General features: G+C 40.9%; 3 protein-coding genes across 3 annotated transcripts; 1 reads left to right on the top strand and 2 right to left on the bottom strand.

The window, feature by feature from the left end:
- Positions 1-386: 386 nt before the first annotated feature.
- Positions 387-30277, bottom strand: myh14 (myosin, heavy chain 14, non-muscle). Its single transcript, XM_062423318.1, has 42 exons — positions 30213-30277; positions 25592-25652; positions 23422-23628; positions 20706-20862; positions 19481-19508; positions 17778-17892; positions 15498-15590; positions 15335-15398; positions 14889-14987; positions 14574-14717; positions 14268-14482; positions 14024-14176; positions 13629-13802; positions 13230-13403; positions 12607-12721; positions 10927-11132; positions 10702-10823; positions 10249-10318; positions 9995-10155; positions 8953-9061; positions 8524-8655; positions 8218-8424; positions 7849-7986; positions 7475-7598; positions 7181-7352; positions 6880-7092; positions 6509-6653; positions 6221-6427; positions 5932-6036; positions 5595-5747; positions 4960-5208; positions 4743-4856; positions 4493-4591; positions 4194-4406; positions 3946-4107; positions 3726-3854; positions 3544-3632; positions 3323-3446; positions 2984-3192; positions 2534-2642; positions 1815-1987; positions 387-600 (listed from the first exon to the last, which is right to left on the bottom strand). Exons 1-42 carry the CDS (start codon positions 30275-30277, stop codon positions 387-389), a joined length of 6012 nt encoding a protein of 2003 aa, XP_062279302.1.
- Positions 30278-33291: 3014 nt separating this feature from the next.
- Positions 33292-36584, bottom strand: kcnj14 (potassium inwardly rectifying channel subfamily J member 14). The gene is made up of 3 exons (XM_062423319.1): positions 35532-36584; positions 33705-34022; positions 33292-33522 (listed from the first exon to the last, which is right to left on the bottom strand). Exons 1-3 carry the CDS (start codon positions 36582-36584, stop codon positions 33292-33294), a joined length of 1602 nt encoding a protein of 533 aa, XP_062279303.1.
- An 18672-nt stretch (positions 36585-55256) lies between these two features.
- On the top strand, positions 55257-56396 carry uts2r3 (urotensin-2 receptor 3). The gene has a single exon (XM_062422934.1). The coding sequence runs from the start codon at positions 55257-55259 to the stop codon at positions 56394-56396; it is 1140 nt and encodes a 379-aa protein (XP_062278918.1).
- The last annotated feature ends 4552 nt before the right edge of the window (positions 56397-60948 follow it).

Raw genomic sequence — 60948 nt, 5'->3', positions numbered from 1 at the left:
GATAAATTACTTTGCTGATAATAATTAATTAGTTCCTCAGAAATTCATTACAGAGGTGTAATGTAAAAATTTCCAGTCTTTGTTATGTTGCTTTTTTTGTTACAAAATAAAAAACCAATTCCAGTTGCCTCTTTGTAAAATCTCATTTTTACACGTTTTCTGTTCTTTTTCAGAAAAAACGAGGCAAAAATCTTAAAGAGCATTAAGTAAGGTTGTTGTATAGCGCCTGATGTTCCTACATGACATTTATAAACTAGTGTTCTGCTGTGTGCTGTGTGCATGTCGCTCCATCACCCCTGAGAAATCGAGGCTGCGAGAGGCCGATGCGTGTTTGTGTGTGTGTGTGTGTCTGTGTGTGTGTGATGAGTTGAGTCTATGTGTGTGTGTCACTCTGTGTTGTTGACGCTATAGGGTGGTGGAGGGTCCAGGCTGTGTTCTGAGGAGGGAGTCGGGGTCCCTGGGAGTCCAGAGGAAGGGGTCGGCGAGGCAGGGGGCTCCTCTGAGTCCGAGTTCTCCAGCGATAGGTCGTCCACCAGCGCTCTGCGTCCACGCATCGCCAAGGGCAACGGAGCACGCCTGGAAAAGGAGAGTGAGAACCAGCTGAATGCAATCCGAGGAAAACACAACACACAGCTATTTAATCGCTTAAGACTAGGGCAGCTACTGAATTCTATTTTAATTAGCTATTCATCTGTTCTATTTAAAAACAATTTTTTTTAAAAAATCACATAAATCTAGAAAAATGTCGGAAAATAGTGAAAAGTGACCGTTACAAGTTCAGGTCCAACAACATGTCAAAACTCAAAGATTTACATCCAAAAAGCAGTAAATCCTCACATTGGACTCGCTAAATTGACTTTGACTTCATTCAATGACTTTAAATATTTGTTGATTCATTGTCTATTAATTGATTAACCCATAAATCAATTAACCTTATCATTACTACCATTTTGGGGAATAAGCTTATTTGCTTTCTTGGTAACTTGTGAATTAGGTAATAAGATAAATACCACTTTCATATCTGTAGAGTAAATATGAAGCTACAGCCAGCAGATGGTTAGCTTATCTTAGCAATACTAGAAACAGTGGTATACAGCTAGCCCAGCTCTGTCTAAAGACAACATAATCCGCATGAGAATATGTCTGAAGCTCACAAATTAACACTTTATATTGTATTTGTTTCAACTGTTTACAAACAACAAATTTGTGGATTTATGGGGGTAAATTGAGGGAGTAATTCTTTCGTAGGGTGCAGTCACTTCCTGGAATCTCCACTGGTTGCCTGGCAACAATAAGACTCTCGAAATGTTGAACTATTCCTTTAAAAAATTAAATCATAAAATATGTCATGCTTTTTTTCTTTCTTTTTTTTTTAGATTGTAAAAGTCAAAATTTCACTTTTGGTGTGTTGAACAAAAATGATGATTATTATGAAGTAAATTAAATAGGTTATATAAATACAGATGAAACACACAAAGCCAATTAAATAAATAATGTCTGGAAATATCCCACACATGTACTTTACATACTGTGCATGTACTTAAAGACCCCTCCCTTCCACACAGACAATAAAAAGTAACACACACAATGACCTACTTATCTGGTCTCCATTCAGGGACGCTGAGTGTTGGTGTTACGAAGACAGATGGACAGTGTTAGATGGACATAAATGGAAGCAACAAAAGAGCACAGCAAAACCAAATCATATTGAGTTAATGAGGGGTTAAAAACAAACAAAACAACAGTAAATGATGATCGTTCATCCGGTCATGCAAACAGAGAAAACACGAAAACAAACACACACACACGTTTACCTGAGCTGGCTGCGGAGGCTGGTGATCTCCCGTGTCATGCTCTGACTGCTGTCACTGAGCTCCTCCAGCTCTCTCTGCAGCTTCCTTTTCTGGGCGTTGGAACGGGAGTTCTCCTCCTCCACCTCCTCCAGCTGCCTCTTCAGCTGCTTCAGTCGGACCATAGACTTATCCAGCTGGAGTAGGAGGATGAAAAGAGGGGATGGGGAGGAGGAGAGCAACAAAAGAGAAGAGGGGGAGAAGGACGGAGCCCATTGCAGAGGTCAGGGTGAGACGTGAGGTTGGAGGAAAGGGGGGAAAAGGAAGAGAGAGAGAGAGAAGGGGACAGATATATAAAAAGACAGATTAGTCTAGGAACAGGAGGACTGATAGGGATCAGGAGTCAGATTAAACCTGGCAGATTATCACTGCTGATGTTTTGGGAGGGGAGTCTGTGTCTCTGCTGCGTCTGCAGGATTTATTTTTCGGAGTGGAATACATTATATCTTCCCAATAAACACACAGATGCCGGGGCGGGATTAGGATTAGGTTGCACTGAGCCGGAGAAATCACTTATTTTAGGATGATTTTTCCACCACTCTTTGTGCCCGACCTCTATTAAATGATTATTTAATGCTCCGTCTCTGTCTGTATATTCTGCTCTGTGTTGTCTTCTGTGGCTCACCTTAGTTAAATATATGGATGAGCTGGCTGGTGCAGTCAGCATGATGTTAATTATTTACCTGCTCTCTGTATTGGTCTGCGTGCCTCCTCTCGTCTTCTGCCTGCATCATCACCTCCTTCAGTTTCTTCTCTGTCTTCCGCACCAGTTTGTTGGCGATGGCTCGTTCCCTGAAAGAAAGAAGAGGTCATTATAAGTTACCTGTTGCAACAAGCAATTCAAGACCATTTGTCAAGGTAAAATCTAAAGGTTACATGAACAAAAAACCCACATTGCATGTCATTTGTAACGCTTGATTTGTTTTATGTTAAACATCTCAAGTCGCACACTTCTGTCTGATTGTTGGACAGCGCTGGCAGAACTTAAAAAGTGATTACTGATATTTTATTGAGTTAAAACAATAATATTTACTTTGAGACCTTAATAAAAAAAGAGAAAAACTCCCTACAGTCTAAATCATATTTTTAAAACATATTATTTGTACTAATGCATCTTTGTTAGTTTATCTTACTGTCTCTCCTGCTCCAGCTGCTCCTCCATTGATTCTATCTTGGCCTCCAGGGCGGCGACGCTGAGCCGGTGTTTGCCTCTCACGGCTCCCTCCAGCTCCCCCAGTCGGCTCTTCAGCTCCTTGTTCTGCCTCTCCAGCTGCTCCCGAGCTGCCTCAGCCTTCTGGGCCAGAGTCCTCTCTCCCTGCAGCTGCACGGTCAAAGTCTCCACCTGGACCACGACAATGACAATGAGCGCTTACAAAAATGAGTGTAGAATGTATACTGTGTATGCAGATATAAGCTGTGTATGTGTGTGTGTGTGTGTGTGTGTGTGTGTGTGTGTGTGTGTGTGTGTGCACCTGTAGAGCCGTCTTTCTTTGTCTCTCTGCCAGCAGCTCAGCGTTAGACTGCTCCTCCTCCAGCTCCTCTTCCAGCTGACTGACTCGTGATTCTAACCTCCGCTTCTCTTCGAGGAGCACCGTCCTGGACAAACACACAATTTTACTAATAGCAACAAGTCCACACATAAACTGACAAAACAATGATGAACACAGTGTATCAAAAGTAAAGGGATACTAACTTTCCAGAACTGCTGTTGACCATCTCATCTGCCATCTCGTCTCTCTCCTGCTGAGCCTGTCTCCTCTGCCTCTCAGATACAGACAACTCCTACACAGAGAGAAGGATGCAGACAATGGTTAAAAGTCATTTAGACACACATCTTAACATTTCTGTTAGGTTTCAGTTCAAACGCACACTTACCTCAGTGAATTGCAGGACTTCTGCCTCCAGAATTTGGATTTTCTTCTCGCTGTCTTTCGATTGGGTGATCACCTCGTCCCGAGCCAACTTGGTCTCATCTAGTTCTCGAAGGATTTCTTTCATTTGACCCTTTGACAAGTAAAAACATTTTAAAACAACTGAACATTAACAAGCAAAGGACATGTTTGTGTGTGTGTGTGCGTGTGTGTGGTTCAGTTACCTGCAGCCTCCGTAGCTGCTTCACTGCCTCCTCTTTGCCACGGCTGGATGTCTCCACCTGGGCCTCGGCTTCCTGCAGCTCCGCCTCCAGCTGCTTCTTGGACGAAACGGCCTGAGACCGCTGACTCCTCTCCTCCTCCAGCTGGATCTCCAGCTCCCTCACCTGAGACACAGGAGGGAGGACATAAGAAAATGAAGACTTGTGGAGAGAAAATAGCAACAACTCTTCTCTCTCTTTCCTGGCTCTACCTGTTTGCTGAGAGCCCTCCTCTTCTCCTCTCCCTTCTCCTCACTGGTGCTGAGCTCCCTCTCAAACTGAGCCTTGAGCGCCTGCATGTTGACCTCCAACCTCAGCCTCGAGTTCTCCGCCTCCGTGAGCTCTTCCTCCAGCTCCTGTGTCTGAACTCGCAGGTTCTGGGCCTCCGTTTCGAGAGCCCTCCGGGTCCGCTCCAACTCATGGACCTGACGCAGCAGCAGATGAGAGGAGGTGACTCACAGAGATCTCAGATACAGAAGTAACAAAGGAGCCCTGAGAGATAGATCCTTACGTTCTTGCCGACATCGTCCTGCTGGTTCACTAACTGTTCCATTTCAAGACGGAGCTGCTTGTTGGCCCTCTCTAGCTCCTCCCTCTGATCCTGGGCCTCCTACATACAAAAACACAAAAGATTAACCATAAAAATCACAGCTTACAGTGATGACTGTACACTGTAGGACCAGAAGGTGCTTCAGGAAAATATAACTGGCACACACTTAGCTATTGTACAATGTTATGCTGTCTGCTCTGATTAAGTTTACCTGCAAGGCTCGGGACAATGCCAGATATCGTGTTTCCTTCTCTCGGCTGTCTGCTTCTGCTCTGTCTCTCTCGTCTGCCAGCCGAGCGCTCACTGCCTTCTCCTCTGCCAGACACTGAGCGGCAAAGTATAAGACAAAGTTAGGCATCAGTTAGGTTATTTTTACTGCCTGTATATGCGAGTAGGCTGACGGTCTTTCTGCTAATTTTGTTTCTGACCTGGTCGAACTTCTTCTGCCTCTTCTCTAGAGCCGTGCAGTTCTGCCTCTCTCTCTGCAAGGCCAGAGTCATGTCTTCTATCTCTTCTCTCAGTCTCTCCCTCTGCCTCTCCACTCTCTCTTTCTCCTCCTCCCTCTGTCGCTCCCTCTGGATGGCGCCGTCCAGCTCTCTCTGGAGTTTCCTGCGTGCCTCCTCCCCGGCTTCCACCGCGATGTTCACCTCCTCCGACTGCTTACGCAATTCAGCCAACTGTAGAGTAGCAACAGAGATGGGTTTGTAAATGTCAGAGCCATGTCTACAGAAAGTTCACAAAGCAATAAGTCTTTGTAATTTGTTCTTTGTTTTTGTTCCTACTCTTCACGTTGTCCTTGGTCTACACTTGTTCTGTCGTATCATTCGTTTTCAATCAACTGTGTAGCACTTTGAACTGCATTAACCTGTATAAATGGTGCTATATAAATAACTTTTGATTGATTAAATCAACTTTATATTTCTGGTCTCCTTTGGATATTTTAGTGGGCTTTATCCAGGGATGTTGTGGGAAACTACTTAGGTATTTATTCTATATTTTACTGCAGGAAATAACAAAATCTTATATGTAACAAAACAAGATAAAGCGTGTGTCTCTGGTGCACCTGCTGAGTGTGAGTCTGAATCTGCCGGGTCAACTCTTTTGACCTCTCCTCTTCTTCCTCGACTCTCTCCATCAGTCCATTCCTCTCCTCCTCCAGCGCTCGCACCCTCGAGCCCAGAGCCAGCTTCTGACGAGTCTCCTCCTGCAGCAATTCCTGAAAGAGAGTAAAAGATAAGTGTCAACCAAGTTCAGTTCCTTATAAAACTCAAGATAAAAAAACCCTACAGCCATTCTCTCAACTATTAGAAGAAAGTGCTAAATGTGTCTGTGACTGTGGCCCCAAAGCCAAAGCCTGTGTCACCCCTGACCCACCCCCGATGTCTGAGTGTATTTGTTACCTGTGCATCATGCAGCTGGCTCTCCAGGCTGCTGACCTCTTTAGTGAGACGGAGGGATTTGGTGTCAGCAGAGGACAAATTGCCGGAGACGGACTCAATCTCACACTGAAAGAGACACAGTTGGATAGAAAGGTAAATATATTGGAAAAACTACAGAGGAATCTCTTGACTTCAGCACCACAATCAGCTTTTGGAGATGTTTAGGGTACATAAACCGACTTTTTTTTTATTTTTTTTTTTTTTTTAAACAGACTAAAAGTAATGAACAAGTCAGCCAAAAACAAAGCACCTGTAGCTTGTGCACTCTTTCCTCCCTCTCCTCCCTCTCTCTGTCAGCTTGAGCCAGGCGGGCACCGAGCTCCTGCAACTGACCCTCGGCCCTTTTGCGACCTCGTTCCGTCTCTGTGCGGCTCGTTTGGAGGCTCTTGAGCTCTGAGGTCAAATTGTGCCTCTCCTCCTCCAGCACTGCCTTGGCTTTTTCAAGGGACTGACGTGCCTGAGAGAGAACACAGACTGGTGAGGGTGTGAACGTGCACACGTTTTTGTGTATGTGGGTGTGTGTGTGTGTTCCTTATACCCTCTTGCTGTTGTCCAGCTGCTCCTGTAGATTGTCTATGGCAGCGCTGTGTTTGACTCTGAGCTCTGACAGCTGGACTTCGTGGCGGCGAGTCTCCTCTTCAACACACCGCTGGAGCTCGTTCAACTCCGCCTCTCGACGAGACCTGTGTAGAAGGGAGAGGAAGGACGTCAAGTGGTGTTTAAAATATTCAATAATAATTTCAGCACTATACAGTATTTTTTCTCCTATCTTGCTTTTTTTATTACACTTTCCATTTCTGTTTCTGTCATGATCTGATGGTACAACAAAAATATGTTTCCCAAAAGCTCTAGATGAAATGTAAATTTCAAAGCTTAAACTGATTATACTTTTTTACCATTATCATTTACCTTAGCTCTTGCTGGGCAGCTGTGGTGTCCAAAGTGTCCTCCAACTCAGTCCTCAAAGCTTCCAGCTCCTCCCCCAGGTCTCGCCTCTGTTTCTCCGCCCTCTCTCTCATCCCTCGTTCATTATCCACTTCCTCCTTCAGCTCAGACACCTGGGACATGGCTTCCCTCAGTGCCCTCTGAGCCTCTGCACGGCGTGCTCCCTCTTCCTCTAACCTGACAGAAACAGAGGCAAACGAGTAAAAAATGTATCTGACTTCATTAATATTCATGTTATTATAAAGTGTGTCTTCCTCTTTCTCACCGGCCCTGCATGGTGGTGATTTCCTTTTCCTTCTGAGACAGACTGCCCCTCAGCTCTGCAGACAGCATGCCCAAGTCTGACAGCTGCTCTTGGGCCTCCACCGCCTCGTTCTCCATCCTCCTTCTCCACTTTTCCTGTTCCAAACGACCCTGCTCCTCACGCTTCAGGCGCTCTGCACAGTGTTGAAGTGACAGATTACAATACGACTGCAGCATTTAAACTGTACAACATTCAGATAACAGGAACAACACCAGCCAGTCAACTATGTGGCTGAGATGACTTTAGGACATTTACCGTCTAAGTCAGCAATGACTGCCTCCTGCTTATTCTTGAGTTTGTTGAGACTTTTGGTTTTCTCCTCTTCCTCTGTTAGCTGGTCCGTCACCTCACTCAGACGGTCTTCAAGCTGCTTCTTCTCCTACTCGGAGGAAAAATCAAAATATTGCATAGGATTATAAAAATGTGTATGAAACATTTGTATACAATGCTACACAAATATTTTTTCCATTTGATGTCCATTCCCTTGAATGAGAGCGTACGTCCAAACTTTTGACTCATACTGTATGTGTTTAAATAACTTTTATGTTACTGAAGGGGAAATTTATGGGATATAATAATCCCCCAATACCATCCACACATACACAATGAGGTTTTCATGTAATGCCCACCTTGTTGAATCGGTCTCTCTGCTCCACTGCACTCAGCAGGTCAGTTTCCAGACTTTTCACTTTGGTCTCCAAGCTAACTTTCTCCAGCAGGAGGCGCTGTCTGGCACTTTCCTCCTCCTCTAACTGCTCCTCCAGGTCCTGGCAAGGAGAGAAGAAATTGTTAAGTGACATGTCAGGACAGAGACAGACTGATGCAAGAGTGAACATGATGGGCCTAAAAACCTTTGTTCAATTTGCCTTAATGTGACAGTCATTATGGAAGAGGTAGTCAGGAAACAATTTCTTTTATGATAGAAAATACAGACACGTTTAGTGTCTGTTTGCATATTTGGGTTCATTGCTCCAATCTCTCACTGAATTTCCCTTTACCTGTATATTTTGCTGCATCCTCTTCTTCTCATTGGTCAGCTGGGCACCCCTCTCCTCCTCATCCTCTAATCGACTCTCCAGCTCGCCCAGCACCTCCTCCAGCTCTTGCTTCCGATTAGCCAACCTGGCCCTCATCTCCTCTGCCTCTGCAAACAGTTCAGCCTCGGCCTGCAGCTGGTCAGCCAGCACTGCCTTCTCCTCAAGGAGCTAGTATGTAACACAAAGAGGAGGTGGAGCAATCAGTGAGCGACTCATTCAGAGCAGAGGGATTTCAATGTAGGGGGAACAAGGTAGAGGTTTGTTTACCTGAACGTGTTTCTTGTCCAACTCACAGAAGTCCTGCTCCACTCGGATGAGTTTGTCATTGGCCTTCTGGAGCTCTGCCTCCCTCACCTGGATCTCCTCATCCTGCCGGGTCACCTGCAGCAGGGGCTTCACCTGATAGGCAGAGCAAGGGTCAGAGGTCAGTGTTTCAGTCCCCATTCCTGCATCGGCTATGATTTAGTTTGAGATGATTTTATTTTTCATTTCCTCATTTTATGCATACTGCAATTTACTTTTTGTTGTTGTTTTTAAGGACAATGTTTTCATTTTTGAATCCCTAAATTTTGTTTTAGTAAAGTAAAATAGAGTAAAACAAATTAAAATATCTCCCAGCAGTGTCCATTATCAGTTACAAATATGTGTATATTGCATATTTCATGTCAGTGATGTAATGTAGACGTGGAACAGTACCTTAGTGAAAAGTCGCCACCACTGCCAGTTCCTGAGTTTGAGGTAAGCAGCACAGTTCCTCTGCATCACCCTCATAGCGCTCAGCTGCTGCTGCTTCTTCAAAAAGGCTCTGAGAAGTGATAAGAACAGCACAATACATCAACAAAAACACATGCAGGTAACCTCCGAAATAATTCCAAGAGGTGGATTGTCACCTCAGACACAGAAACTAAACAGATCTCACGTGCTTCTTCTTTCACAATTAACACCAACTTTAAACTATAAGCGCTAAGTAAAAGTTTTACACTCCTGTAGATAAAAGCAAACAGTGACTATAAGTTTATTAGGGTGTTTGATCCACATCTACGCCTCAATTATTACTTGTGTCTTATGCAAGATGCTGATGCTTTTTGGCCTGTAAGCTACGCTGCTGGCTAACATTTTCCATCACTGATGCAGCAGCTTAATCATCTTTTGATATTTTATTAGGATTCAAAAGTTTTGTTGTCAAGCCAATTTAGCAAAGAAACGTTGTTTTATTGTTAAAAGCTAAGAACACAACAGGACATAACTGCTAAATTTAATGACATAACAGTCTTGTTATTACAGTAGAATGTAAGGATTAGTCAGTCAATATCATTTTGATTGTCTCTGATGGTCCTGCTCTAGACACCCTGCCTACACCACTGTAAAACTTCATTACTTATGTAATTTACAGGCTTTCATAAGCTCTGCCAAATACTTGTCAATGTTGTGACAAGTATTTGAATCACTGATAGGGGTTGACAAAAGATTAAATATTAATACTCCTTTAAGAGTGAAATACAAAACTGCCAAATCCCCAGCAGTGTTAGATGTCTTGCCTCTCTTTCCCCTTTGGTTGGTTTCATTTGACAAAAATAGTAATTTTTGACTGGCTAACTTATAACTTATTCATAACCATTTAAAAACAACCAGAATAAACATGTAATGCTATCAAAAGCTGCTGACATCAAAATCATCTAATAATAACTCTCATACCTGTCACTCTCTGCTTATGTTTACTATTATGTAAAACTCTTACTTGCGTGCGAGGTAGCCTCTGGATGCACTCTGGAAACGTATGATGGTGTCTGTGATCTTTAGGTCTCTCTCCTCTTCCAGGTGAGCCAGGACTCCAGCTCTAAAGAAGACTTTACTCTGACCCACCCTGAACAGGTTGTGATCCAGTTCCAAAGCACTGATCTGAACAAGGAAACAGGATAAAGTTAATCCCAGCTGGTCAGTAAATAAAAATACACAATGCTGCGTCTTTACAGCTACTGAAAAATTACTCACCATGAGCTCTGATGCCTGTTTGCCATCCATGAAAGTGCGAGGAATAGCATTAGGAGTCAGGATCTCATATCTGGAAGACAAATGTGTTTTAGTGGGTCGGTGTTTGAGCGAGACACAATAGTAAGGATGTGTAAAAAGGGTCATTAGCAGGTGTCAGAGAAAGTGCTTGAGAGACAGAGAGCGAAGAAGAGAAAGAGAGAGGGACAGATGGTTATGAAAGGTTGTTGTATGGAGTTTGACTGACACACACACACACACACACACACACACACACCACACACACCACACACACACCACACACACCACACACACACACACACCACACACACACACACACACACACACCACACACACCACACACACCACACACACCACACACACCACACACACCACACACACACACACACACACACACACACACACACACACACACACACACACACACACACACACCTCTGTCTGAACTCCTGGAATGGGATTCTGTTAGGGAAGCCTTGTCTGCAGATACGGATCCCCTCAAGAACTCCGTTACACCTCAGTTGGTCTAAAACCAGGTTGGGCGACAGCTTACCAGCCTGACAGATAGGAAGAGAGAGAAAACAACAGCGAAAAAGAGAAAAAGTCAGATATTTCATCCAGTATGTTTCAGTTTCCATACTAAAGTCTCCCCTGTCTTACCCTCTTCTCATGGTTGGGGATGATGCAGCGGAGGAAGTTGGGGTTGGTGTTCCTCAGCGTTGCCATCAGCTTGGCGAGAGACTCCTTGTAGAGTTGACCAACTGTCCTAAACATTCCCTTCTTTGTCTTCAGTCCTGCTGCTCCAAACGGGATTGACCCACTGTTGTCTCCTGACGACACCTGGTCCAGACCCACTATCCTGTCCACTGGAGGAAAAAACAACACAGAGCAGGGTGTCAGTGTCAGCAGCACTGGACTGAAATTGGGTGTTTGTCACACTTTAAATGACATGAGAATGCAAAAGAATAATGGTTTCACATCTGCGATCAAGGCTCTAGACAGAGTGATATCAGATGGTACATGATGGATTTAAAGCTCATTAGAGATGCAGTGGTATTGTTTTTTAAGCCAATACCAATTGATGATATTTTCTCATCTATATCAGCCTGTAAGATACACATACACGGTGTCAGTATAATGTAGGCACATAACAGGTTAAGCTTTCTCTAGCTGAAGCTGCTCAGTTTGGACATGTCTAGACAGGCAAAAAAAAAAAAAAATCCCATGATGACTTTTATTCTGTTCCTGATTGTGACATTCTCCCAGAACAGATGTCACAGAAATGTCAACTTCATATTCAGACACATGCCTATTATTGATTATAATACTCAATCAATATTAATGTTAATATTTAAATGTTAGTATTCTGATATGTTGGTGCATCTCTTGAGCTCATTCAGGATCACATTTCTGCCTGCATGTGGTTGGTTTGCATGAAGCTCTTTCAGTAGCACTTAGCCACAGTATGTGATACTGAATGTTTCTTTTTTGAGTAATCATGAGCATGCTGCTACGTCCACACTGTCAAATCTCTGTAAAAACAAAGTGAATTACTTCTTTTTAAATGGAAAATGCTACATCACACAAGCACAGCACTCTTACTACACTTACTAGAAGCAAAAACACAGTGAAAGAGCGAAGTGAGAACACCAAAACTAACAGCACAGTAACAACTATGATAAAAAAAACCCACAATAGGTGTTTGAAACTACAGCACAAACATCAACTAATAAAATAACTAATAATGGTTAAAACAACACAAAATCACACACACTACAATCAAAAACTGGGCAGACAGAAAACAAAGCAGTAATGTGAGCAGAGGTGGGAGTGAGGAATGTGACACACAGAGGAGGAGGAGAAAAAAACCTACTGTCCGAGCCATTAGCCTGTATTGTGGCATAGGAGTCAAAGAAGTACACACGAGGAAGAGTTTGAATATCTGATGCAGGGAGAAGGAAAGTACGGGGAAGAAGATGAAAGAAAGGAAAGAGAGAGCCCAAGAGAGGAGGAAATTAATGGAAAGGGAAGATAAGAGGGACACAGCATAGAACAAGAAGGAAGAGAAACAGATAGATGAGCAGACAGATGGAATAGTTGCATGATAAAGAAAAGGAGAGAAAACAGCCAAGTTAGTACAATTTGCTCCATTATTTGTATTTGACAAGCTTTAGAAAAATACAGAGGATGAAAACATATTACTGTTAAAAGTTAAAGTAAGTTAAAGTTAAAAGTACATTACCTTCCACATTTTAACTTACTGCACTGTACTGTGTGTGAAGTGAGTTAAAGGTCAGGTATTAACAGTAGTGAGTAAACATGCGAGTAAATCAGCCTCACCCTCCTTCCAGAGCTCTGACACAAAATGATCAGATGACTGGTGGAGAAGAGATGCCACGTTGTCGTTCAGAGGATCCATGTTTTTTATCAGCCAGTCGTCCGCCTTGTAGTCCACCTGAGAGCGAAGAAACCAGACAGAGGAGACAAAGAGTGAGATGCAACATCATGGAGGGATGTAAACATATTCAACTTTGATTCGGAAAAATCACAGACATTGAGACAGTTAATCCATCCACGCATGTGTCTGCATGTTGGTTGACTGCCAGAAGATCTGTCATAATGTGACTTTTAATCTAGTTTTCAGCCACGTTTTTATGATGCACCTTTTAGAGGCTAGTACAACCAGTTTGTTTTCAGCTTTGGAGCCAACTAGCACAACTGGGACCATAGACCAAAAGAACTTAAACATACCTTTACTGCAAAGCCTTTAGTTTATCAGTTTTTTTATCGTGTTTTTATTTTGTTTCATTTTTATCTCTTCTTATTTGCCTTAATGTTTCTTTTTTCATCTATGCTATTGAATTTTACTTGTTTCAAATGTAAAACACTTTGAGCTGCATTTTATGTATGAAACGTGAAATATAAAAAAAGTTATTATTATTATTTAAAAAAACAAAAGATACCTTGCCAGCATAGTGAATGATGGAGAAGTCAGCCTCCCCGCGTGGCTGCTTTGATTTGAAGAATTTTGGATGGGTGCCTTGCTCTCCAGACAGCTTGTCCACAAACGAGCGATCTGTTGCTCGAGGGAACCAGCACTCTTCATCCAGCAGGGCTAAAACACCAGGTGGGTGAGCCTGACAAAGACAAGGAACATGGCAATGTATCAAAGCAGAGTATGTGCAAACATATTAGTGTTTCTTTTTATATGATTTGCTTTTATTCATTCATAACTGGAATAACTGGATCTTGTTTAATGTGGGGATTTGAACAGGGTGCATAAGCCACAGGTTCAATCCATTTCTTAACAAGCAGTAATTGGTGTTCCTGTTTGGAAAACACTGTCTTTATTGAGTATGTACCGGTCTTTCGATGAGGTCAATGCAGGGCTGCAAGTCCAGGCCAAAGTCAATAAAGTTCCACTCGATGCCCTCCCGCTGGTATTCCTCCTGCTCCAGGATGAACATGGTGTGGTTGAAGAGCTGCTGCAGTTTCTCGTTGGTGTAGTTGATACACAGCTGCTCAAAGGAGTTGAGCTGCAGAGGAGGGATTTAGAAAAGATTTGATGAAAGTGATTTGACAAAATGAAATCACTTCCTAAAATCTCCTAAAAAGAAGCAAAAAACAATCATGCACATTTGACAAATGAAAACATTTACATTTTCCATTGTTATGACACACATTTAGAGAAAAATCCTGTGTTAAACAAATTACCTAATGCATCCAAACAAACCATCTTGAACAAACATGTGCGAACCTGGAAAATCTCAAATCCAGCGATATCGAGGATGCCAATGAAGGAGGCTCCTTGTCTCTGTCTGCGGTCCAGAGCTCTGTTTATCCTGTGCACCAACCATCTGAACAGACGCTCATATGTGGCCTTAGCCAAGGCTTCCACAGCAAAGTCAGCCTAGAAGAAGAGAGGCACACTCTTAAGATACAATACAATGGGACAAATGTCAGTTGAGGACAAATATATATGCCCATGAAGTATTTTATACCTGTTCTTTAGTCTGGGCCTTCTGCACATACTCTCGACCCACTTTGATCCTCGGGGTGAGTATGGCGCGGGTGAACTCCAGCACGTTGATGCCCAGCAGATGGCACAGTTTCTGAGCAGCCGTGTTATCAGGCATGGACGCCTGGTCCTGGTTCTTTTCCTTTGTGAAGGAAATGTTACCAAACTGGAGCACAGAAGAGATCACCTTCAGCATGGCTGAAAGGAAAAAACAGTGAGAGGGAAGGTGATTTATAGCAAAGATCAAATGTGCAAGAAAAAACGACTTTCTCTCTTTCTCCCCTCTTACATAGCAGCTCCTCTGGGGTGAAGCCCATTATAGCCATAGAGTCCATAGTCTGGGTGAAGTTTTCTGAATCGCTCTGACCGGGAACTGGGATGGAGCCTCCACTGAGAAAGCGGTACTCATCAGCAGTTCCTAAGAGCAGGTCCGCTTTAGATATGGAAAAAAAAAAGTGAAACAGACAGATTTAAGTATAGAAAGTAATTAATTACATCAAAGTACTAGTACATTTTAACAAAAAAAGACAAACAGTTATTGTTCTGTAGTCTAGCAGTATTTCAAAATCACATTTCAGTCATCGACCTCTGTCCTTTCACTCACCTCTTGTGTCCTCTGAAGCTCCACACAACATCTGGTAAAAGATGTGGAACGTCCTCTCATCTTTGGCCTGACGGGTGGCCCGGGACTTTTCCAGGAGGTCTGAATTTACGAGTCATGGACATGTGCAACCATATATCACATAGTAGTGCAGTTTCATATCATAAAAAATAAATGAAACTAGTATGCTTTAGCCATGGTCTACTTCTAGCAATTTAGCATTTTGAAACTATAATATATATGTAAACCTTTAAAGATGCAATTCATTTAGCATGTTTTTACAAATGAACAGCCTACAAACAAGTATTCTCATGAAAATCTAATTTCAGAAAGCACCTCAGGCCTTCACAAATAAATGGTATAAAGTATTTTTAGCTCAACTATGCTGTAAACAAGACAGCTTACTTAAAGAGCAACTTGTTGAATGTGATCATATTTAAAGAGGATACAGGTTTCAATATTGGCACCAACGATGTACCCTGCCACGTCAAAATTAATGCGGATGAATTTACCCTGAGGAGGGAGGAAAAGTGATTTTATGTTTCAATTTATTTCTTCATTAATTCTTAAACTGACTGAAGTGAATGTATAATTAATCCAGACAAGTCTTACAAATCTGGAGGAATTGTCGTTCTTGACAGTCTTTGCATTGCCGAAGGCCTCCAGTATGGGGTTGGCCTGCAGCAGCTGCCTCTCAAGCTCACCCTGAGACACACAGGGGACATCAGATCAGCTTCACAATGCTGCAGAGATAAGAGCTATAACAAGGGCCTGTCTACTAAAATGCACCATTTACTCCTCCTTACTTTGGAGTAACTACTGATCTGTTATATAAAATAAAAATGTAAAAAAATGCATGACTCATCCTTCAAGAGCAGTGCCACAAAGGGGTGCATTTTAGGGCCCAAAATAGCATCCACACCACACACGCCATTCCCAGACCCAGGAACAAATGATTCTCAACATCAGTAAGAGTAATGAGTTCTTATTAGTTAAGCAACCAAAAATAAAGGAAGTGATTGTGTTTCACATTTAATATATTAAAAATTAAATCTCTTACATTATTAAAAGTCAATTTCTAGAGTCTAACTAGTACTCAAGCATGAGTCAGTTGAGAACCACTGTTGCAAAGCAAAAAAGGGGGAGGAAAGAGGAAAGCTGCAGCTTCAGATGTTAACATCATACGCAGGCTATAATATTGGCTGATTCTAGCTAGCTGCAATGCATTACTGCAGTTGTCGCATTGCCAGTGCAGCAGCTGTCGATGCAGCAGCAGTAGCAGCCAATGATGGATACTGAGGAGATTTAGCTACAGGAGGTGGTTTTAAAAACTGTCAAGGAATGCACACACACACACACACACACACACACACACACACACACACACACACACACACACACACACACACACACACACACACACACACACACACACACACACACACACACACACACACACACACACACACACACACACACACACACACACACACACACACACACACACACACACACACACACACACACACACACACACACACACACACACACACACACACACACACACACACACACACACACACACACACACACAAGGTAAGCACTTTTCTTAATTACAAAACACCAAGCACACAATGTGTACACTGTAAATATGAACAAAACCACATACTTAAATGTAGACACTTGATCACGCGCCACACACACTCTCAAATTTGTACTCATGTAACCACATACGCACATGCCGCACAGGTCAAGTGATTAGAAACACCTCAGATCTACAGGTACGTAAATACTTGTGGTATTTACAAGCCAGTGAGAATGGAAAAACCAGCCCTCAGCCCACTGGGAAGAAGAGTAAAAAATGCCCAAACTAGAAATCCAGAAAGGTTTTTACTAAGAACAGTCAGAGAGAAAAGCACTATGGACAGAAAACTGATAATGATTCTCATTAAATATCAGGGGAATCATATCAGCTCTAGTTAATATTCTACATGTGACCCCCAAACTCTGAATGAACCCCAAGTTGTCTAAATACTTTCATACTCACATATTGTACACTCTGACGAATTGTGGGGGGGGGGGGATGAAGATTATAGGGGGGTGGAGAATGAGTGGATGGGTGAGCATATAGACGGGATAAACAAACAAACAAACAAAAAAAGACAAATGAGACAACAACAACAACAAATAAAGGAATACAAACAAGCAAAAAAAAAAAAAATTCAGTACAGTACAAGGCTTAGCTGTTATGAGGAACCACATCAGTGTAGCGCTCGTTTAAGGTTACTTTGTTTGTCAGAATCATCGCGAGGCTTCATTAGGCAGAAAATAGGACAGGAAGAGAGCAAAAGAACAGGAGAGCAGGATGGAGGTAACTCACCCTGTTCACCATAGAGCTGCCTCTGGTTAAGGACCTAGAGCCATCCATCTGATCATGCAGGAAAGAGAGAGAGAGAGAGAGAGAGAGAGGGACAATGCAGAGAGAAGAGAATGAGGGGAAACAGTGCAGGAAGGAAGGAGATAAAGACGGTGAGGAATAATGCAGAGAAAATCCAAAAAAAGCAGGACAGATTGACAGAGAAAACCCACTCCAAGATGTTATATAATGTTATTATAGATTAGATAGATTATATTTTATAATCATAAAGTTCATAGGAACAATTCAATAAAAGAGGTAAGAGCAAGAGAGTGATGTGATGCAGGTTTAAAAAATTGTGGCTTGGTTCAGCAGCAGGAGGGCTGTAAAAAGAACCTTGAACTAATTAAATAACTATTTCAAACACTGATTCGTTCACTCTGAAACTCTTTCATCACCTGAGGTATCCATCTTCATATTATATCATTCCCCATTTATATACAGTGTTCGTATAAAGTCTCTCGACTGCAACGTACCTGTAAAGCTTCCTTGTTCCTGCCCAGAGTGCTAACCTTGTGGGAGGAGGCAACGTGAGCCAAGTACTGTATGACTTTCTTAGTATTTTCTGTTTTCCCTGCTCCAGACTCGCCTCTAAAATACACAGACACACAAAAAACCAAGTAAGGAACACAATAAATACAGTTCTCTTTATAAAATGGTCCATCTTCAACACACATGGTTCCAATTTTAAACGGTATACAGAAGCATTTTAAAGAGAGAGAACACACAGAGGTGCAAGTGGCCAAACCTACATTCATCACACCAATAAACATAGAGTCCATGCAGCGTATTCAAAGCCACAGGTCTAAACATAAAGCAGGTGTGGAGGATAAAAGGAGCATTGCCGTTGTTGCTCTTGGAATAGTTCGAAGGAGAGTGGAGCAAAAATAGCTGCCGTAAAAAATATCTAAAAGAAGCAGAAGCCTTGTCCCAAATACACTGATTTCAAGATGAACCTAGAGTGGGATCCTTGAAAATGACAGGAAGAGTCTGGCCGGAAGATGGGATTATAGATCACAGACCCAGCGGCAAGCAGGTAGGTGGGCGAGTGATGGCAACAGAGACAGCAGCCTGCCTTCACGTTAAAGGCCTTAATATGCTCTGACCAGATATGACTGATTTGATGTGACTCTTTGATTCCATGTTTGAAAATATCTGACATTATGCTGAGCTCTGTCCTGGACTTTCTTGTGCACATTTACATTTAACAACATATGATATCATAAGAAGAAAAAAAATGTAAATGAAAAATTGTACGTTAATTAGTGATAGCTTTATTAGTAGATGCATAGAAATGTATGGTTAAATGTATGTGAGTCAAACAAACTAGATCCTTGTTTGTACAATATCCATTTTTCACATTTACAACAGTGAACAAATATTAGATCTGTGTTTGAAAAAAACACTTCTGTTCATGTAACCCTTAACCAAGGCCTACACATTAAACCTAACAAAAACAAGTTTGTTGGCATTTTTTTATATTTTGGGTGATTTAACCATTTGTGAATTCTTGTGTTGAAGTATTCTGGTTTCCACTGTTAAATTGCTAATTTATTTTAACTTATAGTTACTTGTTTCATACTAATAATTTACATTTATCTTCTTTGCAGGCCATATCATTTTTGTAATAAAAAGGTTTTTATTGTAGGATATTTATTTATCTCTGTAAAAAACATGTTACTGTAGGATATGTACTTATTGGACAATTTTGGATGGATGTATTGTTCTATTATATTTTCTATATATTTGAATCAGCCCTGGGCATATAAATGTTATTTTGAAGGATGTGCATTTTCCAGCTGGTACGGCTAGCAAGTTCTGAGTTTGTTTACATTGAGAGGAGCTTATTAACCTTAATTTGACAGCCTCTGATTGGTGTTTTTCCCCCCTGGGCATTTATATTATATACATGGCACCAATGCTCTTTGTCTGTATAGACCTTTCCTGGTGAAGGTCTGAAGACTGAAACATTAATAATGTGGGACAAGTGATCGACAGTGTGCAGGACTTTTGAGGCACTAATATACACAAATGAAGACACGTTAAAGCACACTGGACACATACATGCACACACACATTTCAACAGAGACATGAACTCTCAATGCAGCCCCTACAAAAAGTTCCCTTGCGGCACATTACAAACAATTCTCACACAGACGTCCCATTGTAAGTTACTCACGTGCAGAGGATTGCCTGATCTTCTCGGTCTGTAAAAGAAAAAAAAAAAGCCAGTATGAAGACATGACATCATGCATATCACTCATAGCTCACTTCACCACTCACACTAATCTCTGTTGACAAAAAGGCAGAAAGATCTCTTAAATACAAAGCTTCTTAAAAATAGTGTCAGTATCAGATGAGACTATACAACATTTCTGCAAAAGTGTAAAACACATGGTTTAATACATGGCTGACAAAATCAACATCAAACCGCTCTGCTTATTTGAAGACCTACTCATGCAGACATACAGTACGATTCACTGAAATAACACACTGTGAGATGTTGTATAGAAGTGAGGAGGCTATCCATGTCACTGGCTGGCTCATGTTACACTGAACCTCCACCCCTGTCATGAAGTGCCCTGGACACCTCCACAGGTCTTCACACCTCAAGTTTTAATAGGTAATACATATTACATGAGTGCACAGATGGAGTCGCACTAGATGGCTGCTTCAGCATTTATATTTCTCACTGTGCTCTTTGCATGTCAGTCATTCCTTTCGTAAATAGTACTGTAGAGAAAGACAGGTCACCAGCTCAACTGCCTAACCACATAATACTGGAAGTCAATGGGTGGACACAGTTTGCAACATCACTTGTGTTTGCTTTTGAAGAATTCCCACGAGTTCAGCGTGGAAGAATTTATACTGGTCACACAGGTTCAATCACTGTCGTGACACACCAGGAACCAACCCCGAGGGTGGTGAGGGGTTGACACATACACACTCAGCCTCACCTGTCTTGTCCTGCTATCTCAGGGAGACGCCCTGAGGCTGAGATGTTGCTCAATCAGCATTTAATGGCTTTGTAATGGTTGCTGGGAATGCTCCCTGTCTCATTTCATGGTGATAACAGGTAAGACTCAAGGACAAGTAAGACCTAAGAAATGTCTGCCATATGGTAACTATCATCATTATAAATGTACAATATCACTGAACCTACTGGTTGTTACAACGATTGCTGCCACGCCTGCATATTACTTTTAAAGCCTTTTGATAACAGCCACGAGTCAAGAAAAAGATACCACACCTATAAATAGCGTTAACGGTGTGGCTTAGTGATCAAAGATCATAGACCAGATTCAGCATCAAGTTCCAGTCTAGCTGAGCTGATAGCAGATGTATGGATGGCTGCACTGTCAGACTTAGTAGAGAAGTCAGAGGTCACAGATAGCATGGAGTACCTTGCAGCATGCTGCGATAGGCGGCCTCTGATATGGCGTAGATGTGCGGGGGCATCTCATGGCGTTTTTTGCCTCGATACATCTCCACGATGGACTCTGTGTAGATGGGCAGGTTCTTGTAAGGGTTCACCACCACACAGAAGAGCCCTGAATACGTCTGGAACAACACACAGAACAGAGAGGTTTGCACTTACTATATGTTCATATGGATATGCCTCATTTGCTTCCCGTTATGTTTGAAAGGGTTGATGTACTCATTTTATAATTCATTTAAAAAGATGTAACACTGGATGTAAACACTCCTTGGGGCTACTTTCTGCTAAAATAATTTATGCAGGATTCCTGGAGACTACCAATAACAGTGAGTGGCCTGTTTTCCCGGCTTGATACCTGCAGGAGTAGTATATTCTCATTAAGTAGTTGCTTCAGTAGAAAGTACAGCAGTAAACCAACAGTTTGTCTTATTCTGCATGTCAGTGACATTGTTCTCGATACTCAATGTGAAACAGGTAAGCAGGACACCATGTCTGAACAGTTAGGCCTAAGCTAATACTCACATTGGATGACAGGACAGATAAAATAACTGCACACATGCTGCATATAAACACACATAACGTTCTTACTTTCTTAAAAATGCACAATAGACTCTGACACCAATGGCACCACATATTTCTAAATGTGCTAATTTTTGTAGGATTTAAAAATACATAATTCATTCAGAAAAGAACATTAAGGCTATTCAGCACAGTGCTCATGCACACCCAGACAGTACTACACTCGAATCAGTGTTGTTTTCGTCAACGATGACGATGACGAAATCATTTCGTTGACGCCACTTTTTTTCATGACGATAACGAGACGGTGACGAGATAAACATAGCTCTCTGATGACGAAAACATGACGAGACGTGTGTGAGCTTTCGTTGACGAGACGAGAATGGACGAAAATGTTAGTGGGTGATCTGTCAGACGTTTAAAATGCACAACATTTCTGCTTATTGTGTGTGTCAATTAAACCTAAAAAGTATCTGCTGCTGCCTACATTCTATGGCTGCTGTCCTTGTTTGGTCACGCCCACCACCTGGCGTGCAGCGCACAACGTGCTCAACACGTCACACTGTTGTTACTCATCAGACAATGGACCATGATGGCGGCGGCAGTTTCAATACAGGGGCTCGGTGGTCGCAAACGTAGAGACGACATATGGGTGTATTTTAAATATAACCCAGCAGATAATAAAACAGAGTGTATTGTGAAGGAAGACGGTGACAAATGTGGCCACAAAGTAGGCGGAAAAAATACGACCAACCTTAAGCGGCACCTTAAGGCTCACCACAAGGATATTTTTTTGTATAACTCTCTGGTATAACTTACAACCTACCTCACTGTACCTCAGGAATTAATTGATTATTTTATTACATGGTTTGCACAAGTTAAAGATAGAGTGGGGTTATATAATATCTGTTGTAATTGCACTGGCAGACAGGGCCAAGTTGAGCATATGTGTTCCTCATCCATCACTCATATTTTGGGCATGTGTATGTTCATTGTACTTTAACAAATTCTGAGAAATAAAGCCACAATTGCTGAAGTAGAATGTTTTTGTTTTTTGGCTTTTTTGGAGTAATGAACATTGATTCCACTGTTACCACTTTATCTGTGTGTAATACACAATCCTTAGATCAGAAATTTGCCGTTGGGTGGAAACCTTATATGTCTAAAACCATTCCTTTATTATTGTTATTATTTGTGAAAATAGCAGATCTGCAAGCTTACAATGTGTTGAACGTATAGATCTGCTGCTATTTTCACAACTTATGTGTGACACTGCCCAACAGCAATCTCCAATACTTATTGACCTAATTTAATTTGTTAAAAGACTACTTATTTTTTCTTTTTCTTTTTGACTTTTCGTCGACTAAAACTATCACATATAGAAGTGACTAAAAATGTGACTAAAACTAATAAGCATTTTAGTCCAAAAGACTAAGACTAAATCTAAGATGGTTGTCAAAAACAACACTGACTCGAATGCACTCAAACTGCAGTGAAAGTCATGAATGAAAGAAACCACATTATCTTATCTCCTCTTTCAATACGCCTCTTTCAGCTATTCCAATAATCTACATCTATATATGTGTCAATCTCATAATCTGTTTTCCAGGCTACATTCATCATCCATATCTCTATTTTTTTCATTGTGCATACTATATGTTACCTGGTAATGTCAGTTAATTGTTTGACATCACTGTGACTTTCATTCCTAACTATCTATACTGTCCGTCTTCCTTGCACTGTCACCCCACTTTCTTCCTACAGCAGAAACTGGAGTTGCCAGTACACACACACACACACACACACACACACACACACACACACACACACACACACACACACACACACACACACACACACACACACACACACACACACACACACACACACACACACACACACACACACACACACACACACACACACACACACACACACACACACACACACACACACACACACACACACACACACACACACACCTTTGTAAACTGACTCTGCAACTTCTCTTAGCACGTTGTATCAGTTACACAAGGGATGCCAGAGCGCTCACAGCTAACGTATGCATGTGTTTTCAAACTGCTTTTTGTGTGCTGGTGTGAGAAACATTATGCTGTGTTTGCGTTTCACCCTCTTGTGCTTTAAACGTGTTGTGCACTCACATAGATCAGGCCGGAGAAGTATCTCTCTCTCAGATTGTGCAGCACTGAGGCTTCGTTGAGGCAGGTGAGGTCGGCCATGTCCTCCACTTTACTAAAGCGTGGGGGGTTCATCCGCTGCACCTCCTCCCTGGACAGAGTCACCCGCCTCTGGCTATCTGTCAGCTCCACCTCCACCTCATCGCCGCGCTCCTCTCGAATACTGGCCGACTATTAGCAGAGAGAGAAAGAGATTAAATAAGGAAAAAATGAAAGAAATACACAATAAATGTTTATTGTGATGGATTACCAGTGACAAAACAAGTTTCAAGATTTTGGACACAGATTTTCATACTTTAAGAAAATGGCTACCATGAGCTGAGGTACGAAAAAAGGTTAAAAAAAAAAGAAAATCATGATTTCGGTTTATCAAGTTAAATCTATAGCAACAAAAAATACTCTGGCCTAGTCCTTTAACTCTCAACCAAACCTGGTAGACTGCTGAAATGAAGCCCACACCGAAAACAATGTTTGAAACTGTCTGGGCAGAGTGTGACTGAAGGGGGCCGAGAGTGATGATATCTTTAAAAGAAAAAATTAAAACATACTTTTTTTATCCTGGCTTTCATATAGCTTGTGTCACTTTTACTCTTATTTTATTATTAGTTTTATTATATTAAACTTTATTAATTTAATTTTTTTTAATTTAAACTTATGTTCTTTTTAACTCTGTTCAGCACTTGCTGTTGCATTTGAAGTATGATTTGTGCCATATAAATAAAGTTTGATTGACTGATTGATTGATTGATTGATTGTATTTAGTCTCATGATACTAGACATCAGACATCTCTGCCTACTGAAGACTGGGGATTTCTAAATGCAGAGTAGCTGCTTGAACAGCAGCAAGAACAACAGCTAACAAACCTACGGTTTTTTGTCGCGGACACGCCTTACTGGAAATTATGCTTTCCTCTGTTGTGAACTGCATGTCACCGCCCCGATATGAAGGGACACCCTAAAAACTTTGGATTGGTTCTGCCATGCAGGTTTTTTTTTTTTTTAACTCTCTAATTGTTTCCACTCAGTTTTAAAAAACAAAACCTGGGAGATTGCTATATGAGCGTTTGGAGACTGACCTATGAGTCTATATATCGTATTCAACAGCAGACGAAAATAGACAGCGACAGAAAATGAAAGAGGACCTCTCTCGTCATGCTGTCAGTCTTGTGCTTGTTGGACAGAGTAGTGAACTCTAGCTTTGACCAGGTCACAGCTCTGCTATTTGACACACACAACACACAAAATAAGTGCGTGTATGAGTTTGCATGTGTGTGGGTGTATATTAGTTACAGATTGAACAACATGATCGGAACAGGAAACTGGATGAAAATGGGTGTGTCTTAATGGCGTGTCTTTTTGGTGTGTGTACAGTGTATGAATATGTGTGTTCGATGTGTGTGTGTGTGTGTGTGTGTGTGTGTGTGTGTGTGTGTGCATGCGTGTGTATGCGTGTGTGTGCTTGGCCAACAGTGCCCTTCTCAGATCATGAGTGTAAAATGAAGTCAGTGTCTCTGCAACGGCCTCTTTAACATTAGGAGGATGAAGGAGAGTATTGTTCTATTCATAGAGCTCTCGACTAAACCAGTCCAACACAGAGAGGCAGACTCAGAGAGAGGACATCAAATTCATATGTCACATCCTACAGTAATGAAAACTTGTTGTGTACATTACATGAGTACTAAGGCAAAGTGGAACAAATTTATATTATGACAAGGGTCTTGTGATAGTCATTAGGCCTAAATGTGTTGGGAAGCATGACAAGGCACATTAAAGAATCTAACAGGGACAGAGAGAATCCAAATAAAATAGGGCATCGTCATGAGGATTAAAAAGCTCATAAAAGATTGTAACACTCACATACAAAGACACACACACCCTGCCCCACCCCTATGACACACCTTTGGTCTAGAAGGGCACATACTTGGGGCCAATAATTTACCAGAGAATTAATACCCTGATAGTAGAAAACAGGAATGTGACAGCAAGCTATAAAAATAAATTATCCTTCATTTAATTTAGACCGGAAACTGAGCTTGTTTTATTTCTTTCCATGTGTGATTTCAGTTGGTGCTTGTTGGAAACAAAAGTTAACATATTTCTGTTGAACGGTTATGAGTGGACCACAATAAATTACCTCAAAGCCATGCTTCTCTGACGGCACCCACACTAGCCTCTTAGCCGCCCAGTCGGCTTGGCTGGCAGCGGTGAACACAGCAGAGTTGGCGGTGGGAGACCCTGGACCCGCTCCCGATGTCAGCAAGCGGGTGACATCGTTGGCACCGCCCCCCGTTGGCCTGGACATGGTACTACTGGCACTGGGAGAGGGAAGACAGAGACACAAAAAAAAGGAAAAAAAAGGGGACAATAAAAAGTGAGCCTGCGTTGAGCCTACTTGTCCTGTGGAAAGGCTGAAAACTGGAGCGATGGGGATGATGTAAAGAATCGTCGGACTTTGACGCTGATACGTTTCTGTATCAAGACACTTCATGTGCGCCCACACATGAAAGAGCAGTGGTAGCACGCTAGTAGCATGCAGGCCATATCCAGCTGAGATGGTGGCCTAATTGAAAGACACAGCAAATCAAGGAAAAGACAGGGATGGAAGAAAGACAGAAAGATTGGTGGGTGGAGGGCTGGAGGGGTGACAGAGCAGCGAGATACATCAATCGACTGAGTAAACTGACATGACAGTGAGAGGGGGAGGGAAGACGAGGAGGAAGGAAAATGGGTGGGATAGCAGTGAGGAGAGAGGATCGTAATAGACTGAATCTACTGGTAAACTAACAGAAAAAAGTAGACTACATCTTTCTACTCCAGGCCAAAGAGATTAAACTCTACTGAGCAGCAGTTGCCAAAATCTTGATTTGTCAATCGAGGTGACAGTAGCTAGAAGTGGTTACTACTCTATATGACGGCGATCTCCAGTCAAAGAGACTGATGTTTCTAGATTTGCTCTGACAACTAAGAAATCACGTACAGCAATGAGTCCGTAAGAAAAGTTCTGTGTGTGGAAAGAGAAGGCCACAGGGACTGACATCATTTCAGAAGGGTGAGCTGCTGCTCCTTCCACAATGGCCCACATTAAACACTCAATTGTGCATCACAAACGTACAGCACACACAGCATTAGCACTGGCTGACATTGTCTTAAAGTCTCATTATTGATATTAAAGCAAATTAGTTAGGAGCCTCTGCATGTTGACGTTGTTCAGAGATTGGTGACAGTTGTTGGAGGCAGCTTAGATTTTCTGAATTCATGAAATGGTTTTACGGGGGAACGAGCTGACACAAAGTCTTCTGAAGTAACCACAGACAGGTGCCGGCCTGCATGCATGTGTCAACTATTAGGCGTCTCCATGCTCACCAGGTATGTCATCGAGCCTGATTCCTGCTATGCTTTTTTAGTCTACGTTTTTTTTAACATTTTGTCAGTTCCTGACAGGGACCAGTCACCAGCTAGGCCGTTATTATACCTGTTACAGCAATATGACTCTGGGTGTGGAATACAATTGACAAAAGAGTCGCCACCACCCAGCCAGTCAGTATGGAGAATATGTAGTTCCCTCTGTATCATAAAGCAGCCTTTTGTGCATCTGTTCATTAAGGATAAAGTTGGTGTTATTCTCTATTTGTATTGTCATCAAAGAAACAATTTCCTGTGGCCTGTTCTCTGGCCTTAACCCCTAAAAGTCCATTTGGACCTACTAAAGAGGTGAATCTTTCAAAACGGGTGACAAATATATAGTTTTGTAATCAGTCATTTTCTAAAACTGCTGGGACAAACATATGATTATTTTCAGCTGGAGATGCATTCGGTGTTCAAGTCAGTATCTGCCTCACTCAGGACTGTGTGTGTTGATGTAGGAAAAAAACGACAGTGCCCTTCACCACCATGAAGGCACCTGTCAGCCTGTGTGGCTCGCAAATGTATTTTTAGTCATTTTTGGACAACAACAGAGGTCTATCATGCTCAGAGGAATAAGCTTCTGTATATCAGGTTTCTCGATTGGATTTATTTGTTGATACAGATCTGAGATGTGGAAAGGTACAGCGTCCACTGCAGAAAAAAATAGTCTTTTAGGCTTCATTCTTAAATCATCTTTACCAATGATCACAGCTGAGCACTGACAGGCACTTGACAGTTCACCACTTTGAATGATATAGTTGCAGTGTGTGGTGCTGCTGAGCCACATCGATGCCAATGATTCCTCTAAAGCAAAATCTTGACACCCACCCACACACGCACACACAGACCTCACAACCTGGACTGACCAGCAAACTCGTCCTGCAGCAGCTGGAGTTGCCAAAACCTGACTGCCTCCCTCCATAGCAACACCCTGAACACTAAGCAGCAGCCCACAGACAATACCTTGCGAGTTTGAACTGAGGTCATTCACTGCGGGGGTCCTATGGTGGGTGTGTGTGCGTGCAATTAATGTGTGGGTGCCTGCGTGTGATTGCGTGTGTTAAACGGGTATGTGTGTGTGTGTGTGTGAGGAGATAGGAGGAGGGGGGTGTTGGGGGGGGGGGGGGGGGGGGGGGGCTGGAGACGCCTTTTTTCCTCCAGCTTTGATGCAAACAGGCATTGCATCGGTGATGATAGTGTGGCATCTGCGCACACCAGCGGACAGTGAGAAGAGGTGACATTATTAAGCCAGTGGCTAAAATAATTACAGTGCTACTGCAGAGCATTACAGCTGCGGCATGACCCCTATAAATTACCAGCATTTCAAGGCTGTATCCCCTGCACGAATAGGGGAAAAAACGGATGAAGGCAACCACACCTAAAACATAAGACATGAACAATCACATGGGCCCCAGCCTTTAAATGACTCTCTGAACCGCATACATGTGGCAGCCATAAAACCAAGCCCTGATCACTGGGAATAATAGCTAGGGACTGTTATCATCATCATTGTTATTATTATTATTATCATTATTATTATTATTATTATCATTTGTTATTTACATGAAACTCATCAGGCCTGTACCTTATAATTATATGAGCTGAAATCCTTTATAAAATGGCCATGATCAGACAGAGACAGTTTTCCTTTGCCAGACTTCAGGTCATCTCGATGTAAGCCTCTCTTCGAGGGCGAATATAAAGATCAAACCAGTGTGAACGCTTCTTGTCCCACCGACGTCTCATTTTTAGGCGTTATGCCATCGCTTTTAGACAAACCTAGCGAGGTTAGCCAGCTACACAGAAATATGATACGTTCAGGATATTACACTGGCTATTTACGAGTTGGATTAGGGTAAAGGCAATTAAATCTCTTACCTTCAGGTTCCGCTCTGAATCGTGGATAAGGCTGTGGTGGGAGGAGAACCGGGATGAGGCTGTTTCTTGGATATTTTCCTGCCTGATAGGTGTGTAGCCTACTGCATATGCGGCTTTTATCATTGCACCGCTCTCTCTGTAGAGCCGCACACACTTCTCGATGAGAATAAAATAGACTGAGAGCTGTGAGGGCAAGGCGGCGGCTTCAGCCCAGGAGCAGCGCTTCCTGCTAGGAGACCAACCAAGTGCGAGAAGACGTTTCTCAGCGAGGAAAAAGTCCAATGAAATCCTACAACCGAGCCATTAACCCGCCCTGTGAATGCTGCACCCGCTTTCCGCCCCTTTGCTGGCATAAAACGGGTGCGGGGACGAATGGCGTCAACGGCAGCGTAAAGATCTCCGCCGTTGACCAATGAGAGCAGAGGAGGGGCGTGGCTATCTGTAACTGACGTTTCTAACAGCGAATCAGAGCGCTGCAGCAGGTGCCTGTGCTGCAGTCTCGCGCTGGAGCAGGGAGATTTGCGCGCCCTTTGTTTACCACTCAGAGCTGGCTGGTGACCGCAGACACAGATCTGAGGTCGGATTTCCACAAATAAAACAGACGATTTGGTTGGAAAGATCTGACTCCAGGAGCGTGATTCAGATCATCCCCTGAAAATCCGACTGAAGCAGAGTACGTGAGGTACCAGGGTGCTGGGAAAAATATTCAGATCCTTTACTCAAGTACAGGTGACCACACTGCATAATATATCCATTAATCTCTATTAACACAAAGCTACTTCTCTCTCAAATAAGTAACACGTCACTTTTTACTATTTAGTATTTATTGCACTCTTGACTTCGTTGCACTATTTGTATCCTGTTTACAGTCACAAAAACTATTTCACCTGTATATAGTCATTGCGTGTGAATATTTAGGAATATTGTTGTTGTTTCTTCTATGAGATAAAGTTCCAAAAAGAAAACTACCTAAGTATTACTAGCTAGATGTACTGAGTATCAGATATAAAATAATTAATCTGTAGAAAATTACCCCCTGTCAGGGGCGGATTTAGGAGATGACAAGATCCGGGGCTAAATCTAGAGAACCCAGAGCCAGGGCCAATGTTTTGTTTTTTGTATGGTTCACATGCTCAGAATTTAATTTTACTGCATTATATGACTATTGCAAACATTAGTATTAATAGTAGATATTTATTTTGATCCTTATCAACAATTTCCCCAAACCCATGCTCATAGAGATATATAAATAACAATCAGGAATTAGATCAAAAGGAAAACGAAAAAATATTACAATCATATTATATTTAATATTAATAATTACATTTTTAATTGCATTTCAATCGCATATTAAAAAGATATTTTTCAATTTACATAAGGGGGTTTTAACATTCTTTCAATTGTCCTTTAAAAAATAAAACATATTGATCGGTCCAGAGGTATTAGTGAAAATGTAACATTGTGGATATTACACAGGGGGGGAATTTACCTTTCTTCTTTCTGTGACAAAACAAGATTTAGATTCAATCTCTGACATGCAGCTGTACTGTAAAAGTGGAGACATTAGTGCCCCTTGCAACATCTTTTACAATTTTGCTGATTTCTTCACAATTATAATGATGACCCTGCATAGTATGGTGCGATACAATTAAGTATAACAAATGCATATTTCATTGGTGTAGAAGTACTAAAAGAAATAAAAAGTATCTAGTAGTATAAATGGAAAAATTGTGATGAGAGCAGTGGTAAATGCTGAATAACATTTTGTAAAACAGTCAGTCCACGAGTGCTACAAGATGAAAAAAATAAATAAAGAAGCAACCAATAATAGTAATTCAATCCCCGTGTTTTATTTGCTCTACAACACAGATTTGTTTCATTTGGAAGTGCTCCGTGCCAGAGGCAGCTCTTAAATTACATTTCAGTCTTAGAACAGAGTGGGACTTTCCCTTTTTCTCTAGAAAAATACCCCAGGAATGGTAGCTACAGCTTTTATTGGTTTCATCTCACTAAATTACTAAAACTGGTGTAGTTTTATGTATGAAATATATTCTAAGTACCTATATATGGTGTGAATCCTAGTAACCAGTGATATTATATAAAAAAACTCCATGGATATTTTTTCTGCAGTGTTTAAAAAGCACTATCATGGTTAAAGTGATGGTGAAAGTTACATTTCATGGAAGTGGAGGCAGGGTGAACAACATGACCCACCATGGAGCCTATAAATAGAAATGGTAGCCATAAGGAAAATTCCTAAAGGAGGACACAGAAAAAGAACAGCCTTAACACTAATTGTAACAGTTAATATGTTATCAATACCTTGACTCACCCCCACCCCCACCCTCCTAAGGTAACCATAGAGCATCTTTTCCATAATCAATTGATACACTGTGACTGATGCATTGAGGTTAACCCGTGCTGATCCCACACTATTACTGTGCTGCAGAGCTTCATCTGTGATATTTGTGTCTCTCTCTCTCTCTTTTTATATATATATATATGTATATATGTATATATACATATACATATATATATTAGTGCAAAGTACAAAGAACAAGATCCCAGGTTGTGCGTTGGACAGGTTGATTATTGGGCAACACTTAATATTGTGTTGCACTGCTAACACTTCCTTTTCCAACACCTTCTGTAATCAAAACACTTAATACTCAGGTGGCATAATTTACTGTAAATTCATACAAAGATCTAAAATAAATAAGAACATTCCAGGTGCTTTGTAAAATAACTACAAAGTGCAACTATTACATAGTCTACTATACAATGCAGCTAAAGCATCCCTATAATATCAGTGCATGTTCATATTGAGACTTCTCAGTCATTGAGCAGATTCACAGCACTTAATTTGCACAAACATGTTTGTCTACTTAGCACAACATACTGCAAATGTTAAGGTGATCTGAAAAAACACTGTTGTTGAAGTAACACTGTTCTAAATGAAGTCACATTAAAGATAAGATTTAAGCACATTTCAAATATTAAATAAATTGCTGCAGATGAACGACAGTTGAATCACATCTCTGCTTTGTTATGAAGGCACCACCCACTACAAATTTCTTACAATTGTGAAACCAAGTGTAACACATAAGAATCAGAGAAGAGTGTCACATGATTTTATAACACAGAATAAACTTTTATGAATGCTTCGAGATCAATCCCCATCAACTTGTGGAGATGTTAGACAGGTTTTTTTTCTTGATGAGATGTAGACATGATAAGTTATCCCAATAACACCATCTTCCACTCAGTTCATGTCATTACTATTCTACTGATGAGGATGAATGTAGGCCTCCGATGCATTTATGGAGTCAATGAGAGTCCTTTGAACTTTAGATGGTCATCCAAGTGCAAACATACTTTTAAGGTTATAATGCCATATGTCAGTCGCTTACTACAACTGCCGCATTCATCATCTTTGCATTTATTTCTTTTTGCTCTGTCCAAAAAAAACAGCGCAAAACAACACAGTGTGCTTGTTTTTTTATCAACAAAGAACATGAAGAGATAATGTAGATATTAATGCAAGAACAATGTCTGGAGATTAACTGATCTAGATACAGCGAACATTATCAGCCATCCTATATCACTGTTGTGGTTTGAAATTACTAAATGGCTTTAAACTCATCTGAAGTTAGATTAAATGAAACAAATGTTACAATCAATCAAAAGCCAAAAAACAAACAACATACAGTACATTACATAGAAAAGAGACTGCTCAAAACCGCTGCAAGTTTTCAGCTGTTTATCCATGTAATTGTTGCTTTGCATTGGCTCTAACGAGCAGCCCCCACGCTCCAAGTGTCACAAAAATGCTCTGTCCATACTTACCATACGAAAATAAAACCTTTAAATGATAACTCAGTGACATAGCGAAATACATTCCTGAAATGTACCTTGTTAGGTACACTGTCAATCACTGCATTCAGAAGCCACATCAAATCGAGGTCAAAATTCCTCCAGTCAGGCTCATACAGCTGGGAGTGCAGTTGCAGGCTAGAGCCACTATGGGGTGCTCTTGTATATCCTGCCAGTTTGGCGTTAAAGCCATATGGACGTGTTGTGGTAGTGATGGGCCAGATAGAGACTTAGCAGACAAGTTTTCAATGATTCTGAAAGATTGCCAGGACCAATCAGACAACTAGGGCAGTGTAGTAACCCATCTCCCCATTAGAGCGACCCCAAACCTCCCTATGTTTCTCTATCTGTCCACCTCCTATCTACTTTTGTGTTTATCCTTTAATCTCTTCAGTAGTGCTAACCAAAATCTTGTTTCATTTGTAAACTTCAAATCTGAATGAATTTCTTGACCTATTCCTATTCTGAATATGTCTGACCATTGTGAACAGTGTTGCTTCCTATTTCTTATGCTGATACTGGCAGATTCTTTGTCCCTGGTCATATCTACCTCTAAGCCTGACTCTCTTGGTCTGCCCATTCCTACCCTGTCTAACTGTTTCTTTTTACCTGTACTATCTTTAAATGCCTGGGTCAACTTCCTGTCTCTTTTCCCTTGAGGCCTACTGTCCTCCAACTTCAGTTGTAGTGGAGATGTTCTGACAGTGACTGCCTTCGGGTTGGTGGGGAGGGACATTCAGGGTCTCGGTCAGGGTCATCATCAGGGGAGACGAGTTGCAAAGCCACTTCATTCTCATAGCAGAACGATGAGCGTGAGCTTTGAATGTATTTCTGCTCAGCGAGTTCTTTAGCACTGCATGAGGGTGTGTTTGGGATCTCATATGTTCGATGGAAGAATGAGTAGTCCACCTGGAAAAAGGACAGACCACAAAATAAATGAGCTTCAATTATTTTTCAACAAAGTTTTGTAAAATGAGCATGTAGACCCATTCAAACTCTATAGAAACAAAGATACTGCTCTACTGCGGACATCATATCACAGGCCTAATGGTCCTTATCCTTTATGTAAAACTTAGTAGTTCCTCTCTCACCTGGTAACCGTCTTTCCTCTCAAAGAGCACTGGTTCGAAGCGATGTCCCCAGAGGATTTCGGAAGCCAGATAGGAGCTACGGCACTGTGTGGTCATGGCTGTGGCCTCCACCATGCCCTCAAGTATGACAACTACTTCCAATTCAGAGTCATTTTCTAGGGTCTTTCGGTCCATCTCGAAGAATGGAGACTCGTCGTTGATCTCATGGACAACTGTCACCGGTGACACCAAGAAGATGCGGTCTGTGCCAGTGTCAAAACCCACATTGATGTCCTCATTATCCAGTGGAAGGAACTCTCCCTCTGGAGTTACCCTTGGCTGAGAGGAGGTTGGTAATAAAGAGTGAAATAGTCACTAATTAGTACATAAAACTTTCCACATTAGATGTTGTGATGTTACGAAATAGATTTTCAGATGTGGAATGTGAAATGTTACATGGCAACTAGAAACGATTTCCAATGTGAAACAAATAAAAGCCAAAAGCAGGCAGGAGACGACTAAGTAAACTGTACTATCATGACTGTAAACTGTAATATAATAACCCTGTAAATATGACTTGCAAAACCCTGATATGAGAATAAGGAAGGCATTTCACCTTGAAGGGCACAGCGTATATATGAAAATTTCATTTTATATATGAAAATTCACTTAGTTAATATTTCCTTAGAGAAAATCACTGGAAATGAAATGTCTTGAACTGATCCAAAAGCTTAGTATTTGGTTATTATTCTACCTAAATTTGCAATGCAAGTCTTTATTTGTACCACCCATTGGCTTATCACTCACCCAACCCTTAGTATTGAACAATATCCAGATCCAGCATTTAGAATCGTATTTCTTTGATCCTTGCAAACTTAATCTCATCTGCCCTGTCTGAACTTTGATATGGTCATGCTATTAAGAGAGATCAAATTGTCTATGCTGTATCCTCACTGTTCCACAGATTTTTGACCCTGCAGACAACTGTGGCAAGATACACACACACAGATAAATGCACACAATGAGCAGTGCTCATGGCAAAACATGCACAAACAAGGAAACATGTCGTAACATAAGGTCAAAGAGTAGGGTAAACATCAGTATTGAGTACAATCACCCAAACCCATGTAGGTACAGTACACACAAGGGAAAATTAGATGACGAAGGACAATGGCTCTTAGTTAAAGAATTGTGGGCAAGTTAATCCATGCTAAATCTTCCTAACCCCTGAGGGGAAAATAAAACAAGCTCTCATTAACTACGGTCCACAGAATACAGGCCAGATGGTCTCAGCGCTCTCTCTTTCTCTCTACTGAAACCTCCACCACTATCTCTCACAGCAGCAACCTCTATATTTTTGCTGATACTTTCTTTAAATTTTCTGTCAGTTTAACCCTCAAAACACCCCTTAGGGCGCTTTCACACCAACAGCAGTTGGTGCGCACTAAACAGTCCATTCGGACCAAAAGCTCTTAGTTTGGTTCGTTTTCATTGGTGTGAAAGCATCAATCGCACTCGGGTGCACACTAAATTAAGCGGACCGAGACCTCCAAAAAGAGGTGGTCTCGGTCCGCTTGACTCCGCCCCAAATGTCGACCTATCGGAAGATGAGGGAACGTCAATCGGACCAATCTTGATTCATTTGCAGGTGTGAACACGGACCACACTGCAGCCTGTACGCTACATAGTAACAGTTTTACTGCCTGGTGCGGACCAAATAATCAAACTAGTGGTGTGAAAGCGCCCTTAGAACAGTTTTTCTAAAAGAAAAGTTAAGTTAATAATTGCCATATTTTCTGACCTCTTTCAATTTTTCATTATGGCCATTATCAATATGCCTCCACTTACCTTCAGTAGTTGTGCTCGGACATGCGCCTCTACCAGGTGACTCTTGCGTAGGTTTCCAACCCTCCACATCATGCACAGTCTGCCATCCCTCAGCGCCACCACAGCTGTGTCAGAGAAGACCAGTGTCTCGTTGCGCTTCTTGGGCTTGGCAATCTTTGCCATTACTGCCCCGATGATGAAGGCGTCAATAATGCAGCCCACAATGCACTGCAAAACGACCGCCATCACCGCCAGGGGACATTCTTCGGTCACGCTTCTAAATCCATAACCGATGGATGTCTGCGTCTCCAAGGAGAATAGAAAGGCCGCCATAAAGCTGTTCACCTGGAGGAAGCACGGCTCCTCAACGACAGCCTCTCTATCCGACTCTCCTCCAGATCCAGCCTCTCCTGATCCTGAGATTCCTGAGCTGGGGGCAAGCCGAATGGAAAGGTCCCCATGCGCGGAGGCAATGAGCCAGAAGGCAAATCCAAAGAGCAGCCAGGAGAGAAGGAAGGAGAGGGTGAAAATGACCAGCATCCAGCGCCAGCGGATGTCCACACAGGTGGTGAAGAGGTCGCTGAGGTACCGCTGGCCCCTCTCGCTCATGTTGACGAAGGTGACGTTGCAGCGTCCGTCCTTGCCCACAAAGCGTTGTCGGGGCCGGCGGCTTGAGCGCCTGGTGCGCCGGCGGTTGGTAGTGGAGGGGGAAGAGAGTGGCTCTGAGGATGACCGGCCTTCAACTCTTCCTCCTAAACTACTGCCTATTCCACTTCTTAGCCCTGAGCATATCCTTCCTGCTCTCATCCCGCCTTCTCCTCCTGTGTCTCCCCCAACTGACTCTCCAATGGCACTCTGCCTCCGTGCATTGTTGGTGTTGCTCTGAAGAGGTAGAGCTTTGCCGTTGAGGGCATGGGTCGGAGAGGGACTGGTTGGGGTCCCTGACCCTGTTGGACTTCCCCCTGCCCTAGCTGTATCTGCAGCACTTTGTGCCAGCCTCATGACCTCCTCCTCCTCCACTGGCCCATCCACCACAGCACTGAAGCGGCGTTTCACACGTGCTGCTCCCATCATGCACTCTATAGTAACGTCTTTCTTGAGAGAAGTGCACAATACCTCAGTGTGCCTTGAGTTGATTATTGATGTAATAATTTAGCACCTCGATACAATCAATGGAGTTATGTTTGGTGGTATCAATACAGTCAGTCTTTCAATCTTTTCAATGCTGTTTCCAGGGACAGTCTATTCTTTCCCCAACTCGATCTCTCAGCAAACAAAGGGTTTTTGTCTTTAAGTATGTCCAAATGTCCTTAGATCATACTCAATTAAGTAAAGAGGTGAGGTGAGCTGAAAAGAGGGATGTCAATAGTAATTCAAGGAGTCTATTTCTGTGACCCCCAGTTTGCAAGAATTGGTTGGACAAGGAGGAGGAGAGCTGGGTTGATCTCAACAGGTGTCAAAAGAGCATGCAGGATTGGGTCTGTTCAATAAAAGGGATCCCAGAGTAGGCACCATTTGACAAAAACTATAAGCCCGTAATGCAAAGCAGAAGGATGGAGACAATTATGGATGGAACAGCTGATTACAGGGTATCTATCTTGCACTTGTGAATAGATGCAAATTATGATTACAAAGAAATAAAAATGAAACTTCAAACAGGGGAAGATATAAGTTATTTATACCATGCAGTCCAAAAAGCAAAAAACATGCCAATTCTTACGATCAAGTTCGTCCCAGTTTCAAAACCCCTTGGTATGGGCATGAGGAGACAAAGAATACAGTACTTTCAGTACATCAAATGCCTATGGCATTATTCACCATTCATTATTCAGTGTCCTTACATGATGAATCAAACATTGAATATAGTGCACACAAGGGAATGAGCAGACCTTCTCAGTGTATCACTTTCAGCTAACTTAAACTAGTCTTGTGACTTGCAGTTGTCTTCACAAGTAAAGGAAAATTATTTTGCCCAATTAAAGGGCCCAACTGAAAGAACCATGTTTTGTTTTCCATTTCCTGCTCTATCATGTCACTGCTTTCACAATTTCACATTTTGTTTGTAGGGGCTTGCACATCTGTTTGATGGCCATTGTGAATTTGGTGAAGGCTTGTACTGATTTTTTGCACAGATAATATTGACACAAACTACACTGCTGTTAGCAATCACCTCCAGCAGTTAGTCTATCAGAGCAGACATACCTCATTACAGCTCAGCATTACAGCTGAGAAATCACCTATGCCTGAACAGATAAGAAAAAGGGAAGAAAACAACAGAGAGAGATTACTTTGATCTATATCTGTCATTACTCATGTTTTTAGCATTACGTGAAGGATTTATATGGAAGGAAAAGGTAAGTACACAGGTCACCTGAGGAAGTTTTCTACATTTTTTGGAGGTCAGGCGGCAAAGTTGATAGATCGGGTGTACACCGCAGAGAGAGAAGAAGAACTGAGACGTGCTGAGATCTAGGATGGCTGAGAGTGTAAAGGGGCTTGTTGACTGAAGTGTCTTACTCAGCACCCCTGTTTGAAACAGATCTCAAAAGGCTACCTGAACACTAGAGAGAGTTTACACAAACACACACACACACACAGAGAAAATGATCACAGGTGGATGAAATCTGCAAATAAGCACATGCAAGACACTTTAAAATACACCATAAACCAAATCCATTTCTAAAAACCAAGCATGTGAATCTAGATTTATAGAAATAACTCTTAAAACCACATAACAGTAAAAATAAAACAAAAAGGAAATGTGCAATTACATATAGCAATGAAAAGCTTTGCTCATAGTAAGAGCATTTACCTTGCACAGCCACAGTCAGAGCACTCTACTACTGAATCCTGATAAGTAAAAAGAGTATGCAACATTAAATCTTTTAGGAACCAGTCAACATAATCATTCTCTGCACTGTGGCAAATACAATGAGTACAGCAAAACAATAGACAAGAGCTACTGCTATAACTGTTCAAATACAGAAGAAGCCATGTCAAAAGTGGAGTGGACAAAAGTCTACAACAAATGAAAATGGGGAAAGAGATCCCTCCTGAAGTGAGAAGTGACATATGGGTTCATCTTCGCTTGTGTGTTGACCTCTCTTTCTGACACATGTTCAGTAAAAGATTTGAGCTTTGTTGCTGCGGGGGTTAGAATCACAGGAGAAGAGCAACGTGGAATCAGTTTTTTCCATTCCCTTTACTCAGATGTCAGTTGTCGTTTTGTGTCCCTTTGCTTTGAGACCTTCTTGTCTAATGCACTGCCAGTCTTGAAAAGAAAGGAGAACACACATAATCAAAATTAAAGGTAAGTATCAGAGTATCAAAAAATATGTCACTGAATTTAGAAAACTGTGGTGAAGCAGATTCTGCAGTAGTGTAGTTATCTTACTGATGATTCAAAACAGAATGTGGACTATCAGAAGACTTCAAATTAACATTTCATGACAGATTTAGATCTTAAGTATGGAGTAAATAGATAGTGATGAGAAACCTACCGTTTGTGGTGTCTCCTTGGTGTCTCTCGTGCAGTCCTTGAATTGTAACTTGATCTTTATCAATCAAATATAATGGAGGTTTTCTTCTCTATGGTCCCAATTGAAGAACCAAACTCTGCCAAGACTAAAGTCAAACTTCACCCAGATGTGCCTCTGCAATTATGGAGCCTGTGAAGAGACAGAGAGAAAAAAAAATTACTTTCCTCTTTGATTTCTACACTACATTTAGGGCTTACCTAAAAATCAGTATCTGAATATACACCAATGTAATTCCAAATATGTTACAGGGAATATAAGAATGGGAACTCCAGAGTGCAGTTGAGTTGAACTTTATAGAGAAGACTGATGAGTTACCAAACAACTGATCCTACATGAAGAAGCCTAAATAAGCATTAATGGATTAAAGCGAACAGACTGTAAGAGTTGGAGAGGATTTTCTTGGGCAAAGGGTGAGACTGGGTTTGTAAGTCAGATGAAGGACTGGTATAAACCAGAACTCTGACTTGTTTGAGGGTGAAGCGGTAGTATGCCTTGCTGTGGAGATGGCAATATACTGTGGATTAGAGCTGTGCTCGTGACTCCGGTAATCTCCCCGATGGTTTTACTAATCCTCTGAGGATTCATGTGAGAGTCGCTACTGTTATAGAAAGTGGCAAGAATATCAATGAACACACCGGTAGGGTATTTTATAGCATACATTTGGGATAATACAAGTGAGTTGTACTTAATTTAACAAGTGCACCTCCAACAAATGATGCAGACTTGAACATTAATTGCTCACCTTTAATCAACCAGAGCCAGAATTTATAGTATAGAGAAATCACATGTGCCACATCCAGTGTATTGAACCTTTCAGGATCAGTTCGCCTGCAATCGTAAAATGTAGAGTTTCTTCCAATTTTATCGAAACTTGTCAGGAGATACAGTAGCATGATAGAGCCTCGTGGCTTAGGGATCAAGATGGCGACCAGGATGTCCCCAGTTTGCCTCCAGACCAGGGAACCTTTGTCCCGTCATTCCTCATCTTTCTGTCCCGCCCCTTGTTTCCTGTCGTCCCTCTATATTACAGTCAGTGTTTTGCAGGCAGTTTATTACAATGTATAAAAGCCCTAGACAAGCAGTCTTGACCTTGGTGTCTTTACTGCAGTTCCTGCCAACACTACCAAATGAACAGGCTCTCAGTCTGCTATCTCCGTGATTGGGCTGGGGTGTCGCTGGACAACTGACGACAGTAGCTGGAGGAGGTGATGAGAGAAGTGTGTGTGTTTGTGTGTATGTGTATATCTATGTGTGTGTGTGTGTGTGTGTGTGTGTGTGTGTGTGTGTGTGTGTGGTGGGGGGGGGGGGGGGGCAATGTGAGGGTGTACATGTCCCTGTGTTGCCTAACCTTGTCATGGTGAGGTGGCAAATATCTCAAATGACTCCTCGCATAAGAATATTACTGCAAAGGTGTCTGGGAAAGTTGTCCATGTGAAGTTGTTGTTTCACAGTTTCAGGACCCCCAGAGTGGAGTTCAACCTTATATGTTGAAAGCTGAAAGATTTGATGGGACTACATCTGATATTAGACAATATGGTAGTTATTCATATTGGGTAGTATGTTATTTGTCAAGTAAGCTAAATACATTTGCAAAGAATTTTGTGAAGAGTGTTGGTTGTATAACAATGGACAGTGGTTCACTGAATTGTTAACGTTTATTTTTTAAATGTGATTTAATGTAAATTTGCCAAATTGGGATATGTATATAGGCCTACTGATATTTACAACTAAGCCAGTGTAAGAAAATGACAGTGGTAGACAAGAAGACCTTTCAGAGTAATGTCTTTAAATGTTCAGCTCTCTAATAAGTGGATTTGATTTCCTACGACTCTAAATAAATTGAAACATCATTAGCATAAACTAAACTTTGATTAAATACCTACATGTATACTTTGAGTAGAAAACATAATAACTTTAAAAGAAGGCAGGAGGACTTTGAAGCACTGACTTTTTGACACAGCTAATGTTTCATCCACATATGTCTTCTTCAGAGTGTAAAAGGAAAAAACATCATATTCATCAATATAATGTTGTAAAGGTTTTTTTTACCTAAAGTTTGTCATTATGTCTTGAAAAGTGGAGCCCATCTCCACAGAAATGTTGAGTTTATAAGCCACAAATAAGACCTAAAGTAATTCCTTGACACTAAGTCCTCTAGCAGCACTAAACCTTCTATAGTCAAAGCAAATTGGCAAAATAATACTGTCCAACAATCATCCAGGGTTTATGGATTATTTAAAGAAGCCACTGATGCAGAAGCAATATTGACCATAAGCAACTGTAGAGGACTAGAGGGACAACGTTGTTGAAGCCAGTCTAATTGTGTTACAGCTCGGACTGATTTTAGTCAGCACAACTTTTGAGTACTGCATTAAACTGGAAACCTGGTATAGGAAAACCTCTGCTTTGATCATCACACTCATAAATCTCCCGCAAGACCACAGTAATCCATTTTCACCACTTATCCTTCTCTCCTTTCTTTCATGTGCTTCTCTAACCACGTATTCTCTCTCTTTATGCTGTCCTCTTTCTATCCAGATTATCTGACCATATTAAGGTGTTATGTGGACAGATTAGATTTGCACGGAATATGATTTCAGTGTCATTGAAAAAGGCATTGAATATACTGTACTACTTTCCTTCATAAAGTAATAGTATTTTATGTATCGTTCAACTTAGTTTGATGGTTTTATGATGGAGGGTTTAATCAACACTTTACACAGAACACAATGTGCAACATTGTGCTGTGGTGATTGAGTGGGAAGTATTGTTATGCTTATAGCTTCAGACATCTGAGTGCCAATTCACAGATTGTGTACACATGATGAAATACTTTCTGAGTTTACACTTCTCACATCTCGAATGACACCACTGAAGTACACATTCTACGTATTCCATTTTCACTTTATTTGATCTTATGTCTATTAATATTATCAAGCAGGTTTTATTTTACATCTTATGTTTTATGTTTATTTTATGTATTTTTTTGATGTGAAGCACTTGGTGCATGTGATTTCTTTTGTTGTAAAGCACTTACAACAATATAAATATATGCTGCATATTTTTAATGAAAACTGCTATACAAATAAAGTTATTATTATTATTATTAGTAACATAAAATCTAAAAAACATTTTTAAAAAGTGATGCTCTATATTGTGAAGCCACAATGCAAATATGGAGACATCAAAGTTGTTATTGATCAGTGGTTAGAAACCAGGGCACCGATTGGGTCTCTCTCTCAGTGTCACATAGCTCTCTGTCTCAGGCCTTTTTTTTCATTGCTTTCACCTCTGACTTTATAATTGTATTTAATTTCACTTTACAGTGAAGGTTTTAATCATGTTTAATCCACACAAACGGGCTAATGCAACAGCTGTAACAATAATGGTTTGAAATATAAAATAAATGCACAGAAAGGTTGCAAAGCTGCAGTGACCTTTTGCTTTTAGCCAGTCTGATCAATACAGTGCTAGTTAAGTGTTGATCTGGTGGCGTCACATGTGGGATGTAACAGCTGCAGCTGATGGTTGCAGCACCAAACAGCAATGGATGCCGCATCCTCAAGAGTAAAAGTCCAACTGAATATTATGCAATATTAGACTTCAGTAAGTCTCTAAACCACTATAATTCACTGTGAAGTATTCAGTATTTCATTCAAAAATGCTCACAATTTCTGATAGTGTTGCTTAATATTATAATTAATTATAATTAATTACAAGTGTTACAAGTTGAGAGTAACATACCAGTCTTTTGCATGTTTTGATTAATTATGCTACATTTCAGACAGTGACTGATTTCAGTTCATTCCGTTTTTTCGTCCAAGCAGGATAGTACATACAGTAGCATTTCATTATAATAATTACTGAAATGTACATGTATTCAAAATGTATGTAAGGAAACAAACACTTATTCCATTTTGTGTTGTTTTGTCTTTTATTTACTATGTGGTTGGCTTTGAATAATGTTGTGGACCAGGTGGACATTTAGAATTCACTGATAGACAGCAACGACAACACACACTTATGAAATCATCTGATAATAAATGCAACTATGAAAACATCTGATAATGAGCGCAAGTGTGGAGTCGTCTTGGCAATGGGCCTTATTCCATCTAATTGAAACTTTTCCGCTGCTGGTCCTCTCTCAGCTGTGTGCAGTTATCGAGGTCATTATGTGATGACGACCAAATGTTAATCTGGGGCAAGTTGCAATGTGGTGGTTATAACTGTGCACTACTCCTGTTTAATTAAGAAAAATACTTAGAGCACTGAAAAGTACACAATTAAGGTAGTATTTATCACCTGATAATTGTGTTGCATTACAAAAATCAGGCAATTAATACAGACATCTGTATTTTTCTAGGAAATGTAAACTTCTGGGCAAATGTCATTGTGCCTCCAACACTGTTACTTCATATTTCCCCACAAGTTCACAGCATATCCTGACTGCGTCACCTGCTGTCATCCAATCTGCACACAGAGAGAACAACTCTATGAGGCTATCTGGAAATTAGGTGCTATGACTGTTTGAAATGCAGTGCCAACCAGAACTGTGAATTACTAACTCAAAGTAACTCAAAGATATAGTCACATATTATGTGTTGCCCATGACACAGTAACAACAGTATTACAACACAGTAACTGTTGCTATGATTCAGGTTTACACACAAAAGACAATATAACTTAGCTTCCCCAGGAATTGTTCCTGGCAATGTACTGTCAGTTTCTAAAATCTGTGTAATAAAATATTCTGCATATGCATTGCTTTGAAATATGGGGCTTTAGTATAGTATAACAGCGCAATTGTGCCTTTCTATAAGGAAAGCCTGGACACGTGGCATGGATGATGTCATAATCTGAATCTCAAGTCAAAGTGGCTTACAACACTGGTAACAACCAGCGGTGCCCTTTATGTAGTTTCTTCAGGACACATTTATTTTATATAACTTTTAGAGCATTTTTTTGTTTATGTGTAGAGTAAAATCCAAACAAAATGGGGTGTGGAGGTTGAGAGATGTGGGCATTCACTAGACAGGGAGGGTCTGGTAAAAGATGCCATTGAGATGCATCATTTATCATTACTTTGTTAACTGCCTTAAATTTCATCTGTAATATTAGAAATAGCCTGTGTGCATGCACAGCTGACTAAGTCTCAATTTGAATTACAATATGAAAATATGATCACCTTTAAAAAGAAAATCAGTAGGAGAAACTACTTGATTTTATAATTCTGTACTTTGGACATCCTAACCCCATGTGCCTCAGCCATAGTTTTGTCACTTGATTCAAACTTCTTTTATCCACCAGTGTTGGCATATGTAAATATAGAGTTGATAATAAAGATCCTAAAGACTATGATTTTAAGGTCTATGTATTCACAGCATTTTGGACATTGAGTTTTAATTAAATGTTTTATCTGATAAAGAAACACTGGGAGAATACATCCTTTCATAACGTGTATTGTACATGTGATTTAAAGCAGTTTGCCTCTCAGCTCTTCTCTGTTCAGGGGAATGACATCATTTTAACACCTACAGTACTTTAAAATGCAGCTGTGTTTTTAATCAGTAGAAAATCAAATAACAAAAAGGATTAACGTCTAAATCATCAGGGCACAACAAGCCCTCTGGCCTCCTTATCTGTTCAGTATTCTCTCTGTTTATTTTTGTTCTTCATTGCTCACTGCTCTCCAAAGTAACATCTTTCTATTTTATGTCTTTATCCTCACATCCTTTAAAATACACGTTACAGTGAACAGCCAGCTGTTAATTTTCTAAACATTAAAAACTATGAATGAAAAACAGTTTGAATATCTCCTTTAGAAACATGAATCCTTTTATTTATCACATTTATATGTGACACAAAGGCTGATCTGTGATTAAAACATATTCTGGGATATGATTATAAAAAGGGCCCAGGCTTAAATGGTGGTTCTCTAAGTCAAATAGGGGTCTGTGGTCTACTTTGTCTCAGTTTAGTGGTCCTAAACGAGAAAAAGTTTGAGAACCACAGCTACATAAATCTCCAAACTGCAAAGCTGCAACAGGAACATTACCACTGCAATGACCAGAACTCAACAGACAGATGCAATGATGTCTGAAAAGTTCACTTATCATCGACGCAACTGCCGTTTGGCTAAATTAAGCGGCGATGCCTCGACATAACATTTAAAAATATTTTCTAATTACAAAATGATGTTTTGACTACTTCTTTAAATCCAGTCTGCACTTACCCACTGCTGCCTTTACTCCCCGTTAGTTCAGCGCGCTGAGACGATGTCAAATTATTGTAGTTCCTTCAATTAATTAAACAGCTGGTTCATTTTTATTTTTTTAAAGCAATGATTCAGACTAGTGCTGTCCCGTGCTGGCGGTCCCGTCAACTGCCCGCGAGCCCTCAGGTGCTGGATGAGCGCGCTTACGTCGCGATGCTATCTGTCCCCAATGAGGAGCGACCACGCGCCTCTCCGGACTGTATGAGTGACCTTGTCGCACCATACCGACTGATTTATTGATACAGTTTATATTGAGAATTCACATAGATTACTGATGCTGGAATAGGCCTATTTATTTATTAGACTATATGATACATTATAAAAAACTGACATTTTTGTTGTTGTAAAGTGACTAGATATTAAAACTGGAACCTTAATGTCCAGTGAACCAACCAAGTATAAAGATGAGCCTAAATCTAAAACATATATACATCACAATATCGAATAGTTATTTAAATTTGTTATCTCATTTATTGTTGATTTTACATTTAAATAGGAAAAAAACAAAAAAGTGCCTCATAACTCACCTTTCTATAGTTATGTAATAACCTGTAATATGCTGTGGAAATACTGTGCTTATTTATGGTCATGTTAATAAAGCTCATTTGAATTTGAATGCAGATTTAAATTTGAGGGCCAGGCAGAGATTGAGAGTGAAGGATAAGAGAATGTTGAGATAGTGTGTGTGTGTGTGTGTGTGTGTGTGTGTGTGTGTGTGTGTGTGTGTGTGTGTGTGTGTGTGTGTGTGTGTGTGTGTGTGTGTGTGTGTGTGTGTGTGTGTGTGAGTGAGTGAGTGAGAGAGAGAGAGAGAGAGAGAGAGAGAGAGAGAGAGACAGACAGTGCGTGTTTACTAATACTTAATCTAACTTAATCTCAGTCCAGGCACCCAAGAAGTGACCTATATGTCATGAGCTCTGTCATTCTATGGAAATAAGGAGCAGATTGAAGATGACTGAGGGCAAACAGTGATGAAACGACTAATGCAGCAGACACAACAACCGTCTTATCACATAAACATTTGGATTTCAGACTGAGAGACTTTACATTTACCTTTTCGTTAAAAACAACTACAGTGGTTAATCTTAATCTTATATACAAAAAATATTGAAATAACGATAGAATCAATCAGTGTCATGCAGATTACATATACAACCAGGCAGCCGCTTTTATTTTAAAATTGCCCAAGTGTAAAACAAACGTTAATTGTAATTGACCCATGGAAAACTGTCTGGGAGGGCTTCACAGAGAGATAGACCGAGTGGGGTGGAGGAGGGAGGGGGGGGGGGGTGGTGATGTGGGAGAGCATACTGATGATGTCAGACTTCCCCAGAAAGAAGTGAGGTTGAGAAAGTAGCAGTGCGTAACTGATGTAGATTACATTTTTGAACACCACAGATACAAAGTGGAAAAAATATATACATATTCAATCACTTTATGTTTCCTTGTGTTGAACTGAATATGATCACGACAGCCTGTGGACATATCGGCTATCTGTTAATACAATGACATCCTGTTGTCTTCCATGGTCAGCAGTGGTGAAACTAAGTGCATATTAACAAGTACTGTACCTAAGTACAGTTTTGAGGTACTTGTGCTGAACTTGAGTATTTTAATTTCATGCTACTTTATACTTCCAATCTACTACTGACAGTTTTCAGATTAAGATTTTACACAATGAATGATATAACTTTTGAAGCTTTTGAAATCAGATTAGAGAAAAAGTCCAAAAACTGAAAACAGATTTGTTTTTTCTACTTTCCTCTCCCAATGATCATCTCACGACCCCTCAGATTTCATCTGGTGACCCTTTGGAGTAGTACCACCACTTTAAATTAGCAGAAGCAGATTTAAAACCACGCAAATCCTCCAGATTAGAAGATCCTGTCATTTTTGTTTGGAGGACAGTCTTTAAAACTTATTTAGAGGTGCCTCTCTCTGACTTGCAACTCACCTGATGATACCTGAATTCTCCTTATGAGAAGGGGGTCAGGGGCTAGAATAATTATTGCTTTGTGTGTGATTTAATGAGACTTCTTGTGTCTGTTCTGATAGGATTGTGGTAAATCATTGCAGCGATCGCGGCCTAAGACAAAAAGTAAGAAAAAGGTTAATCTGAGACAGAACTTTTCATTTTTTCCGCTCATTTTACTTGTTTGACTTGTAATGAAGCACAAAACCACCAACAGTGACCCAACATTTCCACTGTTGCTTCAATCATGGCTTACTCACATACAGCGACATTTACAATGAGTCACTATGCACAACAGTAATTTGGATGCTTACTTGACTTTGGTTTATATCATTTAGAGAAAAAGGGAAGGTCCAGGTTCAAGTCTTTGTGTTGACAAGCAGTCATGTGTTGTCACTGAAGCACTGCATGTAAAGTCCCTTATTATTATTATTATTGGATACAGTACCGGTTATGAGCCACCAGTGGGCAGATTGAAACAATTTTTGCATCCATCAGTGAGTTTGCTGTTTAAGACCAGTGCATACTTTCAGGACTTGACCGTTTTGATCCTGGACTTGTAATTACATTATTAGATTGGGTGTCTTCAGACTGACCAGAGGCTACACACCTGGTTTCTGTGGGTCTAATTACAAACCAAGATTTAAAATCAGCAGCTGTGCACACACCAAAGAAGCAGAACTTCACACCTTGAGGTGTTTTACGACTTCAGAAATACTTTACCAAGAGAGTAAAGCTGCAATTAACAAGACAATTATCAGTTACTCTGCTGATTATTTTCTTGATTAATCCATTAACCTAGTTGTTTTGTCCACAAAAGGTCATAAAATGGCAAAAGATGTCTTCAAATATCTAGTTTTGTCCCGACCAATAGTCCACAGCCCAAAGATATTCAGTTTGCAGTCATAGAAGACTAAAGAAACCAAAATATATTCACATATTATATTCACACACAGCTGGAGTCAAAGAATTTGGACTTTTTTCTTTACTCCAAATGATTAATCATTTATCAAAATGGTTGGTTATTCATTTAATAGTTGGAGCCCTATAAGAGAGAAACAGTTCTTGCTCACACTTTTGATTTTATAGGAAGCTTTAAAAACCTCTGGATATGAGATTTTATGAAAAGTTTGATATTATTTGAATCATTTTAAAGTCTGCAGCATTACTTATTTTTTTAAATACCTATTACTAAATTATCCTCCTTTGAAAGCTATAGTCTAGTTCCCTGCTGGCTGCTATGATCACGTTCCATGTGGGTGTGTGAAAGACCGATCTGATTTCTGCAGATGGAGCAGCAGACTCAGACTCGGTGTCCTGTAACAGGTTCCAGATTTTGTCATGGTCACACAAGGTCCAAACCTAATGCTCCGTGATTTCTAGGGTAAGCGTATATTGGTTCAATGTGTGGTGTCTGCCTTCTGCAGACTTCAGGGGCCAACATAGAGGATAGATCAGACGCACTTCAGAAAAGGCGTTAGGAGACTGAATGCTCACTAAAAACTGGATATCAAGCTGAAATGTGCACAGGCAAACAGATCCAGTCAGGCCAAGAATGCTGCTGAAAGGACAAAGAGCTGCTTGACTAAAACCTAAATCTTACTGAAGAGGCAGATGAAGGCCTGTGAACCATGTTTTAAATATTCTAGGCCAAAAGGAATTACTAAAAGCATACATAATAAGAGAGCACACCCGCAATAAATCTAAGAGCTCAAACTCTTGGCTTGGTATTGAGGAAATAGAAGAAATTTGATAGGCAACTGTAAAGTCAGACAGACAGAGAAGGGAGTGGGGTGGGGGGAATCAATAACTCATCACAACTTGTGAATCATCCCGGTCCAACAACCATTTGTCACAAACAAGAAAACGTCCGCCCATTTAATCAAGGCTACGATACTGAGGTCGGTCAAGCAGCAGGCAATTTGTCAGTCAGTTTGCTCAGAAATAGGTAAGCTAATTAATGAAATGAACAAAGGAAGCAAGGACAGCCAGGGAAAGGTTAGGGAGCTGTTAATGTTTACGTGTGGTATTTGTCATACCGTAAACTACCCACTGATTGGACATGTTGCAGCCCTCCCTTCCTTTGATTTATCATTTGGGTGCACTGCATGAATAGATGAAGATATACAGACAAATAAAGATCGTTTTTTCTAGCTAAGTGCGAGTGTGATCTCAAGCTCCATTTTGTTTTTATTCACTCGACCTTTTGTGCGCTCCCAGTGGCACAAAGACACCTCAGGGACTGTTTGGTTTCATGATATCTTGACACTTGCAGAAACTCCAGAATACAAGATGAGGCAGAGAACGTTTCTGTGTGACAAGAACACAATTAGTATAATGAAGTGCGTCACTTTAGAGCAGCTGATAGACCTCAATATCATCCATTCGCTGTCATAGTTATGCTCCATACTGTAACTGGTTTCCTCTGTGAGACTGCAGCAGATTGAGCAACAGACAAAGCTGCCCTATTTGTTAATAACATAAATATAAAGAGAGTATATTTTTTATTTGAATGTTGTGATTAAGCAATGTACACTCATTAAGCATTTCATTAGAAAACACCTGTGCAATCTAATGAAATCCAATACATCAGCTCTACTATAAATTCTGTTTTTTCAAAGTTTATACATATGTTGTGAGAAAAGTGATAATTCTACTTTATGTGTATTACTGAGGTTGTAGTGGGTGGTGGTGTACTGGAGTGCATTATATTGAAAGTGTTTCTAATATTTTGTATGCCCTATTAATATACATGAGGGGGAAAAAATATTAGGAACACTGTTCAATTAAATGCACACCAGTACACAACTTGTCACCGACATACCAGATAGCACTAGTTTTCCTAATAAAATTCTGGGTGAGTGTTTACTGTTCAGTGCTTCGATATACACTGAACAGTAAACAATAACACACAATTAACTGATCTGCTGATTAGTTGGAAAATAATCTGAAAAAATATTACAAATGATTTATAATTTAAGGATTTATTCTAGCAAAAATATTTCCTTGTTCCTGCTGATCAAATGTGAGGATTTGCTGCTGGTCTTTTTCTTTTGTGATAGTAACTATTTTGGGGTTTTGGACTTTTGGTTAAAAAAAACAATTTGAAGATGTCACCTTGGGAAATTGTGAACAGTTTTCACTATTTTCTGACTTTTAAAAAACTAAATGATGTGTGTGTGTGTCGGTCATTTAGGTCTCATATACACTTATAATCCTTCAATGTAAATTCAGTTTATTGTGATGGCATTACAGAATCTACATACATCTACATCTACATACTGCAATAAGGAACCCAGTCCTTAATTTAACAGCTTCATTCATAATAACTGCTCAGGGAAGCACATGACTAAATTTTTTATGCTTCCCTCTTAAGACCTTTCATATTTGCATATTCAAGATTGATGCATACTAATAGGTAGAACGACAAGCACAGCAGGCCAAGGCGCTAGAACAAAGCCCATAGCTCAGGTAAATGTAATTATATAATGTGTCTGCACAGACTGAGATTGATGAGTTCTGACAAATAAACAGCGCAGTAGTCAGAGCCTTTCAGTACAACCCCCCCCCCCCCCCCCCCCCCCCCCCCCCCCCACCCTCCACTCCTTTTTTCCATGGTTGCATGTGAAAGTTAAGCTATATCTGTTTTCCAAAGTTCGTTGTTTTCCCCACTTTTATTTAAATGTGAGGCCAGAAGAGCACCTGATATCACTTCATTAAAAGTTTTTTGCCACCTTGGCACTCCTCTCTCCTTCTCCTTTTCCACCCAATAAGCTGTTCTACCTGTCCGTCTCCTTGTATGAGGGAGCCTAGGCTTCTCATGCTTCCATGGTCGTCTCCCCCCTCTCTCCTATTTTGGCATGCCTGTGCCAGGTATTTGTTGAAATTCCTCACACCCCGTGGGGATAGGTATGTCCCCCCCTCCGTTCGTCCCCTCTCGTCTTTACTGCCTGTCTCTGTCTATCTTATGTACGCCAGCACATGTATGTAGCAGCCAATGTGGACTCCCCACCACCAACATGAGGCGTATAGCACATTTTACTGGCTAGTCACAACTAAATCATTTCCAACTTGTTCAGCCTCTTGAAGCTGACAAACCACAGCTGCGGGTTCTACAGCTGCCGGGCCAAAAACAACTCGGTGGATAACAGGCAACTGTAAGTTGCTTTTGATAACTGCTGAAAGACCCGTTTATTCTGTGATGTTGTCAGAACTTAAAGTCGAGCCACTTATTAGATCTACCATTTAAACTTTTCTCTTGACATGGAAAAATGTTGATACAGGCGAGTGTAAGGGATAATTAATTTCCTCTATAATTTAAACACCAAATCATCATATAAATTCTTTGCGGGGGTGTGAGGCGCCTTGTGTTTGAACACGAGTCAATGCAGTATTGACATTGGGTCAGAGTTGAAGTGCATTAGTTATGGCAGTGCGTCATGAAATGACAGCAAATACCAATGATATGCTGGTTCAGTACATTTTGTCTGTCTGCCCATCCCACAGAGAGTCCAAACACTACAGAGTCATTTTCACCCTTACTGGAAAAAAGCTGTTTGACATTTATGCTTACATATTTTTCAGTTTTAAGCAGAAAACAAGATCTAACCACAAAGACAGCTGTATCAGAAACAATTTGACATGGCTGTTAATGGACTTTTTTGGGTGGGGACATAGTGTCCTCAGTCAATCCTCTGCAATTATTAAGATTAGTATAAGTGAGTATATATTAAAGGATAAGTTCACATTTTTATAAGTCTGTCGATGATAGTCAGGTGCCCAAATGGTCTTTTCGGTAACAATTTCTCTCTTTTGTGTTTCATTGGACAGTGTTTCCCTGTTTAACTACAGTGGACGGAGGGAACAAAAAGAAGGACTTTGGCACTAAGAACACAGTGACTTTTATGGATATTGACTTAATTTAACTGAGGAGGAGACCAGTGGATTGTTCCTCTTCACTTACAATGAAGACACATTATGAATGGATCTCTTAATGGCCAGTGTGAACAGGAAGAATGATTACAGCAAGAAAAACATGTTTCAATGTTCATCTGGGCACATGACTATTGTTTTAAAACTTTCCCTATAAAGAAAAACATATCTGCGCAAACAGGAACCTCTGATCACTTAATATCCTTCTACTGATGGTTTTCAACATTTGTATTGCTAATTGTTAAGTCAATATCATCAGTATGTCACTGTCATTATCCACTGACGTACAGTTCTCATTGGTGATGCCCAGGCACTGTTCAGTATTTCATTTTGTATCTGAATGTTTGAACAATACATACATTATTTTGTTTGAGTGGCTTTGATATTGTTATAAAAACATTTCTGTTGTTTAAATTGTAAGTCTGTCATAATCCAACAAATCATTACGACTCTCCTATAGTAAGTTTATCACATACTTTTTTAAATTCTATTTTTTAACATCAAAATGCATTGGCAGAAAAAGTAAACCCATTCCAATCTTAATGTTATAAAACATGCAGGTTTCATAAATCCATCTCAACAAATTGGTAGCTTTCAGACCAATATGTAGAGCCATATCAGTGACTTATACAGCACCTGATTATTTGCCAAAATGTGATGTTACGATACCATTTATGGTAAGATTCTGGACTTTTATGGAAAAAACGTCTATGCAGTGAGTTCACAGTGAGATTTATGCCTGGCTCAAAGGTATTGAAACCATTAGAGAGTCATCAAGCTATGATCACACTTACTGTAAATCGCCCAAAAGATGGCTACAAAACACATATTTAAATCACACACTAATATCTGTGTTTTAAATTCTAATACTATTACTCATCACCGCTCTGAGCCACATTATACTCTGAATGCTTTTTCAGTCATAATTCAAGCAACTGAAATGGGCTAACTGTAATTATCATAAAGTGAGTGTTTTCAGGATGAAACTTGTCATGTATTCTCAAAGGTTTTGATGCCAATATCGAACAGATTTCAACCACATATCTCATTTGTTGAAGCCAAAATAGACAATTCGAATAACTTTCCTACCATTATTTGATGGAGATTTAAACCTATGACGGTAAATGCTATATATTGAGTTGTTCTGCTTCCAGTGAATTAAAAAAAAACTTAATTTCACTCACTGGGGGCTCCCTGGACCCTAGTTCAAGGCCACAACTTAATATTAATATTCAACAGTGTGCAGGATAACCCCCCCTCCCTCAGCATCCCATCCAACCCCCTTTCCACTCACTCACACTCTCCTCTCTCCTTGACTCAGACAGATCAAAGCCGGAGCCACACAGAGCTGCACCGGACAAGACAAGAGAGTTCAGGTCACAAAGTTTGGTGGCAGATTATCACTGCATACACTCCTGACTACCAGTTCCTCCTTCTGAAGATTTTTTTAAAAAAAATCCTTATTTTGTGTTTTGAAGGGGTCAAAGGATTTCAAGATGAGCAAACGAAGGAGATTTTAAAATGGAAACTGAACTTCTTCACAAAAGAAATCCATGGAATATTATTTTTACAGCATCTTTTCTAAGGTAAGAGGGATTTTTTTTTTAGTCTTGCAAATAAATGTAAATAAATCGAAGAGGCCCATGTGAACACTGTGTGTATAGGCCTACATATTAATTGGTTAATTTTCTTTATAGCATTGATTAGATATTGACAATAAGGAAATTAACTTTTACAATTATCTCTGGCCTTCAAATATGTCTTATCAAAATGTTGGGTTATGAAATTATTTAGCTTTTGTGTTGTAAGTCTATTGAGAAAAATGTAATTGCTCAACTGTTTAAAAACGCACAGGCTGCAAGCATTTATATTGAAGGTTATAAATGAAAAGAAAATTATCCGAATAGATGTAAGTAATGTAAATCTTGACCTGCAACCATTTCAAGGTCCTGTAATTAATAGCTATGACTCAACTGTTATTTAAAGGGTACCGGTAAACGCGTGGAGGCGCGCAGCACCGCAGGGGATTTGGCTGCTCCTCCACAGTTCAACAGTAGCTCTTAACCCCGGTGCCGCCTGGGTCACCATGTGTCATGCAGGCCGTTCATGTCAGGCACCCCGCGTCTGCTTTGATGTCGCTGCAGATTACATTTCTGTCCAAAATCCAACAGTCGTTAGCTAAAAGTATCACCAGTGAAGAAAAAAAAATGCAACAAAAGCTAATGTAAAATATCTATTTCCATCTCTGGAGGAGCAAACCGCGACTTAAGTCTCAGTTTATCTTTTAAAAGATCGACATACTATGTCAGATATACATCTCTATAGCTCTTTAGTCCTGTCCGAAGAAAAAACGTATCCAAAATCCCACTGCGCAAAAACGCACGACATAAATCAAAAAACATAAAAACTAAAACTTGACAATTAGACGAACTTCATTTTGCATGCATGCTTCATTTAAACTTCTAAGACATCTTGTAGGTCTGTCAGTATCTCTCTTAACCTAATTGTTGACCAACTGTAGACCTTCAGGCTTTTACATGTTTGAGTCCAGATTTACAACCTCAATTGGAGCCCGCCTACTCTGAAATCCAATTATTTTACTAAAACCATGGCTGTCCCGCTTGGCTCCTATACAAACTATAAAAGGCTGTGAAGGCTTCGCCAACCAGAGCGGATTTCTGCTAGAACATAAACCATCATGGTTTGCTGACATTTTCATTTCTACTACATGTTTATATGACTTTATTTATTTTATTATCACTATTCAAAATATACATAAAATGACTTTGCAGAGACACAAATCAGTTTTGTTGTTCTTAACAACACCAGAAACCAGAAAATATATCAAAAATGATGATTGACAAAATATCTTTTTGTTCTCTTCTCCACCTTTTTCTTCCTCCACCTCCTTTTCATCTGTCTCATTTCATTTCGCATCTCTTTACTAAAACAGTTTGACATCTCAATAACATTCACTGGTCTAATTAATAATATTCACCTTCTAACATTCAAACCTTTTATACATTTTCATCATGGACCTCTCAGGTTCTGTGCCTCCTCCTTTCCCATACACCTCCCCTATTATCCCCAATTTCTCTGTGCCATCCTCCTCTCCCTCCATCTCTCCATCACCCAGCCTGGCCTCCACAGCTCTGTTCTGCTCACTCCTCTCGCTCCTCTCCCTGCTGGGCATCACAGGAAACCTGTACACTCTGGTCCTCCTCCTGAGGCGCAGGAGAAGTAGAAGAAGACGTGGAGCGGGACTGACCTGCTGTCTAATGACAGTACTGGTACCATCCTGCCTTGCCAACTCCTCCCCTTCCTCCTCTCCCATCTCCTCTACCTCCTCCTCCTCCTCTCTTCACCTGCAGGTGCTGAGCCTCGCACTTGCTGATCTGCTCTACCTATTCACCGCTCCCTTCATTGTGTATGATAGTTTGGCATCTGGTTGGGCCTTTGGTGAGGTGGGCTGCCGCCTCCTCCTGAGCCTGGACCTCCTCACCATGCACGCCTCCATCTTCACTCTGACTGCCATGAGTCTGGACCGCTACCGGGCTGTGGCCCATCCCCTCCGCACTTCATCCTCCAACTCCTCTGGCCTGCTGCGTGTAGGCCTGGCCTGGGGGCTGGCTGTGGCTCTTAGCCTGCCCATGATGATCACTCTGCACCTGGAGGACGAGGAGGACCAGGAGAGCCAGCTGTGTGTGCCTGCATGGGACGAGCAGAGCTCCAAGGCCTATCTGAGTGTGCTATTCTGCACCAGCATTCTTGGGCCTGGACTGGCCATTGGAGCTCTTTATGCTACTCTAGGCCGGCTTTACTGGGTGTCTCAGACCCAGCCCGCCTGGGCCACTGTGAGCAGTACTGCTTGCCCTCCCCGTGCTCCCAAACCAAAAGTCCTGCTCCTCATCCTGGGCATTGTCCTGGCGTTTTGGGCCTGCTTCCTCCCTTTCTGGATCTGGCAGCTGCTGCCACTGTACCAGCCCGACATGCTGCGGACAGTACCAGTAGGAACACAAGTGACAGTGAACCGTATCCTTACAGGGCTGACATATGGAAACTCTTGTGTGAATCCGTTCTTCTACACACTATTGACTGGAAAACATAGACGTAACCGGCAGACGCTGACATCAGCAAATCAGCTTTGCCGCAAGAGCAGTCCACTGCAGTAATGTGGGTGTCTCTCTAACAGATGAGACGATAATGTGAGTCTGTACATGTATGACTTTTGCTATAGACACATATGTGTGAAAAGGTACTTAAAATTAATGCTTTATGATTTCCACAGTAGGCACCAAAGACCATTGATGAAATGATAGCACTTTGTATAAAAGCTTGGTCAAAGGACAATATTTCCTATTAGGAGATTGACGGTTAAAAACATTTGGGTTTTAACTGAGTGCAAAATGACAATCTATGTAAGATGTATTACTGAAATAATCCCTTATTTTCTAAATCTGTCCAACCATCATATAAAAATAAAGTCTTTAATTGCTGTAGTAGGCAAGTTCACACAATTATCATTTTGTTTTAAGTGGTTTCTTCATACTACATTTTTAACTCTGGTAAAGTAATACATTTTTAGACCAGTGTTCACTAAAGTAATTAGTTGTGTGAAGTCATTAAACCCAAATCAACAGATTTAAGAACAGAGAGAAATGGTATATTCAGTAAATTGAATTTTTGTCCTCTACTAAAGCCTGTGCTGTATAATATTAGGAAAGAAGAGTTAATGCCAAATGTTGCGCATGCACAAGCATTTCCAGTAAAACCTTGATGCACTTCTGCTTGTTTTCAGAGAACAATCAAAGAAAATGTTTGTTTTTGAACAACTGGTTGTAACTGGCCCGGAGCTCGTTGGGACATTTTTCTGAGACATTGTTTGTTGATATAATGAATTATGTTTGAGCGGGTCAACAGTCTTTTGTTTGCTTCCCCTGAACTCTGACTGTTTTATAATCACGACCTGCATGTTGGGTTTGAATATGTACTTATTATCTCGGATCATGCAATGCTTTGCATGGCCTCAACTTGTGTTGATTGTATCTGATGTTTATAATAATGTGTAATATGTAGCCTTAAATAAAGACTATGTTTTCTGTTATTCACTGTGTCATTTTGATCTTTACTTAGAAAAAAAAAACAGACAACAGCAGAAAAGTGAAACAAGAAAAGGCTGGAAAAGGCAGGCAGTAGGACTAAGAGACAATAATCCAAAAAAATCTAAGTGGAGAGAAATCCTCATACTTTTGTTTGTGTGTCTGCGTCAGCACATCTGTGACTCTCGAAGGTCTTTCCCGCTCTTGTGTGTACTCGCTGCCTGGTGTTTCTGTGTCTCCCTGTAGCAACTGCCTGTCTCTGTCTGTCTGACTCAAAGGCTGCACTGTACTGTATCGCAAACCCTGCTGCTCTTAGACGCAGATGAGCAAATATTGTTGTTTGACAGAGACGAGAGGAGTAAGGATGGGGATGGGATGATGGGACTAAAGAGGTGGGAGAAGGACGGGTGAAGTATTGCATGAACATGGTCAGAAACATGATGTGCTACTTTAGGAGGAGGCCTAAAGGTTTAGGAACGTTGCTGGTTCAAGTCTGGCTGGGGACTTTTGATGCTCTATACTGCATAATATCTTCAAGAAAAAAAAAGACGTAAAGAGTGTAAAAGATATAAATTTAAAAAGGAAAAAGACACATGGTAGGGATATACAAAGAGTGAAGAGGACAGCACAAAAATACAGTTGCAAGCCAAATGCAAAAAATCTGAATCACTGAATCACTGGATTTGTGTAATTGTCACAATAAGTATAATATTAATTTATTGAAGTTCAAAAAGGGCTGTTTACATGGGCCTATAAAGTACCTGCATGTGTGCTGATGGATGTGACTTTGCCTTGTAGTACAAACTCCCTTAAATACATGAATGAAATTCACTGTGATGAACGTAGATTTATCAAATTGTGTCATAAAAGTATTTCTGAGTAGGTTCTCATTCTTAAAATGAAAATATGAAGCATCTTTTATATACATTTTTCAGTTCAATGCACAGTGTAAACTGGAGAAAACTATACCTGCACACAATTAATCAAATACTTTACGTCATTGACGCAAAACTAGAGAAATGCACAATGTTTTAATTTCCATTAAATAACATTTAAATCTACAAATTAAAAACAACAATACTGTCTTTGAGTGAAGCACATGTCTGTGAGATTTTGACAGGGAGCAGATATATAAACAGTGATTTATTAAGTTTCTATATTTTACTATATGCTGAAGAGTCTGTCTCAAGTGACAGACATAATGGTGTTTTTCTTTGTCCCCCCCCTAATCACAAAGGGCTATTAACGTCTATTAACTGTGGTTAACTGTATTTGACTTGACATTCAAGAACTTCTGTGAATGGACTACATAATCCCCACATAATTTCTTATTGGAGCAATTTCATGTTAAATGTTATTTTAAGTTTGAGTTTGGTTATTTGCACATAAAGTGCATTCAGTAAGACATCCTGAGGGCTGCAGGAGAAGCCATGAAACCCTGCGGGACTTTGCTGCATTGGTAAAACCAACAGGTTGAAGAGACGCATACCAAAAGCATTTGTCAAGGAAGCGCATGCATTTCTACACTGTGATGCCATTATTTCTGGAGCTGTAGGGCTCTTCTGTAGCCAATCCTGCCTGCCATGTGTTTTCATTTACCTGGCCCGGCTACCTCTGAGCATAACGTTCCCATTGCAGTTATTATCCACAGCCCTGTGCGGTCACACTGCAGGGGGTGCTTCTGTTGTGTAGTTAATGCAATATCCATCCACCTTTCGCAGACAACTGAGGCCCTCTCAGCACATTTGTCCATTTAAATGGAATCTCTTGCAGACAAAGAGCCAGCTGCGTATACGTTTGAAATCATGAGCCCCCATATGAGACCTGGTGATTTTTGGACCCCTGGGTCATACCAAAATGACAGAAGACGGAGGGTATAGCTTGTGTAAAGATGAAACCTTTCCAAAAAAAAGACACTTATCAGCAGTGTGGATATTAAAGTACAGACAGCTTGTTGTTCAGTTTTCGAGGGTGCATAGTGGACAGGTTTTGGGTTTCTGTGTATTCGAAAACTCTATATATCAGATGATTAAGTCCTCCCTCAAGTCTGCGGGGATGACTGAGTGTTTGATAAACTTCAAATCCACAATGTTTGGTCAACCCAACCAAATAGATGGAAAATATTGTCTCAGTTGGCAGGCTGGACAATCTATAAACTTTGTGTTGTATGTGTTGGTAGTTGCCAGCTGACTCGCTCCAAACATAACTTTTGTCCTCCTGCCCTTTTATTTCATCCTCAGATAGCAGGCAGTGTCCTGATCCTCTCTAGTCTTCTGGGAAAACAGGAGGACAAATATTTTCTTTGTGAGCACCGCTCTGCTCTACCTGAGGATTTCATAAATCCAGCACATGTCCACTTCCTGGAACTACCAAGCATCTTTCCATCCCGGCACCCCTTGCTCCGCCTGTCAGGCCCTCCTTTTGACCAGTGTTTGAGGCTGGTGCAGGTGCCCCTCCCCTGGGCAGCCCTCTCAGGAAAGCACCCCGCCGTTTAGACGAGACAAGGCCGCAGCCCAGGCCAAACTCATGCTGTGAGGCGTATAAGAGGCTCCCATTCTCTCCAGACATACACAAAAAAGATTCCCTTAGCCCTCCTCCTCTGCCTGCTCTCCTCTAAAATTCAATCTCCCCATCTGTTTTCCCTCTCTCAATCACTTTCTGTCCCCTGTACACTTTCTGTCTCGCCAACACTCTTGCTACTCTGCTCTCACCTTATAGAACGTTAAAGTTTAAAGGTTTCACTGTAAGTTTTTGCAATATGAAAAACTTTAAGATTGTACTGAAATCTTCATTAAATCAATAGCTTTCAACACAGTGAGATCACAAACTCAAGTTTATGATACCGGCACATGTAGTCAACACAGTATTAAAAAAATCTGCTTGTAATTGCTGGTTTGACAGCAAACACTGAAATCTAGGCACTCACAGTGTTTCTTTGTTTTACCCGTGGCAACCCCACCGTGAGGTGCCCTCCTCCCCATCACGTCCCCTGACTTCACACCTCCGTGTCAGCCGCCAGGATCAGGCCAGACCCAGGCTTGTGTGCCTTGAAGGCCGGAGGTTACATCAACCAACATACACATTACGGTTCGCACTTGGGCTCTTACTAGGAAAGACAGTAAATATGGCACGTCTACCCCTCTTGCCTCTTATCCCTCTCCCTGTGTTTCACCGATTCTCTGTTCTCCCTTCGCCTCCTCCTCTCGCAGCACACTGCCCACAAACAGTCATCCCTGTCAACTCAGGCGTCAAAGCTCCCCTGACCTCTGACCCTCTGGCACTACACACATCTGAACCCCCTGGTTCAGCATGCAGGGAGGAGGGACATTATGTATTTCTATCACACTGTTGAGAATGAAGGTATATAAATATTAATACTCCCAAAATAATTTCTGCTTGCTGTGCCAAAGTTGTATTTTAAACAAACAAACAGCAGCTATGAGTGATTTCATTCAGCGGTGTCAGAATAAAAAGTTAAGTTTTAGGCATACTAAAGTGAAAGCATTAAGTATAAATTGATTAGGTCCAGCAGGTAAAAAAAATAGCAGTAGCTTCCCTTATTTGAGAGTGAAGGTTGAAGAGCACTTTGAAAACTCACAGTTAGAGTGTTAAAGTGCCACCTGCA

Source organism: Scomber scombrus, chromosome 7 (genome assembly GCF_963691925.1).
Source record: "Scomber scombrus chromosome 7, fScoSco1.1, whole genome shotgun sequence".
Lineage (NCBI taxonomy): Eukaryota > Metazoa > Chordata > Actinopteri > Scombriformes > Scombridae > Scomber > Scomber scombrus.
This window is presented reverse-complemented; position numbering and strand designations above follow the sequence as displayed.

What these genes read in the sequence shown, in the direction of transcription:
- kcnj14 (XM_062423319.1), bottom strand. Translation starts at nt 36,584, where the DNA reads ATGATGGGAGCAGCACGTGTGAAACGCCGCTTCAGTGCTGTGGTGGAT. An exon ending in TCCGAGCACAACTACTGAAG is followed by an intron (nt 34,023 to 35,531) that starts GTAAGTGGAGGC and finishes ACCTCCTCTCAG; the next exon opens with CCAAGGGTAACTCCAGAGGG. An exon ending in AGAGGAAAGACGGTTACCAG is followed by an intron (nt 33,523 to 33,704) that starts GTGAGAGAGGAA and finishes TCCTTTTTCCAG; the next exon opens with GTGGACTACTCATTCTTCCA.
- myh14 (XM_062423318.1), bottom strand. Translation starts at nt 30,277, where the DNA reads ATGTCAGAGATTGAATCTAAATCTTGTTTTGTCACAGAAAGAAGAAAG. An exon ending in TGGTGCCAATATTGAAACCT is followed by an intron (nt 14,988 to 15,334) that starts GTATCCTCTTTA and finishes TCGTAAATTCAG; the next exon opens with ACCTCCTGGAAAAGTCCCGG. An exon ending in TCATTCACTATGCTGGCAAG is followed by an intron (nt 12,722 to 13,229) that starts GTATCTTTTGTT and finishes CTTCGCTCTCAG; the next exon opens with GTGGACTACAAGGCGGACGA.
- uts2r3 (XM_062422934.1), top strand. Translation starts at nt 55,257, where the DNA reads ATGGACCTCTCAGGTTCTGTGCCTCCTCCTTTCCCATACACCTCCCCT.